Raw genomic sequence first — 72,089 nt, 5'->3', positions numbered from 1 at the left:
AGGCATCTCAATAGAGACAACATCCCTTCAAGTAGTGATTTACAGTATGTCCAGAAAATCCAAACAGATTACTATTCACATTCAAACAGATTACTATTCATCAGCATGATAGATCACTATTCACCAGCATGTGTGAATAGCTTCCAAAATCTCTATGGAGACTCCATGAGCAATAAGATAACTCTAATTTGCGGATGCAGATTGGCAGATAGGGATAAACATAACAGATCACTATTCACTACCATGGCAGACAAATCCAAGACAATCCTAATAGATACAGATAGATAAGTCATTACTGTTCACTAGCATGTGTGAAGAATCCAAGATAGTCTAGACAGATATAGACAGATGAGTCACTACTGTTCATTAGCATGCATACGTGAAAAAAGACCTGACTGATTCCTAGACAGACTACTGTATCTAAAAGCCTCTAAAAGCCTTAAAAGTTGGAAGAAAGCTTCTAAAGTTCCAAGTTTTAGAAAGTCTTTGTAATAGTCTTCCCTCTCCCTCAGAAAGACTTTCCCCTCTCTTGTAATCTTGTAACCTTTCTCTTTAGAAAAAACCTTTAACCTTTTAGTTTCTAAGATAGTTTTATTTTGTAATCTTGTAACTCTTCAAAAAGTTTTATTTTCAAAGCTTGTATCAAAGACAGAAGGTTTTGTTTTCAAGTTTTATCAAAGACAAAAGTTTTTGTTCAAGTAAGATTTTAGTTGTTTCTGTTTTCATATTCCATATTCCGTTTTAACTTATTTTGCATATATCTATTTTGTTATTTTCTTCTTTATCATCTATTTTATCATTGTTTATGCTTCCATATTATTGTTGTGCTTTCTCCTGGGTAATTAATGGTATCAGAGCCATGGATGGTAGATGTATGAGTTTTATTTCTTTGCAATTAAGAAGTTACTAGGAATTTTATTACTGCATAGCCATTACTTGTTCCTTGTTAGCATTGGTCAGCCTCAAGACTTGTGGGCAAACCATAGTTTCGTGTTGATCAGCCCATTTTTTGTTAGCCAACGGACAGGCGTGTGTTTGGGTGGTCCCACAATGGAGTTTCCTGAGGAGGCGGTCCCGATAACAAGGAGCAAGTAGTGGCTATGCAGTAATAAATGTTCCTAGTAACTTCTTAATTGCAAAGAAATAAAACTCATACATCTACTATCCATGGCTTTGATACCAATGACTACCCAGGAGAGAGCACGACAATAATATGGAAGCATAAACAATGATAAAATAGATGATAAAGAAGAAAATAGAAAAATAGATATATTCAAAATAAGTTAAAACGGAATGTGGAATATGAAAACAAAAACAAATAAAATCTTACTTGAACAAAGACTTCTGTCTTTGAAAAAACTTGAAAACAAACTTTTGTCTTTGATACAAGCTTTGAAAATAAAACTTTCTGAAGAGTTACAAGTTTACAAAATAAAATTGTCTTAAAGATTACAAGATTCTTTTCGAAGAGAAGGGTTACAAGATTACAATAGAGGAAGTCTTTCTGAGGGGGAGGGAAGGCTATTACAAAGGCATTCTAAAGCTTGGAACTTTAGAAGCTTAACTTCAAACTTTCAAGGCATTCTAAGGCTGTTTGCATAGTCTATCTCTTTTATAGATGAAGTGAATCATAGTAAGTCTTCAAAAGTAATCTAAGTTAGTAAAGTTAACTCAAGTTAATCTGTCGGTGGAAAGAATATTTTGACTATTGATGAATAGTAGTCTATCTAGGAATCTATCAGTCTCTTGTCACGCATGGTAGTAAACAATAGACACATGCTAGTAAATAGTAATGACCATGACCTATAACCCTCTATCTGTATCTGTCCAGACTGTCTTGGATTTGTCTAGAAGCTATTCACGCATGTTAATGAATAATGATCTGTTGCAGTTGACTATCTGGGAAAGCATTCTGTCTTTCTTGGAAAATCTAATATGTATACACATAGTTGTCATAATCTAGCGGATCAGAGTTATCCTCATACTGCTCATGCTCATGAACTACTCCATAATTACTACATAGAACGTAGTATGAAATAGGAAGATAAATAGGGACACGATCCTTTGCCTGCATTAGTCTAGGATCCTTAACAATCATTCTTTTTCCAAAAAGCCTTCTTGCTGAAGCTCTTGGACCATACACGGCTATCCTGTTAGTGTAGCTATATAAGTGGAAGCCTCTATCTAAGTCTTTTTGTATTTCATAAATCTTGTTACTCATAAAATTAGACCATTCTTGAGTCAGAGCAATCGGATCATCAAGTGGTAAATAAGTATCTCCTGTATACCAGTTGTATTCAAGGATACAACCCTAATCATGGATAAGGACCAAAATATGTGTGGGCCGAACTTCCATATAATAGCTATTGTCCCAAGCTAGAAGAGTACTCCAGATGGTGATCCTCATATAATTAAGTCCTCCAATTTGTGCAGCTACTTCTTGGATGACTTTGGGAAATAAACTAATTTGAATTCCAAAAGTTATGATTAATTTGCTGATAAAACCTACTTCTAGCATTTCAGATAACCATAAAGGATCACGAATTACTAGATCTTCTATCTCCGTATTGATAAGTAATCCCAGATAGGGATTGTATTTATCTCCTGTTCCTTCATAAACTCTGTCTGCTTCTCCAAAACTTTCATACCATGTAGCTTTATGAGATAACCATGTGTCATCTGCCATGTCTTCTATTCTGATAAATGCTATAGAGACTAATACTTTAAAAAGAGGCATCCATCTATCATAAGAGCTCATTAGGGCTTTATGAGTTAATATGTTTTGTTGGATTTCAGGGGGTAAGGTTCTAATGGCAAGTCTCGTCTTTTGTTGAATCTTAGGGTAGAGCTTTGAAAAGTTTGTTCCCATAAGATAGCTATTTAGAGACTGTGATTCTGTCATTGTGGAGCTTGAATCTCCATCCTCTTTGTTAGGGAATAGACAACCAGAAGCCTCAATGAATGCACTGGTGCTAACAAGAAGTAGTTTAATATGAAGAGAAAGGTTTGTGAATTCTTCATCCTAAAACATGAGATCAGTGTGGAGCACTTTTTGCAGAATTACACTTTTTTCACCACGTGAATACTTTGCATCTACTAGCAACGTATCCTGAAGGGATATTGTCTCTATTGAGATGAATTCATGCCTATTCGAAATCCTTACTAAAGGCTTTCGGAATTGTTTGGGTTGCACCGCTAGTGCCTTGCCCTTTCCTTTCATGTCTGCCTCGGAGGTTCTTTTACTCATAGTGGTTTGCAAATGGGTTTTGGAAAAAGGATTAAGTCTTGAAAAATGATCTTGATAATAAATATTTTCTTGCAAAGCTTCTGTAAAATTTATTTTAAAAACTTTTCTGTCAATGTCCCTTTGTAGAGTCTTTTTAAAATGTTTTATAAGAAAATCATTTTTAAAATTTAAAGTATATATAATAAAACAAACATTTCCCTATACACCTTTGTGCTCTTGCTGGGTAACAATGGTATTAGAGCAGTCATGATGAAATCTGTCAAAGTGAGTGGAATTCAAAAAAATTTCAATATCTGCCATGATTCTATCCATGTATGTGTTACTATATATCTCATTTTGCGAGAATATGTGAAATAAAGCTTCTCCATAAAGTCTTTCATTAATCACTATAATAGGAAAATCTGTCTGGGACTTATAATTAATTCTGTTTGTTAAGAAATTAAATCTGTCTTTATTCAAGAAATTACCACAATTAATATTTTCTTTAATGATCAATAAAGGAGAATTTGTCAAGGCTTCTTTTATCAAAACTGCTTTTAATAAAACATCTGTTATATGAGCATTTAAGGATACTATAAAGGGTGCAAGTATATCATCTATTATAATTTTGTTTGATACATCTATTAGACTGTCAGTCCATTCATATTGACTAAAAGAGATTACAAGCATAGTTCCATCTTTTATCTCTTTTCCACCAAATTCTTTTTCCTAAGGTATTTCATTTTCGTAAGGTGATTGGACTATATGTCGGTGCCTATACAAAAAAGCAATGGGGGAATTAGAACAAATCTTTGTCTCTATGTCTTGTTTGCCCTTAGCTGTCAATTGGTCATCAAGTATTATTTTTATCTTTAAAGATGAAAAACTTCTTTTAGTTCTACAGATTCCTCTTTCATTGATATCTTTTAAAATAGTGACCTTTTTGGAAGAAAGATTTTCTTTCAAGACAGGTGGTAAAATGCATCTAAAGAATATATCTTTCCCCAACTCATTAGTTTTAATTCCTTCATTTGTCACTAAAAAGGGATAAAGCAAAGCCATAAAAGGAGTTCCTAAAAGAATTTTAGAAGGAAGGTCTTTGATTAAAACAAAGATTGTTTCAAAACATATTCCATCATGGCATATATGAACATTAGGTATTTTGTAATTAATTATAAGATTTTCTCCATTAGCTTGGGTTAATCTTTCAGATGATTTTTCATAATACTTTAAAGGTATTAATCCTTCATGTGTACAATTAATGTTAGCACCTAAGTCTATTAAAGCAATTTATGTCAAAGAAAACTCCTTATTAATTACTAAAGTAATTTCTGTATGCCATTTTTGGAAAATTACTATATCAATTAAACTCAAGAAATTCTATCTATTGCCATCATCTTTTTCTAATAAAGGTGGGTCTATTATGGGTTTAGAAAATTCTTTTAAATTTATTATTTCTACAATATTTTGTTCATCTATCTCTGTGGAATTATCTTCTTTAATTTCTTTAATTTCTTGTTTTACTATTTTTGCTTCCGTAATTAAGTCTTGTAGAGTTATTGGTTTTATATTTGTACCATCTTGTTTCATTTTTTGTCTTTTCTTTCTTATCCTTTTTATGTTTTTCACATTCCATATCATGGTGTACATTTTTCCTCCACTTAATGCAAACAATAGGTATATCTATAGAATCTTTCAATTTTAGCAAATAGTCTTTTTTTCCTTTTAGATGATTGGGTAGATTTTCTATCAATTTCATTATTATGTCTTTTTGTTTCCTTTTTCTTTTATTAATTTTTTGTGGGTTGGTTGATTTTAATTCTTCATTTTTCATTACTTGATCTATCTCTTTTTGCTTAACATTAAATATTTCCATTAATTCGTTTATTAGGTCTTTCTCAAATTCTAATTTACTTATTCATTTTACATTTTTACTATGTCTGTCACATTGTTTTTTAGTATATCCATATTCTTTACATTTATGACAAATAATATTTCTAATATGTCTGTCAGGTTTCTCACTATCTGATAACTCAATAATCTCTAAAACTGTTATGTCCTTTTTCATTTCTTTTATTTTTATCGGTGAATTTAAAATTTCTATCTTTTTAGCCAATTCTACTAAACTATTGTCTTGAGTATAGTCCATAGTTCTTTCAATTGATTTTAGTCTTTCATCAATTTCTTCTTTGAAGTTATTACCTTTATTGAAATTATTCTTGTCTTCTCTATTGACTAAGTTTACCAAACTATCATTTCCTATCTCTTTCTTTATGTTGTCCTTTTCTTGTCATATGTCATTTTCTATATCTAACTCTTTACATAGAGTTATGGATAAGTTGGTAAGAATAATATTACCTTGTTTTCTTTCGATTCTTTCTAACATCTTTTTTACTATTCCTTTTTTATTTGTCTTCATCAATTATATCTATCTTATTCTTTTGTATTATAGCACTAGGATTCTTTTGTATTGTTTCAATTATGTCATCTTTCCTATTATTATTTTCTTGTCTTTCTATTGAACTTCTTACTATGTCTATCATCTTTTGCACTTCTTGACCATAGTCTTTTTTTATTATCAAAGTCTTTCTTGTTGTTTTCTTTATATTGCATCATTTCTATGGAGCTATTTTGTTTCTTTTCTGTCAGAATTGTTTTTAATTCTCTATCATCTTTTCATCTATTTATATTTATGAGTCTGTCGGTGCTTATTAAGCTACTATTTTTTCTATCATGCCAATTATTTGTCACTAGAGATGATCTTTGATGGGGTTCAAAGTTTCTTTCTTGTTCTCAATTTAAAGCTTTAATTTTTTCATAAAGTTCTAAAAAACTGTCTATTCTACTATCTCTATCATTTTTTCTTTCTACAGTAGTGGATCTTTCAATAACTTCTAAAGATTCCAATTTTTTATTAATCCTATCTAAGAAACTATTACTATGTCTATCAATATGATTGTTGATTTTATCCCCTGTGTATGTACTCCAATTAATTTTAAGTGGGTTGGTTCATTTTTATTCTTCCTTTTTCATTATTTGGTATATTTCTTTTTGCTTAACATTAAATATTTCCATTAATTCATTTATTATGTCTTTCTCAAATTCTAATCTACTTATTCGTTTTACATTTTTATTATGTCTATCACATTGTTTTTTAGTATGCCCGTATTTTTTACATTTATGACAAATAATATTTGTAATATGTCTATCGAGTTTCTCATTATCTGATAACTTAGTAGTCTCTAAAACCTTTATGTCCTTTTTCATTTCTTTTATCTCTATCGGTGAAATTAAAATTTCTATCTTTTTAGCCAATTCTAGTAAACTATTGTCTCGGGTATAGTCCATAGTTCTTTCAATTGATTTTAGTTTTTCATCAATTTCTTCTTTAAAACTATTACTCTTTTTGGAACTATCTTCTTTGTTGACTACTTTTATCATGCCATCATTTTCTTTTTCTTTCTCTTCATTTGTATCTAACTTCCTACTAGCTTTTCATTATTTTGTCTCTTTATGTCATTTTTCTCTTTCATTATAGAACTATTATCTTTCTCTACTTCCTTACTACATATCATTTGCCTTTTTACTATATCTGTTTCTTTGTGCATGGAATTATTACCTTTCTCATCCATCTTCTTACATATTGTTTGTATATTGCTTTGTCTTTCCATTCTTTCCATCATTTCTTTTACTTCTCTTTCTCTTATTATACTCTTTTGTCTTTCTATGTCATCTCTTTCTTGTATTATTTCTATAGCACTTCTTTTGTCTATTTACAAAAACCCACATAAGCAAAACATCTGCACCACTAGATATAACTCACACAAGTAATTTTTTTAAATCAACTTGTAACAAACAAATTCCAGCATAAGACCAATCCATTAGAGAGAAAAATAGCTAGCAAAACACTTTAAAAGAGCTGAATTGGGCACTGGAAACAAAGCACTTGACAAAAAAATTTCATAGCTCTAAAATATGAAAGCTAAACCAATAATTACACTCTCAAATTAACAATTATTACCAGTTCAACAAATCACGAGCGTAAAATGAATGCCATTTTGACTAAATTAAACTGAAATGAAGTGAAAATGAAATAATTTAGTAGTGAGAGAGAAGTGAGTGTTTGGGAGGTGAGGAGATGAGTCTGTCGAGAGAGAGATCAAGAAAAGTGAGAAAGAAATCGCGAACAGTGCTTAAATAGGAACCTTTTAAAGCTCGATCGATCGGGATGTGTCGAGGAGCTGTCAAGGTTTAAACACGTGTCCTAGCTATCAAGCCATTCATCGAGGTTCTGTCAAGGATCAATTCAACAAAAAAGTTTATAAAGAAGCTCGATCGATCCACTTAGCTATCGAAAAGCTATCAAGGATCCAAAAAGTTTTTCGATCGATCCACCTAGCTGTCGAGAGGTGTCGAGATTTCGATAAAAAACATCTGAAGAGCTTGATAGATAAGCCAAGTGTCGAGAGGTATCAAAGAGGTGTCGAAATTGCTTAAAAACAGTTTTTCAAGAAGGGAAAAACATAGGTATGAATGCAATCAAGCATGCGACTCAACCAAGGATCCAATCAACGTTTTGAACTCTCAAAAACATCTCTCAATAACAATTTTTAGCACATAGATCCCAAAAGCACACACACACACACAAAATAAGTCTAACCAATTTTATATTCTAAAAATAAGTCAAGACTATTTAGTGAGCATACATTAACACATGTAAACCTTGTGATGGCCAAATCACATTGTACCTGCACATGTATCAAGAGTGATAAAGAATATTGCGTGGTGTGTGTAAAAAACATCGCAAGAATGCGTAAGTGTATACATGTTATGATGATTTGAGATATGAGAAAATCACTTTAACTCACATACAATTATAACTGTTTGATGGGGACTATCACCTTCGAGTTACATCCTATAACTCCCACATCTCCTAAAAAACATGCTTGCAATTATATTAAAGCATTTTGATTGTTTTTGCTTTTATTTTCTTTGCATATTTTTCATTTTAAGCAAATCATGCATGGACATATAAGAGAGAGAAAAGAAATATCCAATGATATTAAGCTTTTGATATTGCACTTTTGCTATGCTGAAGCATACAGAGACATTGCACTTTTGCTATGCCGAAGCATACAGGTGTCATTTAATGATTGGTGGGCAACAGTGGTGATATGGTTATTTATGTGTTTCTCTTAGGATTTTCTAGTCATTTCCATCAAAAAGAGTGATACAAGTGTTAAGTACAAGAGATTACTTAATCTTACTCTTCACGAACACGAGCCACAAAACTCACTTGCTTAGTTGTACATAGAGTTCCCCATCTAAGCTACAAATGAAACAAAGTTTAGAAAACTTTGTTTCAATGGCCATCCAAGGTACACAAGTACCAATGTATACAAAACACACACTGTTTTTGTATTTTTCTGATTTTTCAATTTTTTTAATTTTTATGAAAAAAGAAATGAAGCAAAACTGAAAGATAACCAAACAAAAACATGTTAAACAAAGTAAAACAGAAAACTAGACTAACTCAAAATAAAAGCAAAACACACAAGTAATGCAAAAACAAAAACAAGAAGAGAGAGAAGAATGTGATAGAATCACTTGGAGCCTTTTTCCTTCCACACCTTGGAAGAACCTTTCCTTAAAGTAAATCCTTGAACCAGTGGTGAGGGGGAATTGAAATCATTCAAGTTCGAAAGGAACATGAGGGCTTTGAGAAGATCTCCAAGAGGAGCAAAAAAGGATGGAAACTGATTCTGGTTTCTCGATGCTATCATGTCGTTGCTCTGTTGAGTGGTTAACCACTTATAGCAATTAGGTTGCATATGACCAACTGCTCCACAATGATAACAGAGATGTTGCTTCTTCTGTTTAGGCTTTGAGAGTTGGCCTTCTTAGCCCTAGAATTTTTAGCTTCTTTCTTCTCTTGTTTAGGGGGTGCTCCTAAGATAGACTTACCTTTATCTATGTTCTCACTAGCTAATTCATTATAGTAATTAGGTCGAGTATGACCAATTGCTCCACAATGATGACAGAGATGTTGTTTCTTTGGTTTAGGCTTTTGAGAGTTAGCCTTCTTAGCACTAAGGTTTTTAGCTTCTTTCTTATCTTGCTTAGGGGGTGCTCCTAAGATAGATTTACCCTTATCTATGTTCTCACTAACTAATTCATTTTTTACTTCATTATTCTTAGTTTCAACATTATTAGCAGAAGAAACAAAAACAGTAGCACTAGTAGAAGCAATACTAGAAGAAGAGAAATCATACCCTAAACCTGTTCAATAAGAAGCAGATTTCTGAATATTGAGCATCTCGTCAAGCTTTGCACTTGAATTCCTCTCCAATTGAGCTCTGACTTGAAACAGCTTCGCTTCAAGTTTATTGGTCTTCTCAACCAAGAAATTGTTCTCAAATCTTAGTGCTCCAATAGTCTGAATGGCTTCATCAAACTTTATGGAAAGCTCTTCTCATTCCAGCTCTACATCACTAAGCTTCATGCTAGCGGTCAACCTATACATCTTCTCATGCTTTTCTAAGACCTTATACAATTTTGCATAGGCTGTGTGGATGTCATCTTGTTTATCCATCTTCTTAAACTTGGACTCCACCAATTCCTTTTCTTCATCCACATCTTCAACAATCCCTTTAGTAGGATTGACAGTGGCAGTGAAGGCATTCAAGATTTTTTCATCCTCATTATTGGAATCATCTTCAGGCTCAGTGTCAGTCAATGTAGCAGCAAGAGCCTTGCTCTTCCCAATGGTCTTGAGATACGTGGGGCACTCTTGTTTCATGTGACCGAAGTTTTTGACACCCAAAGTACTTTGGTCCTAAAGGAACAGTGACCGCCATCCCTAGCATCCTTCTTCCCTTTATCTTGACTCTTGAACTAAGAAGAACTGGATTGCCTACAATCCTTGTCGAAGCCCTTCCCATTGGCATTCTTCATGAACTTCTTGAATTACCTGGTGATGTAGGATTTCATCTTAGAATCTTCATCATCTGAAGACTCATCCGTGTCACTACTCTTGGCCTTCAATACCATGCTCTTGCTCTTACCCGACTTACCAATTCTTGTTAAACCTAACTCATAGGTCTGTAGATTACCAACCAGCTCTATCAAAAGAATCTTGTCAATGTCCTTTGATTCCTCGATCTCGGTGATCTTGGCATGGAATCTCTTAAGTAGAGATCTGAGCACCTTTCTCACAATCTTGGGTTCAAGAATGGTTTCCCAATATTGAAAGCTGAGTTTACTATGTCCTTGAGCTTAGCATAGAACTCATCAAACGACTTATCCTCCTCCATCTTGATTTCTTCAAAGCTTATAGTGAGTCTCTGAAGCTTTGAATCCTTGACAGCCTTGGTTCTCTCATAGGTTGTTTGGAGAATGGTCCATGCCTCCTTAGTAGTTTCAGTTGAGGATATCTTCTTGAACTCCTTATTAGTGACCTAACTGAATAAGGCATTCAATGCTCTGTTGTTGAAGTTTGCTGCCTTGATCTTGGCATCATCCCAATCGGCAGGCACTTCCTTTGCCTTGGTGCAGCCTATCTTAACGGCTTGCCACACTTTCTCCTCCAAAGACTGCAAGAAAGCTCTCATGCGTACTTTCCAGTATGCATAGTTAGTGCCATCAAACAAAGGAGGTATAATTAAAAACTATCCTCTATCCACGACAAATAAGGGTCAATGGATTAACACAGCAAATATTAAAACCTAATCAGAGTGTGCCTGCTCTGATGGCACTTGATAGGCCAAATATGTATTGACTCCTTGTGATTAATCAATTGATTAATTAGCCAAGTTTATTAATTAATCAAATTAACATACAAAGCACGTTGTAGCACAAAGAAATCACCAATTAAACTAAATGCAGCAAAAAATAAATTAACACGGTGATTTGTTTACAAATGAGGAAAACTAACACGGCAAAAACTCTACCGGGTGATTTTAATCTTACCACTCCTGAGAATCCACTATTATTAAAACTAGCATTTAACCCGCGCAATGCGCGGGGTACATTTTACATTTAAAATGCCATCAATTTGACATAACTATACAATAAATACAACAGTCAGTATGTTTATTAAAGGCTTTGTTTTAATAATACCAGTCAATTCAAAAAACAAAAATGACACTTGTGGGATATAGAGTTCGGTTTAATAACATTGTCAAAAGTCCAAAATTCCCCATTGCAAAAAATAAAGTCTAAGAACTCATAGCCCAAAAAACATTTAGTGAGCTAAGCCATATTCTAGCCTTGATGAACTGTAAGTGCCAGCTCTGTTTCACTTGGATGAATTGGGCCATCATCATTCACCTGTAAAAACTATAGCACAATAGCACTTGGAAAAAAAAAATGATGACAAATACATATCTTCTCACATGCATTATTTTTTTATTTTGTCCATCTTGAACATTCTGCAAAGGTATACACAATAAGAGCAAAATGGATTCTTTGGTGTGCTAAATGGATGATTGTTGTCCACGTTTAATTGTAACCTCTAAAATGATAGAAGCTAATACAACCTTTTGAGCTCCACATTTCAAAAATTATTTTCTTTAGTGGAAGTGCACTTCTATTCATAATTCACTCAAACTATTTTTGCTAATCTATAACAATCACGAAAACTAAGGAGAACGTATTCAATAATAATATAAGGTAAAATTCCAATGTATAAAAACAAAGAAACAATATTTTAATATCTATTGAAAGAAACACTCTAAATTAAATCTATGAAAAGTTGAAAACCACAAAAGAACCTAAAACAAAATTGGAAAAGAAAAACAAATTCATATTTTTTCTCTGCCAAGTTACACTCTGCTCAATCTTTTGTAGTCTAAATTCTAAGAATGCATCTTATAATCCAAGCCACCAAATCTCCTCCATGGAAGTTTCAAGCGTGTAATGGTCAAAAGCACTATAGTGTCAAGAAATTTTTTACTAAACTAATGTCCAAAGTTGAAGCACATACATGCTGGAGGAATTGCATCTAAAATCTCATCTTTAACAAATTTAAACACATCAAGTAGTATGGATATTTTCTGTTTCTTAACTTTTTACATCAGAGAACAAAGGTAAAATTCCTTCATTTCATCAAGTATAGACATTTCCTTCACTTCAAATAGACTGTTATTTTTGGTTTAATTTCTTGGTTCTTTTTTTTTAGGCAGGGGAAAAAACTTCTTAGCGTATGAACGATTCAACATAGTTCTCCAAATTTACCTAAGACACTATACACACCATGTCCTCTATTCTTTAGTTTATTTCTTTCTTTTTGACCCTTTCCCACAAAAAATAAAAAATTTAGAATGCATAATAGAAAGAAGAACCCATATCCATTTTTGAACAAACAACATTAAAAAGAAATTTCTCAGGTGGTACAAACTACTTTCTATTCTTCCCAAATATCACTTAAATTAACATATCAAGAAATTGGGTTTTATTAAATACTCCAGTATGTAAATAAATAAAAATTCAAAACTCATTCAATAATTAATTATTTTTATTCATATACCAAAGCAACAATACCTGAATCATCTTTTAAAATATATGCCTTTTCCTGTTCTTCATGAGCAAAATTCCAACAATGCAAAATAACTACCAGAAGTAATAATCTCATATCATAACATCAATAGAAAGAGGGTAAACCCATAATTATACAGTCTAAACTTTTAGATCTTAAACCATCCAAGTTGAAATTTGGCATATTCATGAATTATTAAGTTTCATACTTGACAGGGAAAACTCAGCAAATTTGAATTTCAACAAAAAGTGAAAGGGTAAGAAGGTTTTTTAAAATGGCAGGAAATAATCATACCACCATGTTAAATAAATAATCCCTTGATATGAAGTAACACAATTTTTTAACAAAATCTTTGCTATTTCTTTATTTGTTCCTACTTCCAATTTCACTTTGAAAAAAAATTGTCAATAAGTCTAAACTCACCTTTGCTGAACCTTGACAAACAAACATTTATCACCATCAAGACTTCTACCAACTTAAGCAAATATGAAGCACAAAACTTTTCCCATATATTTTTATTTTAACAGAAAAACACATAAAACTAACAAAGCATATTTGAAAGCAATCCAGTATGTATTCAATCTCTCAACAATCATCTCCTTTTGGCCAAAACAAAATTTTTTTCCTAAACTCTCAACAAATAGAAGTCATGAAAAATAAACATTACCACTATGCATGATAAAGCGATACGTATATTTACCACTGCAAATAAACATTACCACTATTTGGATTGTATTTGATTCTACTTGGGATTTACAATTTTTTTGCAAATAATTTTTAGGGATTTGGGAATGTCTTTTCTATTAATGCACTCCAATTTGGTAAGTGCATTTCTTATATTCATTTCTCAAAAAATAGTTTTGTTAACTCTCACAGTTAGTCTCAAATGAGACTCAAAATGGATGACACCTAGTCACACCATACTAAACTGAAAGTTCAAAAACGTGTATAAACACCTTTGAATGTTTAGACCCCTAAATAACAACTTAACCAATTCAAGCAATATGTCAAACAACTAGTGTGCGGAAACTTATCATAAGCTATAATATGGAATTAGTAAAAACTATCTAAGCCGAAACAAAACACAATCCACAGTAGATAATAAAAAGGCAAAGATTGAGAGGAAGGAAGATGCAAACACAAAGACAACACGCGATGTGTTATCGAAGAGGAAACCAAAGCCCTCGGTGTAAAACCTCTCCACCGCCCTCCAAGCGGTAAATAATCCACTAGAAAATACAGTTGGGATACATGGACAGCAATAGACCCTCCAAGCCTAATCTACCCAGTGCACCTAAGCCCTCCAAGCTTCTTGCTCCAACGAGGTTGTGCAAACCTTTTTCTTTTCTAGCTTCTCGGATTCCGCTACTAGACCGTAGTATCAACCAATGAAGATTGGTTCTTTCCTAATTGCTTCCCAGAAATCCAAACAGCTCTCTCACAGTAATGATAATGGTGAGAATCAGGTTTGGTATAATGCCTCTCAAAGATTTGACAATGGAGAGGAAGAGAGTTGAGGAATTTGAAGAGACTCTAATGTATAGATTGTGGGTGAATCAATCTTGTTTTTCTTTAAGGTTTCTCTCTCAAAATTCTCTCTGGAAGCTCTCTTACAATTGTGGGTAAAAGAGGTATTTATACTGGAGTGGAAGAGGAATATGAAACGTCAAGTTTTACAAAACAGGGGTGGCTCGCGGCTTGACCTCGCGGCTTGACTAATTCGCGAGATCCAGTCGCGAGATAACCGTATGGCCAGTTGTCCTGTTTTGTCCTGTAGTGCTCCAGCTTGCATAACTGTTCACCTTCCAGCATGCTTGGCACGTGTACTGCGTCTGGCGGCTTGCAGCCGCGAGTCACCCGCGAGGCCCAGCCGTGAGTCTCTGTTTTCTTGCACACTCTTAAGCAATCTTCACTCTATCTCACTCACTACCCTTACATCAAACCCACCTAAATACAGGGTTACTAATTGCTGAATTACAAGCAAATTTGGCACGGAATAAAGCCAATTATATGGTTGAATAAATTCAACCTTACAATCTCCCCCTTTGGCTATTCCGTGACAAAACCCTAAAACAGACTCTAGACTTAACATGTGAGTTGGGAACAGTTGAACAAAACTCACTCACACCTAACTCTAGAAGCTGTGAAGCACTTGAATTATATGAACATAATACTCCTGAAACACAACAATACACCATGATCATTGTAAGCAAAAAATCATAAAATGCATATGAAACAGGCAATATGTGATCAAGCAAAGATGGAGTTAAGAGACAAACCATGGCTTGATCAACCAAGTGAACACCACAAGGTAGTGATCACAGTGCTCATTCACACTTGGAATGAACACAAGGACATACAAGTTAACAAGTCCAAGGCAAGACACTTGTATGTTTAACACTCAACCAATGCATACTACACAAGGTTTATGCATCTAGGAACAATCCTACAAGGGCACAAGAGTGACAGTACATAAATCAAAATGCAAGACATTTAGATTAAAGTACTGATTTCAACATAGCATAAAGGCTGCATTAAGCAAGGTACATACTATAAAGCCTACAAATTATGCATAAAACATTAACCCTAAAAGCTTACAAAAGCACATGGGTACAAACACAAAACATCCTGAATAATATCATCAAAATATATAAAAGATTAAACCAAGAGTATAAGTTATGAGTTAGAAACAACTATACACTAAAAACACAGTGTATCAAACCCATAAAAACACTAAAAGTCCAACAAACATAAACCTAAACCTATAAGTTTAGAGGATTAGACTTAAAACAAAAGTATGACAAAAGTATGTGTGTACTCCCCCTATCACTATGCACACTTCCCTTTGAACTTTCTCCCCCTTACTGAATGCTCTCCCCCTTTTTGGCACGAATAGCTAAAGACTCTCGTCCAACTTTTGTTGAATAGCATCTAGCTGATTCTCTATAGTCTCAAGACGCATTTGGACATGGTTGTTTGTGGAGTAGAGAAGTGCCACAATCTCATCAATGCGTTTCTGAATATGCTCAAGTACACTGCCGACTCTATCAGTAGGAGGAGCAGTCTGTGCTTGCAGAATACTAGCCTGTGAAGCTTCAGGAATAGCATGCGAAGTATATGTGGTATGTGCAGGTGTTTCTGATTCAGGAGCAGATGGAGTAACTGGAGAGATGTGAGCACTCCTTGGTGTTTTAGAGGAGTGACTTCTGCTAGCTTGAAGAGTGAACATGGAAATAGGACACTGACGGGTCAACATTTTTCCATCTGCAGGAAGAACAATGCCTTCACGAAGAATGAGCTTCATGATGAGACTGCAAAATGGAATAATTCCTCGAGCTGCAGTTCGAACTACGGTCTTCCTCAAGGTGTAGTAGATGTGAGCACATATATCAATGGGGGCTCCTGTAATAAGGTCACAAAGGAATAGAGCTCTCCCAAGATTGATGAATGTAGTGTTGGACAGTGGGTAGAGATTAGTGAACATGATCAACTTCAGTGTGGTCAGCTCTGGTGCAAACTTTGTGGTGCTGATGGATGTTCCTGCACTGGATACTTCATGATCGGATCCTAGGATTTGTAGAATTTCTTCAACCTTTGGAGTTCGTTCATCGTAAGGAGTTAGATCCACATTCTGAGGTCTGGTGATGCTGAGAAGATTTGCGATGGAGTCTGTGGAAATGCCAAACTCTTTTCCTCTGACCTAAAAAATGAGTTGAACTCCAAGATTAGTTGCATTGGAGAAGCATTCTTTGACCAGCTCATCCATTGGATCATCAAAGTTCCCGAACAAGTTTGCCCAATCTCGTTTCTCAAATATTCGAGGGATAAAAGTGGTCCCTAAGGTGTTAAACTCCACCACCTGTTCCACTATAGTAGTTGACTTGTCAAAAATGTTTGAGTAGACGTGTGAGGTAAGCGGAGTTCTGAACCTATCCTCATTGGGGTCTTGAGATGCTTGTGATGATAGTCGACTCCTTTTAGCAACTGGTGTTGCTGGATCGTCAGCAACAATGTCTTTACCCCTGGAAGATCGACGAGACATCTGCAAGAGAACAGGCCCATAGCAAAGAACCAACAACAGTACCACACAAGATAAATGTCAACAAGATTCAGTGCTAATAGAAGAAAAAAAAAATTCAATACATAAATACAAACTGAAGATAGTGCAGACCCAACCAAACTTCCAACAATACAAAGGAACATAAAATGACAGGTGCAGCAAAATGGTGATAGTGCACAAAGGCATAGAGAGACAAAACAACTAACAAAACTGTCAATGAGACAGGTTACTATGACCATGATATGCAAATAGATACAGCATTCGAACATTAAGAACAGATATCATAAAACACTCCACAAGAGATATGAACATGGGAAAATATTTCAAAACGAAGTAACAAAGCATCCAAACTAGAGCACATGGTTGAGAGACACACATTATGTTATCATAAAAACTCAGTAGCCCAATACCGAAATCCAACATCAACACTCAAGCAAGTGAAATGAGCAAGTCAAATAAATACCAAACCCATTTAATAGAAAGTTTTTAGACTCAACAACAGGCAAATATCAGAACAATGAAAAAGCACAATGTGACCACTTAACATGAAAACAGATGAGAACAATAACAAACATAACAAGCCATACCCATCAACACAAAGAGAGAAATGTTTCGAACACAATATCAATCCAAACGGTAATAGAAATATCCATGAAATAGGGAAAATGAGATTGAGAAAGCAAAACCCATACCTTTTCTTGATGATTTGGATAAAAAATGAAGCACCAATGAATTTGAAAATGGATTCACGGAGTGTTTGGGAAGGAGATAGTTTAGAAAGAAGATGAACAGTCACAAATGTTCGAGGGAAAACTGAAAAAGATTTAAAAACTGCTCCTATTTCTGCCAAACACGCGTTTTTCGCGACTTGATTAAGTCGCCACACAGTCGCCAGTTCAAGCCGCCAAAACACTTAAGGAAAAAAATTTGAAAAATTTTTCTAAGTGTTTTTCGCGATTGGAAGGTATACCTACGAGTGAGTCACGAGATAAGCCGAAAATCTCTGAGTAAACCTCGCGATTGGACCTTCCACTCGCGAACAAGTTGCCAAAAATGACCTGCGAAGACGTGACTGAGGCTCGCGACTTTACATACCCGCGACTAAGCCGCCAAAACAGGGCAAAACTGGATTTTTGAAATTTTCAGATTTCTCAAACAAAATACTTTCCAAAAACACCTAAAACACTCAAAAATCTTTTTGTGCTTGAATTAACAAAGATTGAGCATGTGAAAATACATTTCACCAAGTACAATCACACAAATAAATATGGCATTTATTGAACATAAACTTGTGTGTTGTGTGTGGATATCAACAATGAGATAGTCCTTAGTCTAAAGTGAAGTTTCAATGATCAATTCAACCAAGACATACACAATTAGTACTAGATCATGTGACCCATCTCAATTATAGAAATATGTATATATGACCTCCCACAAAACTTGATAACATAACTTGGAGCTTTACATTTAACTCCACTTTCAATCATAACATTTGATCTTTTTGAGGCAATCACCTCTCATTGTGAGAGTGATATTTAACATTTCACTTTAATGAACAAGCCTTTGGCCTTTTGAATAAACATTTTCTTTAATATAAAGTCGCTTACCCTTTTTCCTAGTCGAATACTAGAATGTGCGACAGGCTTTTGCAGCTTAATATCTCTTTTCATTTGGAGATTTACATTTGGTGAGCTCTTTTTAGCAAAAACAAAAATAAATAGTGGGAAGATATATAGACACAAGTCTATACATGTCTCAAGATCAACATAACCATTCACTAATCATTCATGACAAGTTTGAAGATCTATTTACAACAATCACATAGATTTCAAGATTTTTCCCACAGTGATATGAGTGCAAGAAAACAAGCAATGCCCGAAAATGCACAAAGCCATTAGCATAAAGGTACAAGGCAAAACAAGTTTTGAGACAAAAGCTTAACGAAGTCAATCAAGCTTTTTGATTTTCTAATTTTTATGTGATTTTTGGATTTTTGACACTAGAAACAAAAAGATTGATAAAACAAAAAAAATATGCACAAGTAGACAAGCAGACAACCAACAGCAAAAACAGTAAGCAAACAAACAAACATCGTAACAAAGCATAGGAAGTATTAATGCATGGACATGTTGTAATGCTTATGCATAAGTACCCTTTTTCACCCACACGTCACTTGCGTTTGGGGTGATTTCCTTATAGGATTGGGTACGAGAGTTAGGGCTTTCAAACCTTCGTGAGAAGCTTTCCAAACAGTTGGTGAATGCACCGATCATCTTCATCACGTTTATCATTCTAGGATCACCATTCTGATCTCTAGATTGATCACCTGCCCAATCTCTTCTATCATTTCTTGGTCCTCCTAACCTTTTAGGAGTTACACTATTCTTTGCTCTCAACTTTTGGCAATTTGGTTGAGTATGCCCTTGAAGTCCGCAATAATGACACACATAAGTTGCTCTAGGACCTCTTTGTGGTCGTGGGTGTGACTTGGCACGAGATTCAGACCTGCCCACAGATTGATTACGGGGATTCAACATCCGTTGGTTCACCACATTCTTCTTCTCCTCCATCTTAAGCTTATCTTCATTAAGGTCAACTACAACTGGATCTTTGGCCTTTAAAAACTTCACTTCTTTAGTGACATTTCCAGATGAACTACTTCCTCCGGTATATCCCAATCCGGATTTGTCTGAAAAGCTCTTTTGAGATGAGATAACATCATCTAGCTTTTTGGTGGTGACTCTCTCTATTTTAGCATTTGCTTGCACAACCTCATTCTCAAGAAATCTCACTTTTGTGTAAGTTTCGGACAGCTCACCATTCAGTGTTTCTATCTCACATTTGGCCTCCCTATATCGGATTAGGAGACTTTTGTAGTCCTCCTCTGCTTTCTTCATTTTTCTCACAGCAGTCTTGGCCACCCTTGTGTACTCACCCGACTTCTCCAAGAGTGAGATATAATTCTCTTGAAGATTTACTGTGCTTTCATCTTCTTCAGCATCTGATTCTTCAACAATTCCTAGTGATTCATCATCACTATGTTCTCCAAGGTCTCGTACAAGTAGATTCAACTCATCTGAAGACTCAACATAAGCAATAGTCATAAAAGCTGAATAGTTCCCCTCTCCATCACAGCTTTCTTCAGATTCTGAGTCAGATGAATCCGAGTCACTCAATGTCGTGGCATACACTTTGCCTTTCGATTTCAAATAATTTGGACATTCCTTCTTAAAGTGTCCATGTCCGTTACATTCGAAGCAAGTGACACCTTGTGTAGGTTGGGATTCTTTTCCATCTTTCTTTTTGAATTCCCTTTTCTCCTTTCCAGAACTTTGGAATTTTCTTTTATCATCAAATTTGCCATTATTTTTGAATTTCAAGAACTTTCTGAAATTTTTGACAAGGTATGCAACATCTTTGTCAACTACATCTTCTCCCGATGAGTCTTGATCTTCCACCTTCTCATTAATGGTCTTAAGAGTAAGAGATTTACTCTTCCTTTGATTGGGCAGCGACATCTCATAAGTCTGCAGAGAACCAACCAACTCCTGTACTTTGATGTCATCAAGGTCCTTGCTCTCTTCAATCGTTGTCACTTTAGCACGAAAACTTTCCGGCAATGATCGAAGGATCTTCCTTACAATTTTTGAATCCTCCGTTTTCTCCCCCAAGTTGAATTTGCTGACAACCACCTCATTTAGCTTCCCATAGAAAGAGTCAAAAGACTCATCCTCACTCATTTTGAGCTCCTCAAACCGAGTGGTCAGCATTTGCAACTTGGTGTCTTTCACTTTCTTCGTGCCTTCATAGGTGGTTTCCAAAATCTCCCATGCTTCTTTGGCAACGGTAATGTGAGAAATCCTGTGAAATTCATCTGGAGACACACCACAGAAAATAGCATTGAGTGCTTTACTGTTAGCATTAGATGCAGCAAGTGCTGCCTTATCCCATGTGGATTTGGCTGCCTCAGGTCTGGTCCAACCAATCTCAACAGCATCCCAAACAGATTCATCAATAGAACACAGAAAAGCTCTCATGCGAACCTTCCAAAAAGCATAATTACTACCATCAAAATATGGAGGTGCATTCAGGGATTGAGACCGATCCATCTCAAAAGGGAGTCAAGGATCACACAATGGTAATGAAACCAATAGCAGTGTACCCACTCTGATACCAATTGAAAGTTCAAAAACGTGTATAAACACCTTTGAACGTTTAGACCTCCAAATAACAACTTAACCAATTCAAGCAATATGTCAAACAACTAGTGTGTGGAAACTTAACATAAGCTATAATATGGAATTGGTAAAAACTATCTAAGCCGAAACAAAACACAATCCACAGCAGATAATAAAAAGGAAAAGATTGAGAGGAAGGAAGATGCAAACACAAAGACAACACGCGATGTGTTATCGAAGAGGAAACCAAAGCCCTCGGCGTAAAACCTCTCTGCCGCCCTCCAAGCGGTAAACAATCCACTAGAAAATACAGTTAGGATATATGGACAGCAATAGACCCTCCAAGCCTAATCTACCCAGTGCACCTAAACTCTCCAAGCTTCTTACTCCAACGAGGTTGCGCCGAACCTTTTTCTTTTCTAGCTTCTCGGATTCCGCTACTAGACCGTAGCATCAACCAATGAAGATTGGTTCCTTCCTAACTGCTTCCCAGAAATCCAAACAGCTCTCTCACAGTAATGATAATGGTGAGAATTAGGTTTGGTATAATGCCTCTCAAAGATTTGACAATGGAGAGGAAGAGAGTTGAGGAATTTGAAGAGACTCTAATGTATAGATTGTGGGTGAATCAATCTTGTTTTTCTTTAGGGTTTCTCTCTCAAAATTCTCTCTGGAAGCTCTCTTACAATCGTGGGTAAAAGGGGTATTTATACTGGAGTGGAAGAGGAATGTAAAACGTCAGGTTTTACAAAATAGGGGTGGCTCGCTACTTGACCTCGCGGCTTGACTAAGTCGCGAGATCCAGTCACGAGATAACCGTATGGCCAGTTGTCCTGTTTTGTCCTGTAGTGCTCCAGCTTGCATGACTGTTCATCTTCTAGCATGCTTGGCATGTGTGCTGCGTCTGGCGGCTTGCAGCCGCGAGTCACCTGCGAGGCCCAGCCGCGAGTCTCTGTTTTCTTGCACACTCTTGAGCAATCTTCACTCTATCTCACTCACTACCCTTACATCAAACCCACCTAAATACAAGGTTACTAATTGCTGAATTACAAGCAAATTTGACACGGAATAAAGCCAATTAGATGGTTGAATAAATTCAACCTTACATAAACCACATCCATTATAGCAAAGTAGGCACATAAGGTATATAGAGTCAATCCTCTTAAGAGTAAGGATTATACACAGTTGTGATGCATGATTAGAATACAATCTAATCACAACATATCATGAAGAGAATACAAATCCTGCTCACATAATCATGATGCCACATTTGAAGAGGCATTTTTTTTTTTCATTTTTTGTATGATACCTAAGATTGTACCATGGGTAATAAATTGGGAAAAAAAATGAATTCAACAAACTATTAAAAAGGTCATACCCATTGTTTGAAGTTAATACCTGATTCTTCAAAAGAATGATAGATTGAACAAATTGAAAAGCATACCCCAAAGAGATCCATGTTACTTCTTCTAAAAGACCTAGAAAAGGAAAAAACCCAATTAACTATTGCTCTGTTTTGATCTTTAAAGTATCCAAAATAGACTGGAACTCACTTAAGGACTTTCATTCCATTCATCTGAGTTTTAACCGGACACCATAAATAGATAGCCACACATCAATTTAACCAAATACCCAAAACAAAACAAAAATAAAATAAAATAAAATAATAATAATAATAATAACTCAAACATCTTAATCAGAAATATAACCCAAAAAGTCAAATTAAAAACAATCCAGCCAAATTATTAAAACCTGATCTAATATAATGTATAAACTGAAAAGCAAAGAGAAAAACTAACCGGTACCAGTTCCGAAAGGACATAGACTTTGAGAGGAAGTAGGCCTTTATGTGAATTCTAATCTTGAGAGAAATTGAGATAGACCGAATCTCTCTCTCTATTGTTCTCTTTCTCGGTTCTCCTTGTATTTCTGCAACATATCTCTCTCTCTCAACCATATTTTGGCAGAAAAACCTAAAATAAGTATCAATGCAACATTTTTGGAAAGGGAAAGGATGGTGGTGGGGAAACTAATGGTGATGGCCAACCTTAGATATTTCTCTCTTCGCCGGTAAGAAGTTCTAGAAAAATTCAATGCGTACCTTCTGTAAATAGAGGATTGTTTTTGCTATTCGGTGTATGGTTTCGACGAAATCTGCTCTCTTTCCCCACACAATGGACTGCCTTAGATATTTCTGCGTTTCAAAGCCATCGGCCAAACTAATCAAAACCAGGATTCATCAATACCCACTTCAAGCGCTCCATCAACAGCGACACTCTTGACCGCTATCAGTGATGAAATCGAATGAATATTTGCTCATTAGAGGATAGTGTGGATTTTCTTTGCAACGAAGAAGTGATAGAGTTAGACGCACTACTCTGTTATAAATATGTGCTCTGGAATGGTTTTTTTTTTTTTAACGGAGGTTTTTTCTTTTATCAGATTGAATGGAGGCTTCATCGCCTCATCACCTCTCTCTCTCTCTCTCTCTCTCTCTATTTCTATCCTTGTGTGCGTAGTATTTTAACCGGTTAATTTTTATTATTTATAGAGAAGCTTTTAAACGGTGCTACAGTATTGCAAAACAACATAATTTATCACATTTAGCATTTAACTTATACGTGTCAGAATTTTAAGGGGTTATTTTTCCTAACGTGACAACACCTCCTTAAAGGCTTCTGCTATTATATATAGTATTAGATAAGCGGTTACAAGTAAATGAATCCCAATACCTTATACCAACCTACACTTGAACCTTTACCCCAATACCTAATTGGACTTGTTTTGTAGTGACAATCTCTCATTTTGACGCACGGCTCCTAGTACATGACTAACCAATTGTGCGGATCCCAATACGCGACTTCAATTACTAACTAAAGAAGGTTGTTGGATGCAAAGTTCTTCATTTCATCTAGATGAAGATTGAGAAACTCCTTGGTTACAAAACCCTATAATGCACAAACACAGCAGCTTCTACTCAAGAAAGATGAACTAGGGCAAATTCTGTCTCTGGTCACAATTTGCTTGAACAGACTTTGTTCAACACTTGTGCAACTTGTGTCACCTTCGATGGTCCTTAAAATAATCATTTTATATGTCTAGGGTTGTGAGAAAAGAAATTCCAAACACATAATCACAGATTAGAGTCAAAACAGAACTGAAACTCTGTTTTTCATAAACCTCAAGATAGCTATCTGTTGAGTTGTTATTGAGCCACGTGGCTAGAACAGCTCTTAAAGCTTGATAGATGCTAGCTGTCGAGTTTTAATGACAGACACTTTCTTAACTTCAATCTTGAACAGACTTGCATGGCTTTAACATTTGATCTTGAAACAAGGTTTCTTAAAGTATTAAACACATTCTAGATCTACCCAAATACAAGTAAAGTGCGTTTTGTTAAAGGATTAGTCAATTACATAAAATAGTGACATATGTTCCTAACATGTGAAACACATACGTCCTAACACCAGGACCTGACTTGCAAAATTATGAACTACAATGCCAATTCCTACCTCTTTGCTTTCATTAAAAATTGCGCCATCAAATTTTAATTTATATTCACCTGGTTTTGGAGGCTACCACCTGCTATTTCTTGTTGGATTTCTAGGCTTGCATTTGCACAGTGAGTCTCGGCTAGCATAGAACAGTTCCAAGTAAGTTTTGGCTGTGTCTCTAATCTTGTCCAGCGGTACAACTTGATCCTTGAGTCTGGTTTTGTTTCAGTGGACCCAGACATGCCAGGCGGAGACAGCAAACAACTCTGCCTTACCAGATTTTGATACCATTCAGTCAAACAGATCCAAGAAGTGTCCTTGCTCAGCTTCAAACTGATTGACCTAGCCAAAATTGACACACCAAACTTGTTTTATAGCTTCACAATCCCATAAAGCATGCTTCGTATCCTCATCACTTTTTCCACATCGTGGCACAGCGATTCTGAAATGATTTTTCCCCTTAATAGATTTGTTTTGGTTGGTAAGCTATTTGTACAAGTCCTTCAAAGTGTGTGTTTGATCATCCCTGGCACATTAAGCTTCCAAATTGTTGACCATATACCTGATGTTGCTATCAAGTTTAAGAATGAAGCTTCCTCTCGTCTTGCATCCTCACAAATAGCTTTGTACCCTGACTTCACTGAGTACACTCCATCTTTTTCCAATGACCAATACAAAAAATCCGATTGGGGAGATACAACTAATGGAATAGGTTTTATTTGTTATGCTTTAAATGGGATGAAACAAGAGTTAATCACCTACTCATTCCACTGACCAAAGTTCTACTCAATCAGATTATCCACTCTAGCCTCATTGCTTAGTGCCATGGGGGATGAGATGATTTTTCCTCCATTTGTTTCAGGCAGCTACCTATCTTTGAAGATTCTAATCGAATTTCCATCACCCACTCTCCATTTTGCACCCATGGAGATAACTTCTCTTGCCATCAAAATGCTTTTCCACACAAATGAACCCGCAGATTGTTTGGCGTAAAAAATGGTATCATTTGGAAAGTATTTTAACTTAAAGACACGATAAAACAAAGAATTTTTATAATGAATAAGTCTCCATACCTGCTTGGCCAGCATTGCATAATTAAACTTTGCTAACTCTTTAAAACCCATCACTCCTTCTTTCTTTGGTTTGAAAAGTGTCTCTCAATTTTTCCAATGGATCTTCCTGCATTCACCATGTTGTAACCAAAAAATTTCCAAATCAACATCTCAATGTCCTTGTAAAGACCCAATGGGAGTTTGAATCAGCCCATTGCAAAAGTGGGTATAGCTTGCATTACTGCCTTTAGGAGCACTTCTTTCCCTGCTTGAGATAAGAGTTTTTCCTTCCACCCTTGTAGTTTTTCCCAAACTCTATCTTTTATATAGTTTAAACTTGCTCTCTTATTATTCCTCACCATTGTAGGTAGCCCCAAGTACTTCTCATATTGCTTTATCTCCGAGACACAAAGAAGATTTTTATTGAGTTTTTTGTTGACTCGGTCATTGATTTGCTAAAAAATAGTGCTGCCTTCTTTGTATTTATTTGCTAGCCCAAAGCTTTTTCATAAGACTTCAAAATACTTTGGGTGGTGTTTACCTCTTCCAATTTTGCTCGACAAAATAAGAGGCTGTCATTTGCAAAAAACAGGTGAGAAATTTTTGGTCCTCACCTAAAAAGAGACTAACCCCAAATATTCCCTTCATTTACAGCATTATTTATCAAAACCATTCAGACCTTCAAAACATAAAAGAAAAAGGTAAGGATATAGAGGATCCAATTGTCTCAACCCCCTTGTTGGTACAACGTTACCCCTTGGTTCCCCATTTACCATAATAGAGAAAGAGACCAAGCTAATACATTCATACACCCATCCAATCCATTTTTCATGAAACTCCATATTATAAGCCTTACTCATGTCTAACTTCATAGCCATAAACCCTGTTATTCCCGTCTTTTTTGATTTCATATGGTGTAAAGTTTCCAAAGCTATTAAAATATTATCTGAGACAACTTTGTCAGCCTGGAAGGCACTTTGAAACTCAAAAATAATTAGAGGCAATAATTTTTTCAACCTATCTGCTAGCACCTTTGAAATAATTTTATACAAGATATTACAAAGAGCTATAGGTCTAAAATTAGAAACTTTCTTAGGACATTTAACTTTGGGAATAAGAGTAATATAGGTATGGTTCAAACCTGTAAAGATTTTCCCAATGTTCAAACAGTGCAAGACTACATCAATCACATCATCTCCAATATTTTGCTAATAATGTTGGTAAAAAATTGGTGACATTCTATCCAGTCCCAATGCTTTCAATGGTGCCATCTGATTTAGAGCTAATTCAACTTCAGCTCTTGTAAAATCCCCAGTGACCTCCTTGTTCATTTCTTCCGTTACTACCCACCCAATATGTTGTGTCACACCATTTATCTCACTCGAGTTTGAGGAGGTAAATAGTTGCTAGTAGTGGTTTTCTAATAGACCCGCCACCCTATCATCTCCCATGCACATCACACCCCTTGAGTCCTTTAAACCCAAGATACTATTTCTCCTAAATCGTTGGGAGGCTTTATTGCAGAAATAGCTTGATTTTTATCTCCTAAATCGAATTTTTACTCTTTTAAAGGACTTGTCAATAAAATTACCTTAATTTATATGCAACGCTGATTATCTGAGTGCAAGTTCTTATTGGTTTTTATCTAGACTCACAATTAACATCAATTTTTTATTTACCAATAATACTCACCACATCAGCAGTTTATAAAAAATTTTGTAAAAATGTTTGTATCTTTATCATTGTTTTAGTATATATGTAGTTACTCAAATCTTTCCACGGTGGAGGAATGCCATTAAAGAGGTCGAATCAATTTCTCTCTTTTCTCTCTACAATTCACAATCTCAAAAATAAATTCGGAAAAAAAGTTTAACTCCTATTCATAAGCAAAATTTATAAAAGTTCGTCATGCTATACTACCTTTCTGAAAGAAAGATTAATAGCAAGGATAACATCAAAATTCATTTTTAATTGGTTTCTTCTTAACTACGAAAGAATGTTAAGGTTTTAACATTTGATTGGCTTCTTCTTAACTACGAAAGAATGTTAAGGTTTTAACAAAGGACCCCAATTAAAAAACCAATTCTATTTTAATTGTTATTATTTTAATACTTAAGAAAGTTGGCATGAATTACATTCAGAATCGATGACAAATAAATTCTGATGCAGTAGTCATTAACTACATTGTAATTCAAATATTGAATGGCCCATTTTAATATGATATATATGTTAAATATTTAGTTCTTAAAGGTATTGAGAAATATAGAAGGGTTAAAAAGTTCTACAAGGTGAAAATGCATGTCTGAATGTCTGAATGTGTGTAGGTATCGGTGTTGGCCTTTTAGTCTTGCTTGTGGGAGGTTCTTGGATATATTAGGGACTGAAAAAAAGAAAGCTTATCCAGCTAAAATAAAAATTCTTCGAAACTATCTAATTATCAAGGTTCTGTGGAGACAGCCAAAATTTATAGTGCAGAAGAGCTTGAAAAGGCCACCAACAACTATAATGAGAGCAGAGTCCTAGGACAAGGAGGTTATGGTACAGTTTATAGAGGAATATTACCAGATAACAAAGAGATTGCTATTAAGAAGTCCAAAATTGGTAGTCAGCGCCAGGTTGAACAATTCATAAATGAGATCACTGTGCTTACTCAAATTATCCATCGGAATGTTGTTAAGCTATTAGGTTGTTGTTTGGAAATAGAAGTACCCTTACTAGTTTATGAATTCATCACAAACGAGACTCTTTATGACCATATTCATGATAAAGGGGTCATTCTTCCTTTCATGGGAAAAGCGTTTGAAAATTGCAGCAAAAACTGCAGGAGCACTTGCATACTTGCATTCTGCAACTTCTGTGCCGATCATACATAGAGATGCTAAAATTGCAAATATATTATTAGATGATAACTTCACAGCAAAAGTGTCTGACTTTGGAGCTTCCAGGTTAATTCCTCATGATCAAACAGAATTAAACACATTGGTGCAAGGAACTTTCGGGTACATGGACCCAGAATACTTCCATACTAGCTAGTCAACTAACAGAAAAAAGTGATGTTTATAGCTTTGGTGTTGTTTTGGTAGAGCTTCTGACTGGTAGGATGGCACTTTCTTTCAATATGCCTGAAAGTGACAGAAATCTAGCAAAGTACTTTGTTTTTGCAATAAATGATGATCGCCTATTTCAAATTCTTGAGGATCACATTGTCAATGAAGGTAATATTAAGCTACTAAAGGAAGTTGCTAATATTACAAAAAGTTGCTTAAGTCTGAGAGGCGAGGATAGACCTTCTATGAAGGAAGTGGCAATGGAACTGGAGGGCTTGGTTATCATGGAAAAACATCCTTGGGGAAATGCTAATGTCAATATAGAAGAGATTGAGAACTTGCTCAATGCACCTACACAATCATTCAACATTGATATTGGCACAAATTGTTCCAACAATACTACTACAGGGTTTGATAGCATGATAAACCAAGTATTGAAACCATTGGATGGCGGGAGATAATTGGTTAGTCCACCATAGTATACTTTCATCAATTGAGACTAAATGATAGAATTGGAGGTGCAATTGAACTTATGTATGACATTATATATTTGAATATGTAGATTGGCTCGTTTTGTGTATGACATTATACACATGTTGTAGAACAGATAAAATTTTGGCACATGGCCAAAGGAACATGTATTCTAAACAAAATGTCTTGGTGGTATTCTTCTTCTTTTTTTTTCTTTTTTTTTTTTAATTTCTTTTTTTTGACAATTTGATAATTAGGAGAGAGAAATTTGAATCTTGAATGTTTTTACTGAAAACATTAAGTACTAGTTGAGTTATAAAACTCCTGTTGTTTAGGTAGTCTTCAATATATCATCTAATTAAGCCATACTACTTGATATTCTACTTTCAGTGGTTGAGGTAGATTCCATTCAAGGCCCTGTATAGGTGAGCAATCATTTTGCCTATAGTTGTGATAGTGTAGAGAGATTTAAATATATGGCTTTAAATGTCTTACTAGTCTAGCTGTCTAGACTTAATTACCACAAAAAATAATCAAGATCTCAACAGAGATTGTGGAGACACATTCTGTGATCCAATGATTGAACTTTTTGCTGAAGCCAAGGTTGCACAAAACTAGCCTCAATTAGAAATCTCCATTTGACTCTATCAAAGGCCTTTTGGTGGTCTAACATAGTAGCTAGCATACCGTCCTTTAGGTTTCTCCTGCTGAAGCTATGAAGAATCTCTTGGAGCACTACTTCATTCTTTGTAAATTCACTCCCAGGGATACGTTCTAATTGATTAGGGGCAATTTGACTCCTTGGTCATATTACAATAAGCTTGATAATCATTTTATATACCACATTACACATGCTAAAATTCACTTGTAATTAGGCATATTTTAATCGTGTCTACTCCTAATCTGAACTTTATTACTTTCTCTACTTGAGGTTGCCTAGGCCTCCGTAATTCACATATGCCATATACTAGTAATTTTCAACTTACTGGTGTTAATTATAACTTACAAGATTACACGTGGTTTATGCCAATTATAATTATTAATGCTCCTATTGGTCAGAAAACACCGTGTCATTAGTCTCGATATTTTAATCTCAATATTAGAGTGGTTTCCATTTTGTTTCCAAGAGCACAGTTTAGTCTCGATCATAAGACCAATTTTGGCATTCACGTCAATACCAATTTGATATAATTTTTTATAGTGCAAGCAGGAGAATTTTTATCAAATGTGACAGCTAATATGAGAAATTGAGAGTTCGTCATTGTATATGTAATGATATTACACTATAAAATGAGCAAAGGTAAAGAGTCTTTCAAAGTGTAATCCAAGGGTTGGATCATGGATGGGTCACACTCGCTGACGAGGTCGGCCTTCCGTTTGAAGGTGATGGAAGAGCCGAAGAGATTTATGAGATATTGTCATATTGAGAGCAACTCCAGCTTAGAGCTAGTGACTCGGCTGGCTATAGCTAGGCCTGTACACGGTGCAGTGCGGCCAGTTATTGGAGGGTTTTTTGCACCACACCTATAAGGTGCGGTTTTCTCTTATGCTTGACCAGACCTCATCTATGAAGGGTTTGGCACAGGTCTACACAAGGTGCGGTGCACCATACCGGTTCGGAGTGGTTAGTTCAATTAGTTCCTCTATTTTCTTAGGAATCAAACACAACACAGATAACAACACAAACCCCATCATAATCATTCAAAAATTCAAATTTCCATAAAAAGAAAAGGAAACAAAGGAAAACACACAAATACAAACAAATTCACAATCTTTCTCTCAAAAATATTCAATTTCAAATCACAAAAAAACACCTTTAAAAAGCAAAAAATCTCAACCGAATCCATAAAAGATAAATCAAAACTATTGAAAATAAAACACATAAACAAACCTCAACGAAAGCTTTGTAAGGAGGAGCATAAAATTCAAAATCTTTTATAAAACTTCCTGAGAATAGCAAAAAGGAGAGAGGAAAAAGTGAAACTCCAAGAATTGTAGCTTCAAGAGGCATAATACGATGGCAGCAAGCAACGGTAGCGGAGGCAGAGAGTGAGGAGAGAGAAAGAGAGAGGTGTGGAGGAGACGTTTATGGGAGAGGGAGAGGCTAGGCGACTGATGAGAAAGTGAGAGCTGGGTATCTAATAATTTTAGGGTTTAAATTGAAACAGTGTAGTTTTTATTTTTATTTTTTTATTATTTTATTATTTTTTTTAAAGTTGATACCAAAACAATGGAGTTTTGAAACTGATATTAAAATTAATATCAGGCTCTAAACACGTCATTTTGGTATCAAATTAAAATTATATAAGAAAAGCCCTAATGTTCTTAACCCAACATCTCTAGCTCTCACTTTCTCTAGTGTCGTCCTCCTTTCTTCCTTGCCTCTCTCAAACCAACTCTCTTGCATTCATTTTTTTTTTTTTTTTTTTTTTGAGCAACTCTCTTGCATTCTTTCTACTAAAACACAATAGATCACACATATGTTAAATTATAGCATATATATATATATATATATATATTAAATTATAGCATATATATATATACACACACACACACACACACTCGATGTGGTGTGGTTTCTTGTTAAAGTGTAAAATAGCTGCCGATCGCCGCACCAGCCGTCGTCGGTATGCCTAAATCTCCTCTAACCACCACGTCAGACACCTACGATGAAGCTTTGTAATGGTCGGATCGGTTCAATACCAACCGACTGCATCGGTGCAGGTCAGATCCTGAACAGGCCTAGCTATAATTGATTGAATGCGGGCATGAACAGAAATTGCGAAAATTTATGGGGGCATTTTTGGCAACACATGACATTTCGTCAAAATGAGATTTATTTATTTATTCTTTTTTTTTTTTTTTGGTGAACAAATTGAGAAAATAAATTAAGTAAATACTTCCTATAAAAAGAAACACCAAAATCCAAAAACTTGGAAATGGTATGAAATCACACGTTTTCACAAAGTAATCCTTAAACAAAAGTACTAAACAAAACATAAAAAATAGGATGACACCTATGACAAAGCATTGCTGAAGTTGTTGCTTGTAGATTTGTGTTAGAATTATATATGTGGTTAAATAATAATGGTTTATGTCTCTTCTACACTACCTCTCATTTAAAATCTTAGATGTTAAGCTTCATTTATTAAATGGCAGTTTGAGCCCGCACATGAAGGAGATTGTTAGAATTATATGGTTAAATGATTAAATTTACTATTTCCCATTAAATGCTAAGTTTTTTTTCTTTTTTTTTGGAGATGGAAATCTATGCTTGCATTTTATTCAATGAACTGGAACATCAGCTAAAACATAATCAACAACATCTAATGGAACTAACTCCATCCAAACAAACAAAGGAAAAGACAGTCTTGCTCTCTAGACTAAGGCATGTGCAACAACATTTCCTTGCCTAACAATGTGAGAGAAAGAAAAACTCCATAAGGAGCTAACATGAGTTATAATATCTCTAGCTAAATGACCAAAAAAGATGAGGAAGACATAGTGCCCATTTGTAAAGCTTTTATCACAAGTTCTGAGTCACCTTCAAAATGCGCTTGTTGTAGTCCAAGTTCAATAGCAAAAATAACGACATGACTCGTCGCCAATGTTTCCAAGTGTTCCACTGTACATGGCTTCCTAATTTTTTCTACCAATGATGCCAGGTGATAGGCCAAAAATGTATTGACCCACTGTGATTAATTAATTGATTAATTAGCCAAGTTTATTAATTAATCAAATTAACATGCAAAGCGTATGGTAGCGCAAACAAATCACCAATTAAACTAAGTATGCATGGGAAAATAAATTAACACTGTGATTTGTTTATGAATGGGGAAAACGTACACGGCAAAAACCCCACCAGGTGATTTTAAGGTTACCACTCCCGAGAACCCACTATTATCAAAAAAAGCAATTACAAGTAAAGGAATCTCAGTACCTCATACCAACTTACAGTTGAATCCTTACCCCAATACCTAATTAGACTTGTTTTATAGTGACAATCTCTCCTTTTGATGCACCACTCTCAGTACGCAACTTCAATCACTAACTAGAGAAGTTTATTGGCTGCAAAGTTCTTCAGTTCATCCAGACGATGAAGATCGAGAAGCTCCTTGGTTACAAAACCCTACGGTGCACAAACACAGCAGCTTCTACTCAAGAAAGATGAACTAGGGCAAATTCTGTCTTCGATCACAATTTGCTTGAACAAAATTTGCTCAACACTTATGCAGCTTGTGTCACTTTTGACAGCGCTTAAAATAATCATTTTATAGGTCTAAGCTTGTGAGAAAAGAAAGCTTAAACATATAATCACGGATTGGAGTCAACAGAACTGAAACTCTATTTTTCGTAAACCTCGACAGACAGCTATCTGTCAAGCTGCTGTCGAGCCACGAGGCTGGAACAATTCTTAAAGCTCGATAGATGCTAGCCGTCGAGTTTCGATGACAGGCATTTTCTCAGCTTGAATCTTGGATAGACTTGCATGGCTTTAACACTTGATTTTGAAATAAGGTTTCTTGAATTATTAAACACATCCTAGATCTACCTAAATACAAGTAAAATGCGTTTTGTCAAAGGATTAGCCAATTACATAAAATAGTGATATATGTTCCTAACATGTAAAACACATATGTCTTAAAAATCTCCCCCTTTGACGATTCGTGACAAAACCACAACAAACAAATGAACATATAAGAGAAGTCATAAATCACTCAACTCATACTCACTTGTTGAATACAATAAAATCTATTCTAATACAAACTCATGAAAAACTTTGCAAGAAGAGAGTTTATTGCAAGTAGACTTTGACAGCCTATATTTCTGAAACACTTTAAACAAAACTCATCAAGGCATCTTTGTGACAGAAATAATAAATTGCATAAAAGTAATAAGAAGCATGTGCATAAAAAGAGAAAAGAAACAACACAAGTAAGGGTAGGTGAAAGAAACATACATCAACATATAAAGAAAATAAGTACAATGTATGTCAATAATGGTCACAAAACCCATGTACAAGAATAAATGTATCTAAAATAGAGAAAAGAAAAATATACAAATAATCCTGACTACATCCCCCAAATATCAACATTCCCCCTAACAAAATGGTCCTATACTAACTCTCTCCCTAAGTATGACTACTCTCATATCCAAAATTATTCCCTCTTTTTGTCAGAATGACAAAGGGTAAGAGTGTCAAGTAGACATCTCATCTGTACTGGAAGAGCTAGTATCACCATCATCATCATCCTCAGAAGCAGTAGCATCATCATCATCATCATCATCATCGTCATCCTTAGAAGCCTCTGGAGAAGGTGGAGGAGAAGTCTCAGAAACAAAGCCACTCATGACCACCTGCCGTTGTGCAATACGGTTGACACGGATGTTCACCTGATACAGCTTAGTAGAGAGTGTATCAAGGCGAGCATCCATGTGCTGAAGCTACATTATGATGTCTTTGAGAATCACATCGCTTGTAGAAGAGGAGGGAACGGATGTGGATGAAGCAGATCAGGATGGAGCCGAACGAGTGAGAGGAGCTACTGACCCAGACTACCTCGACCTAAACTGAGCCTCGCTCTATTTAATGGTAACGTCGTCTATGACACATATTTAGATAAAGTGGTCGGACGCTAGAAATGGAACAGAAAAATGGCGTAAAATCCTCATGACAGCAGAAGGTGAGATAAGCTTATCACAGGACGCCGTATCCCTATAGGCATCTATGATTGAAAGAATAAAGTGAGAAGGAAAATCTATAGTAAGATGCTCAAGAAGGGACAACAAAAACTAAGCACAAGGCTCTGTGATAGAGTTATAGTGAGAAAGAGGGTGAAGAACAAAAGTCATGACCATGTTAAAAAATGAGGGCCTTTTGCAAAGCCCAAAGAGTAAGTGACCTGACACTCACCCCACTCAGAAGGTCGCTAACAAAAAGTAGAAATGAGCTCATCTTTAGACACTGTCCTAAGATGATCACAACCAGGGTAGTTAGGAAACTCTACCCTAAGGACACGAAGCACATCCGCAACAATTTGTGGTGTGATAGCAATATGCATACCTCGAACGCGAGTGATGAAATGAGGTACTGAAAAATCAAATTCATGCATATTGGAGTAAAACTCCTAAATCAGCATGGATGGACATATGACCAAGACGTCACACAGTGACTTCCAACCCCGACAGTAAATGACAGTGGGTAGGTCAGTGTCAGCAAAGTCCCCCAAGATGACTTGGCATTTAGAATGAATGCCTCATCAAGAATAGTTCTCAGAGAAGGCCTTTCGGGCATCCTCATCACAGAACCGAATAGATGAAGGAGTAGGATCAGATGAAGCAAATGCCTCAGAATGAAGAAGGTTCTGGGATGGAGTAGACTTGCATTTGGCTGTCATAGTCACAGACTAAAGCAAACAGAAGAGAGAGGAAGAGAGAGAGACAATCAGAAAAGTCCTGAAAATAATTCAAATATATCAAGATATATTGAAGAGAAAGAATGTATGCATGGGAATGCATGAACATGTGACATGTAATATGAAAAGCATCATAGGCTCAGCCCAATCTAATCCTACCAGCACACAATCAGTTGCACACATCTGAATACATGATAATACTGTTATAATGCTCATGAGATGCAATGCATGAAGTTTAAAAATCACTTCAACAAAAACTCAACAACTTTTAAAAACCCCAAATTTTTTCCAAAAAACCCCAAAACCTAGGTCTAAATGCACGAAATGCATGAATAATGAGAGAAAAAGAGATCATACCAAGTGATTTGAAGCAAGGAAGGGCTGAAAATCACGTGGGTTTGAAGGTTTTGAGAGAGAAATGAGTGTTTGGGAGGTGAGGAGATGAGTCTGTTATGAGAGAGATCGAGAAAAGTGAGAAAGAAATCGCAAATAGTGCTTAATTAGGAACCTTTTAAAGCTCAATCGATCAGGATGTGTCGAGGAGCTATCAAGGTTTAAATGCATGTCCTAGCTATCGCGCCATTCATTGAGGTTCTGTCGAGGATCAATTCAACAAAAAAGTTTATAAAGAAGCTCGATCGATCCACCTAGCTATCGAGAAGCTATCGAGGATCCAGAAAGTTTGTCGATCGATCCACCTAGTTGTCGAGAGGTGTCGAGATTTCGATAAAAAAAAAATAGCTAAAGAGCTAGATAGATAAGTCAAGTGTCGAGAGGTATCGAGGAGGTGTTGGAATTGCTTAAAAATAGTTTTTCAAGAAGGGAAAAACACAGATATGAATGCAATCAAGCATGCAACTTAACCAAGGATCCAATCAACATTTTGAACTCTCAAAAACATCTCTCAACAACAATTTTAAGCACATAGATCTCAAAAGCACACACAGACACTAAACAAGTCTAACCAATTTTATATTCCAAAAATAAGTCAAGACTGTTTAGTGAGTATACATTAACACATGTAAACCTTGTGATGGTCAAATCACATTGTACTTGCACATGTATCAAGAGTAGTAAAGAAGATTGCTTGTTGTGTGTGAAAAACATCGCAAGAATGCATAAGTCTATACATATTATAATGATTTGAGATATGAGAAAATCACTTTAACTTACACACAATCATAACTGTTTGATGGGGACTATCACCTTCAAGGTACATCCTATAACTCCTACATCTCCTAGAAGACACGCTTGCAATCAAATTTAAAGCATTTTGATTGTTTTAGCTTTTATTTTCTTTGCATATTTTTCATTTTAAGCAAATCATGCATGGGCATATAAGAAAGAGAAAAGAAATACCCAATAATGTTAAGCTTTTGACATTAAGCTTTTGCTATGCTGAAGCATACATATGTCATTTAATGATTGGTGGGCAACAATGGTAAGATGATTATTTGTGCCTTTCTCTTAGGATTTTCTAGTCCTTTCCATCAAAAAGAGTGATATGAGTGTTAAGTACAAGAGATTACTTAATCTTACTCATCACAAACACGAGCCACAAAGCTCACTTATTTAGTTGTGCATAAAGATGCTCATTTAAGCTACAAATGATACAAAGTTTAAAAAACTTTATTTCAATGGCCATCCAAGGTACAAAAGTACCAATGTACACATAACACACACTGTTTTTTAATTTTTCTGATTTTTCAAATTTTTTAAAAAAAATTTATGAAAAACAAAATAAAGCAAAACTAAAAGATAACCAAACAAAAACATGTTAAACAGAGTAAAGTATAAAACTAGACTAACTCAAAATAAAAGCAAAATACACAAGTAATGCAAAAACAAAAACAAGAAGAGAGAGAAGAAAGTGATAGAATCACTTAGAGCCATTTTCCTTTCACACCTTGGAAGAACATTTCCTTAAAGTAAATCCTTGAACCGACGGTGAGGGGGAATTGAAACCATTTAGGTTCAAAAAGAACATGAGGGCTTTGAGAAGATCTCGAAGAGGAGAAAAAAAGGATGGAAACTAATTCTAGTTTCCCTATGCTATCATGCCGTTGCTCTGTTGAGTGGCTAACCACTTATAGTAATTAGGTCAAGTATGACCAACTGCTCCACAATGATAACAGATATGTTGCTTCTTCTGTTTAGGTTTTGAGAGTTAGCCTTCTTAGCCCTAGGATTTTTAGCTTCTTTCTTATCTTGCTTAGGGGGTGCTCCTAAGATAGACTTACCCTTATCTATGTTCTCACTAACTAATTCATTTTTAACTTCATTGTTCTTAGTTTCAACATTATTAGCAGAAGGAACAAAAACAGTAGCACTAGTAGAAGTAATACTAGGAGAAGAGAAATCATACCCTAAACCTGTTCAATCAAAAGCAGATTTTTGAATACTAAGCATCTCGTTAAGTTTTTCACTTGAAGTCCTCTCCAATTGAACTCTGACTTGAAACAGCTCTACTTCAAGTTTATTGATCTTCTAAGCCAAGAAATTGTTCTCAAATCTCAGTGCTCCAATAGTCTGATTGGCTTCATTAAACTTTGTGGAAAGCTCTTCTCATTCCAGCTCCACATCCTAAGACCTTATACAATTTTGCATAGGCTGTGTGGATGTCATCTTGTTTATCCATCTTCTCAAACTTAGACTCCACCAATTCCTCTTCTTCATCCACATCTTCAACAATCCCCTCAGTAGGATTGACAGTGGCATTGAAGGCATTCAAGATTCTATCATCCTTATTATCGAAATCATCTTCAGGCTCAATGTCACTTAATGTAGCAGTAAGTGTCTTGCTATTCCCAATGGTCTTGAAATATGTGAGACACTTTTGTTTCATGTGACCAAAGCCTTTGACACCCAAAGCACTTTAGTCTTGAAGGAACAGTGTACTGACTGCCATTCCGAGCATCCTTCTTCCCTTTATCTTGGCTCTTAAACTGAGAAGAATTGGATTGCCTACAATCCTTGTCAAAGCCCTTCCCATTGGCATTCTTCATGAACTTCTTGAATTGCCTGTTAATGTAGGACTTCATCTTAGAATCTTCATCATCTAAAGACTCATCTGTGTCATTGCTCTTGGCCTTCAATACCATGCTCTTGCTCTTACCCGACTTACCAATTCTTGTTAAACCTAACTCAAAAGTCTGCAGATTACCAACCAGCTCTGTCAAAGAAATCTTGTCAATGTTCTTTGATTCCTCGATCGCGGTGATCTTGGCATGAAATCTCTCGGGTAGAGATCTGAGCACCTTTCTCACAATCTTGGATTCAGGAATGGTTTCCCTAAAATTGAAGGCTGAGTTCACTATGTCCTTGAGCTTGGCATAGAACACATTAAACGACTCATCCTCCTCCATCTTGATTTCTTCAAAGCTTATAGTGAGTCTCTAAAGCTTTGAATCATTGACAGCCTTGGTTCTCTCATAGGTTGTTTAGAGAATGGTCCATGCCTCCTTAGTAGTTTTAGTAGAAGATATCTTCTTAAACTCCTTATTAGTGACCGCACTAAATAAGGCATTCAATGCCCTACTGTTGAAATTTACCGCCTTGATCTTGGCATCATCCCAATCGGTAGGCACTTCCATCAGCTTGGTCCAGCCTATCTCAATAGCTTGCCACACTTTCTCCTCTAAAGATTGCAAGAAAGCTCCCATGCGTACTTTCCAGTATGCATAGTTAATGCCATCAAATAAAGGATGTATAATTAAATACTGTCCTCTATCCATGACAAACAGGGGTCAATGGATTAACACAGCAAAGATTAAAACCTAATCAAAGTGTGTCTGCTCTGATACCACTTGATAAGCCAAATATGTATTGACCCCTTATGATTAATCAATTGATTAATTAGCCAAGTTTATTAATTAATGAAATTAACATACAAAGCACATGGTAGCACAAACAAATCACCAATTAAATTAAGTGCAGTAGAAATTAAATTAACACGGAGATTTGTTTACAAATGGGGAAAATCAATACGGCAAAAACCCCACTGGGTGATTCTAAAGTCACCACTCTCGAGAATCCACTATTATCAAAACAAGCAATTACAAGTAAAGGAATCCCAATACCTTATACCAATCTACACTTGAACCTTTATCCCAATACCCAATTGGACTTGTTCTATAGTGACAATCTCTCCTTTTGATGCACGGCTCCTAGTACGTGACTAACCAATTGTGCAGATCCTAGTACGCGACTTCAATCCCCAACTAGAGAAGGTTATTAGATGCAAAGTTCTTCAGTTCATCTAGATGATGAAGATTAAGAAGCTCCTTGGTTACAAAACCCTACAGTGTACAAACACAGCAAATTCTACTCAAGAAAGATGAATTAGGGCAAATTCTGTCTTTGGTCACAATTTGCTTGAAAAAACTTTGCTCAACACTTGTGCAACTTGTGTCACCTTTGATGGTCCTTAAAATAATCCTTTTATATGTCTAAAGTTGTGAGAAAAGAAAGCTCAAACACATAATCACAGATTAGAGTAAAAACAGAACTAAAACAATGTTTTTCATAAACCTCGACAGATAGCTATTTGTCGAGATATTATTAAGCCACGTGGCTAGAACAGCTCTTAAAACTCAATAGATGCTAGCTGTCAAGCTTTAATGACAGACATTTTTTCAGCTTGAATCTTGGACAGACTTGCATGGCTTTAACACTTGATTTTGAAACAAGGTTTCTTAAAGTATTAAACACATCCTAGATCTATCCAAATACAAGTAAAGTACGTCTTGTTAAAGAATTAGCCAATTACATAAAATAGTGACATATGTTCCTAACATTGAAACACATACGTCCTAACACCAGGACCTGACTTGCAAAATTGTGAACTACAATGCCAATTCCTATCTTTTCGCTTTCATTAAACATTGCACCATTGAACTTTAATTTATATTCACCTGGTTTTGGAGGCCGCCACCTGCGATTTCTTACTGGATTTCTAGGCTTGCATCTGCACAGTGAGTCTCGGCTAGCATAGAATAGTTCCAAGTAAGTTCTAATCTTGTCCAGCGGTACAACTTGATCCTTGAGTCTAGTTTTGTTTCACTGGACCCAGATATGCCAAGCAGAGATAGCAAACAACTCTACCTTACTAGATTTTGATACCATTCGGTCAAATAGGTCTAAGAAGTTTCCTTGCTCAGCTTCAAACTGATTGACCCAACCAAAATCGACACACCAAACCTATTTTATAGCTTCACAATCCCATAAAGCATGCTTCATATCCTCATCACTTTTTCCACATCATGGCACAGCGATTCCGAAATGATTTTTCTCCTTATCAGATTTGTTTTGGTTGGCAAGCTATTTGTACAAACCTTTCAAAGAAAGTGTTTGATCTTCCCTAGCACATTGAGCTTCCAAATCGTTGATCATATACCTGATGTTGCTATTGAGTTTAAGCATGAAGCTTCCTCTCGTCTTGCATCCTCGCAAATAGCTTTGTACCCCGACTTCACTGAGTACACTCCATCTTTTTCCAATGACCAATACAGAAAATCCGATTGGGGAGATACAAATAATGGAATAGGTTTTATTTGTTATGCTTTAAATGGGATGAAACAAGAGTTAATCACCTGCTCATTCCACTGACCCAAGTTCTACTCAATCAGATTGTCCGCTCTAGCCTCACTGCCTAGTGTCGTGGGGGATGAGATGATTTTTCCTCCATTTGTTTTAGGCAGCAAGCTATCTTTGAAGATTCTAATCGACTTTCCATCACCCACTCTCCATTTTGCACCCATGGAAATAACTTCTCTTGCCATCAAAATGCTTTTCCACGCAAATGAACCCGCAGATTGTTTGGCCTAAAAAATGGTATCATTTGGAAAGTATTTTAACTTAAAGACACGATAAAACAAATAATTTTTATAATGAATAAGTCTCCATTCCTACTTGGTCAACATTTCATAATTAAGCTTTGCTAACTCTTTAAAATCCAGCCCTCCTTCTTTCTTAATGGGAGTTTGAAACAGCCCATTACAAAAGTGGGTATAGCTTGCATTATTGCCTTCAGGAGCCCTTCTTTCCCTGCCTGAGATAGGAGTTTTTCCCAAACTCCATCTTTTATATAGTTTAAATTCCCCACCACTATAGGTAGCCCCAAATACTTCTCGTGTTGCTTTATCTTCGAGACACAAAGAAGATTTTTATTGATTTTTTGTTGACTCAGTCATTGATTTGCTAAAAAATAGAGTTGTCTTCTTTTTATTTATTTGCCGGCCCGAAGCTTTTTCATAAACCTTCAAAATGCTTTGGATGGTGTTTACCTCTTCCAATTTTGTTCGACAAAATAGGAGGCTGTCATTTGCAAAAAACAGGTGAGAAATTTTTGGTCCTCCCCTACAAAGAGACTAACCCCAATTATTCCCTTTATTTACAGCATTATTTATCAAACCATTTAGACCTTCGGAACATAAAAGAAAAAGGTAAGGAGATAGAGGATCCATTTGTCTCAACCCCTTTATTGGTACAATGTTACCCGTTGGTTCCCCATTTACCATAATAGAGAAAAAGACCAAGCTAATACATTCATACGCCCATCCAATCCATTTTTCACCAAACTCCATCCTCTCCATAAGTTTTACAATAAAAATCCACTCCACCCTATTATAAGTCTTACTTATGTCTAACTTCATAGCCATAAAACCCGTTATTCCCATCTTCTTTGATTTCATATGGTGTAAAGTTTCAAAAGCTACTAAAATATTATCTGAGACAGCTTTGTCAGCCTAGAAGGCACTTTGAAACTCAGAAATAATTAGAGGCAATAATTTTTTCAACCTATTTGCTAGCACCTTTGAAATAATTTTATACAAGATATTACAAAGAGCTATAGGTCTAAAATCAAAAACTTTCTTAGGACATTTAACTTTAGGAATAAGAGTAATATAGGTATAGTTCAAAGATTTTCCCAATGTTCGAATAGTGCAAGGCTGCATCAATCACATCATCTCCAATATTTTACTAATAATGTTGGTAAAAGATTGATGACATTCCATCCAGTCCCAATGCTTTCAGTGGTGCCATCTAATTTAGAGCCAATTCAACTTCAACTCTTGTAAAATCCTCGATGACCTCCTTGTTCATTTCTTCTGTTACTACCCACCCAATATGTTGTGTCACACCATCTATCTCACTCGAGTTTGAGGAGGTAAATAGTTGCTGGTAGTAGTTTTCTAATAGACCCGCCACCCTATCATCTCCCATACACATCACACCCCTTGAGTCCTTTAAACCCAAGATCCTATTTCTCCTAAATCTTTGGGAGGATTTATTACGGAAATAGCTTGATTTTTATCTCCTGACTTCATCCAATGTGCTTTGGACCTTTGTTGCCACATTTTTTCTTCTTTCACTAATAATCTTGCCAAATCACTTTTCAATTTTACCAACAAATCTACATTGTTACCAACAAAAGCCGCCACTTCTGCTTCCTTCATCCTCCCGTTGTTGTTGTTGTTGTTGTTGTTGGTTTCTCTCTCTCTCTCTCTCTGTAATTTCCCATGTAATATTGCTAAAACATCTTGTGCTCCACCATTTTAATTTTTCTTGGCATCTACCCACTTTCTCCACCACCCTACCCATCGATGAATCCCCTTCCCTATCTTGCCAAGTCAATGTCACTGTGTCATGGCATCCCTTATCTTCCAACCACAATTGTACAAATCACCATGGTTTGTTAATCCTCATTGGTATACCACAAGGATGAATAATCAAAGGCTTATGATCTGACAAACCACATTCCAAAATCTTCACCTTCATAGCCAGGAATTTTTTGAACCAATCCGTAGTTCCCACTGCCCTATCTAGCCTCTCCCACACTGATATTCCATTTGCAAAATTTTTGAACCACATGAATTTACTTCCCACAAAGCCCAAATCCATGAGACCACATTCATCCAACACATCCCGAAAATTTTTCATCTGACTATAAGGTCTTAATCCCACATTTTTTCTCATTTAACCTTGTAATCTCATTAAAGTCTCTTGCACACAGCCACGACACCCTGAACCTCCCATATAAGTCCCTTATAAGGTTCCAAGATTCCATCCTCCTTTGCGTCTCTGGCACCCCATAAAAACCTATAAACCTCCACCCATCATCCTTCTCCTTATTAATTGATACATCAATATGATTTAAAGAAGAAGACTCAACCTCTAACTCCACTCCATTTTTCCAAAATAGTGCTAATGCTGAAATCTCTCACCATCTCTCTTTTTCTCTCAAAAAAATATAAAAATCCAAGAAAACAATAAAATGCAAACCTCTTTTTTTTTCTTTTTCTTTTTTTGGTTATTATCTTATCACTAGAAAATTTTGTTTTTTTTTTTTTTTTTTTTTTTTTTTTTTTTTTTTTTTTTTTTTTTTTTTTTATCTTCACCTTAGGCCCCAAAATGCACAGAGTTGCCCCTACTCTCTCGCAATATATAGACTCCATATCTATATGAGATATGCATGTTATGATAGAGATTTTACACATAACAATGTAGGTTATAAATGCTACTGTACATGTAAGTCTCCAATTGAAAATATTTATTCTTGGATAAGCCTTTATTTGTGGGGCCCACGTGTTACGAGAGAGATTATGTATGTATTTTGATATCAATGATATTGTGTAGTCCTTCCCATACATACAAGGTATTATAGGAAAGAATCCCATAGAATTTAAATTAGAATTCATAAAACATATTGTAGGCAAGGGTAGCTCCACATTGAAGCCAGGATAATCACAGGACTACCCTAGCCTAGAAAAAAAATTTAAATTTCAAAACTTTTATGATTTTTTTCACTTTAAAAAAAAAAAAAAAATTTGTGACTGCCCTAAATTTTTTTACGCCCATCAAAATTAAATTTTGGATAAAGTTTGGTAATAAATTTGATTGTAGACTAAGACTGCAATTTCATTTAATATATATTTTTTTTATTGGATGTGAATTTTGGCAGATCCACCATTTGATTACATTTTCTTTTTATATCCTCCATGCTTTCAAAATTTCAATAAGACAAAAGGTCATTAACTATGTCATCAATCAATTGTTTAAATTTCGAGTTTTTGTTGTCTAAAATTATATGTAAAAAATAAGTTAATGGATGGAATAATAAATAACATCTAATTGACAAAAAATTTGTCATTTGATTGGTATAAAATTTGGCATGTTTTTTAAAAATATAAAAAAAAAAATCCAATTTAACAGTTAGATTTTCAAAATATATAGTCATGTTAATTTGTCCATAAACTTTGGTTCCCTTGTGAATATATTAGGTCCTTACAAACAAAACGGAAAAGCTCAAAAATATATATATTGAACTAAAATTTTAAAAAAAGGCGCAACTTTCAATATGGATAATGAAACTATAATGTAATGATTTCAAAATAAAACTTGAAGAAGGAAATTGTAAGACTATGTATTTGTATGTGTTTTTTTTTTTTTTTTGGTCAATATATAAACTTATCTTTTTATTAGATTTTGTATCATTTAAGTTTCATAGTGACCATTTTGGAAAAAATTTCTATAACTGCCACTAATTGTAGGAAGGAATCTTTTTGAGGTGACTTTAAGATGCTAATTTGAGGTGGCTTCAATATTATGAGTTAACCGTTGAGAAGGGTTAAATCATAATTTTGAAGCTAAAACCTAAAAAGTGAAAGGGAAAAGAAAAAAAAAAAAAAAAAAACCTTAACCATATATGGTACTTAGTAGTGTCACAAACATTTGGAGTAGACTGTTCCGTTGTTAGGCAATAACTGAGTTGAATTTGTCATTTATACCGAATAAAGTATGACGTGGGTGACCATTAGTTTGAATAGTCAAATTTAGGTGCAATTTGTAATCTTTGATAAGATTGGAGTGATGATTATAAGTTTTAATAATTTGGAAATGTGAAAATAAATCCAGTACAATAAAATTGCACATCAAGACTCACGTATTTAACGGGTCTTCTCTCTGGTTTTTTTTTTTTTTTTTTTAACCTAGAACGAGTCTCCTCTAGGAAATTAGGTTTGGGACTACCTGATAATTTTAAGCTCTTCTTCACTTCTGCCTTTAAATAGTCCCAGCATCTTTTTGAAGCTGATACATACCAAGACATTAATCTTAGATACTCTTCTGGGAAAATAGTGGAGCTAATTAGTGTTTTTTTTTTTTTTTTTTTTTGGATACAGGAGCTTAGTTAAACCCGTTGAGAAGGTCTAACTTATAATATTGACGATAAAACCTAGAAAGTGAAAAAAAAAAAAAAAAAAAAAAAAAAACCTTATATAACCATGGTATTTAGTAGTGTCACAAACATTTGGAGTAGGCTGTTCCGTTGTTTGGCATTAACTGAGTAGAATTTGTTATTATACCGAATAAAGTATAAAGTGGGTGACCATTAGTTTGAATAGTCAAATTGGGGTGTGATTATAGATTCACTCATGCATCTAATCTATATATAAAATAATAGGTGAAACAGAGAGAAACTCAAATTTTAATTTCAAATTAGAACTCTAATTTTGTGCCACATGTCCAAATTGCAATTCCAAATTAGAACTCTAATTATATGACATGTGTTTAGATTCATGTGAGGATCACACCAATTTCAATATGAAATTAGAGTCTAATTTTGAGCCATGTGTCCCAATATATTTTTCTTAATTTTTGTGCCAAAGGAATTATATATATATATATATATATATATTTATAAAATCAAAGCTGAGAGAAAATATAATTTAAATTCTAAATTGGATAATTAATTTTGCATCATGTATCTTATCTAAAATTTTAAATTTTTGTGCATGCATTAACACCTAACGCAGAAGTTAGAAAACCACAATAATCAAGTTCATTCACCTAAGCAAAAACATTTAACTTGCACACTATAAAAATCCCTACCATCCCATTCATTGTTCATATAAGCATAAACATACAACCTTCCAGAAACATTCAGCCACATGAATGAGGAGAATTAAATTTTCGTTAGATTCCATTTTTTCAGAAAATTGCATCCAGTCATGCCTTTATTGTTTCATCCCTATCAGTGTATATTCTGTAACATTTATCTTATATATATGCTTTCGAGTTCAAAAATTGTATTGAGTTACTTTTTATTTGTGGCATGAAGGACTCAGGATCATTTCTTGAGAGAAGAGTTACTGGATTACGTAGAGTAAGGATACTAAACAAAAATGATGCCGAAGATTTCACAGACTATACATAGGGATACCAGGTTCATTTCTTATATCTATATTTGTATTTTCAATCTGTAATGCTTTATTTATCCACAAATTATATTTTCATATTATTCTTTCATATCAAGTGCTCACTCAAAGATTGTCTTTATAGACTCAATTTGATGCACCCAAAGGAAATGACCCTGTTGCATTAAACCTTGGTTCTATGGGAAAAGGGGAAGCTTGGGTTAATGGACAAAGTATTGGGCAATATTGAGTCTCATTTCTTACCCTAGAAGGGAGTCCTTCACAAAAATGGTATGCCTTAGAACTTATGTTTGGTACTTTTGTTTGAATACTTAAAATAACAATACAAGCGATTAATTAGTAACAATACACATACAACTATTGTCACTGAGCAATAAAATGCAATTTTTCGTTTGTTCTTAATAGTAAAAAGGAAGCCATTAGTTCTATGCTAAAAAATTAAAAATTTGGTCTTCCACCTTCACTCTAATTTCAAACCCATTCTTATACAGTAAAATATTTCTTCATAATTTCAGTCATCAAAGTGACCTTGGCTTCATGAATTTCATTTACTATATATGTCAACATTTTTCATCAATTAGATGATGGTAAGGATTTTTTAAAATATTTTTAAATAGGGTAAAATTTATGTACAATATCTTAAGTACATTACATTAGATTTTTCAATTAAATTCAAATATAGAATTCCAAATTAGAGTTCTAATTTTAAGCCATGTGTCCCGATATATTTTTTTAAATTTAGGTGTCAAGTGAAGACCACACCATACATAAATATACAAATTTCCTCAAATCACGCAAGAGTCTTTAATGACTCTCTCTGTCTCTTGGCTCTTCACGTTGTTTTTTTTTTTTTTGGTTAGTCCCAATCACTCTAAAATCCTTTCTAAATTTTTGTGCCAAATGAATATATATATATATATATATTTATAAAATCAAAACTGAGAGAAAATATAATTTAAATTCTAAATTGGATAGTTAATTTTACATCATGTATCTTATCTAAAATTTTAAATTTTTGTGCATGCATTAACACCTAACACGGAAATTAGAAAACCACAATAATCAAGTTCATTCACCTAAGCAAAAACGTTTAACTTGCACACTATAAAAATCCCTACCATCCCATTCATTTTTCATATAAGCATAAACATACAACCTTCCAGAAACATTCAGCCACATTTTCCACCAAAAAAAAAAAAAAAAATCATTCCTACGCCTTCACCACTTAAAAGTTAAAACTAACACAAACTTTCACTCTCGCTTAGATCTTCACATTTAAGTTTCGTCTATTTCTCGAATGCATAATCTTTTCTCTGAGTTTTTAAAGGCATTGAAGGTAGTTTCTCTCTATCTCCCTTGCTTTCAAATTCTTATGTTTTCCCCAATTTGGGTTGCAATTTGTGCAATCGTTTTTTTTTTAGTAGTATGATGAAGATCAAAAAAGTAGAGTCTCCGTTAACAAAACAAATCACACACTCCTAAGAAAAGGTGAGTAAACGTTTTCCTTTCTTTTTGTGAAAATTTTGTTTTTGAATTATATATAAATAATAATTAAAAAAACATTATGAAGCGGGCAATTATCACTTAGAAATAAGCAAGCAAAAAAAGAAAAAAAAAAGTGCTTCACAATATCAAAAATTAAGAATTAATAAATTTTTTTAAAAAACAATATGGACAATTTACATTTTCTACCTAATAATATTCTTACAAGATTTTTTAAAGAGTTAACAAAAAATAAGAATAACTATATATCAATAGTATTAAATTATATATATAGGAATTATACTATGCACCTCAATGTGTATTTTTTAAATATATCCATGCATATGTATAGGGTTATAAGCTAGAACAATAAAATTTGAATCATCTGCATTTTCTAATAAAGTTTGCTAAATCATAAATTAGAACCATCATTTGTAACTTAAAATCTCCGAATTTATACATCTAATCTACCAAACAATACCTACTAAATAATAAAACACAATCTTTCTTGTCCAAAGCATATTTTATGTCACTGTGATGACACTAAACCATACTCATGTGGAACCACACAATAATAATAAAAAAAATAAAAGGAAACCATCCACACACATCACATACCTCCCAGAAATCAATTATACGAATTCTATCAAACTATACTCATCTAAGCTAGACGATAGACAATACAAACAGCATTTCATATACGTCCAACGTACAATCCACCTATACACACAAACCACTCTTATGTCAATTATTTATAAGCAATTACAAGTAAAGCCCTAGTTGATAGGCCATATCATATAAGTTTTGCTGGTCTGCTCAACTGAAATTGTAAAAAAATTACATAATGCTAAGTTTTGTTAATAAAATTTTGTGGTTAATAATATGAATTTAGACTTAACTAAGCCTTCTAAACATGAATAAACTCATGATTAATAATAAAAAATTAAAAAAACCAATAGTAACACTTAACTAATAAAATGCAATTTTTTTTTTCATTGTCTCATTTAATTATATCCATTCCCGTGCGGTAACACGGGTTACATACTAGTTTGGAGTTTAATAGATGCGAAGTGTGAAAAGTGAAAACAAATCCAATCCAATAAAATTGCACATCAAGAGAGACTCGCGTATTTAACGGGTCTTCTCTGTTTTTTTATATTTTATCTAGAACGAGTCTGCTCTTTCGGGAAATTATTAGGTCCGGTATGACCTAAAAATTTTCCCCTGTTCTTTACTTCTGCCTTTAAAGACTCCCAGCATGTTTATGTTGCTGGTACACACCAAGACATAATAATCTTAGATACTCTTCTGGGAAAATAGTGGAGCTATATATGGGTTTCCATAGTAAGCATGTTCAAGTCATCAGGGTTGGTGTGATATTATCAGCAATAATGGCAGCCGCAATAACAGCATTTCCAATAGCCCTACCGAACTGCCCCGACAGTTGTGGAAATGTAAAAATTCCATATCCCTTTGGCACAACTGAAGGTTGTTACCTCAATGATACTGCTAATATTGATGATGGATATTATTTTATCAATTGTACTAGCAACGCCCAAGGCCAACCTCAACCAATGATTTGGAACCTCAACGTTACAAGCATTTCCATGGAATTAGGTGAGATTGACATCCAGATGTATAACTCCATTGACTGTTACGACCAGTCTGGTACGCCTCTTTCACCAAACAACACGGCAACTCTCTATGTCCCCAGTTTCACAGTTTCTGTCACCAAAAACAAGTTTGTGGCAGTCGGGTGTGACACTTAGCATACCTTAATGGTTTTCTGAACAGTCAACCCTCACTCGTAGGGTGCCAGTCCACATGTAATAACACACTGAGTGTAGTCAGTGGGGCATGCTCTGGGATTGGGTGTTGCCAAATGGATATCCCTCAAGATTTGACAAATATTTATTTTAAAGCCTATAGCTATTCATCAAAACACACACAAGTCTGGAATTTCAATCCATGCAGCTTTGCCTTTGTCATCCAAGAAGACAAGTTCAATTTCTCCTCAGATGATCTTATCAGTCTACAAAACAATAAAACCCTTCCCATGGTTCTTGATTGGGCAATTGGTAATGAGACGTGTGAATTTGCTCGGAACAAAGCGAATTACGTATGTGGAGGGAATAGCACATGTATTGATCTCAATTCCAACTGGTCTGGGTACCGTTGCCAATGCAGGGACGGTTACTGCGGGAACCCATACCTCAAAGACGGTTGCCAAGGTATTCAATATATCGATGTATCTACTACAATTTTTTTAATCAAAGAAAGAAAAATAATGAAACACATTTCAACGAATTTCTAATATCTATACTACTATTTAAGGGGCTTCCCCTGTTTGGATTCCACATTTTTCATGCCTAAGATACCCTCATCATACTCACTTACAAGTTTTCAACTACCGAGGATAGATATGTAAATTAAAACTCCTACACTTTAAAATCACAAACTCACGTACGCTTTACAGTTTCTATCTCACTTTCTAAGATACCCTCATCATACCCACTTACAAGTTTTCAACTACCGAGGATAGATATGTAAATTAAAACTCCTACACTTTAAAACCACAAACTCACGTACGCTTTACAGTTTCTATCTTACTTTCTCTCTCTCATTCTTCTTCAAATTAAAGACATTCAGTTTAGCTCTATATCCTCTTCTCTTTTTCTTCATATTAAAGATATTTACTGTCAGAGGCTTCAACAAATTTTCAGGTTCTATCTTTTGCAAGTTCCTCTTTGTTTTCTTTTCTTTTGTTTATGATTGACTTTCTTTAAGTTCTACTTTTTTTTTTCTTATATGTATCACGTTAACTCTTTTTTTTTTCCCCTTCTTCTTTATTTTAAAATGTAATTTTGAAATAAATGGTTCCTTCATATACTAATTGTCATTTCATGTTGTAGGTATTGTGATCCAAAGATAAGGCTGTCTTATGCTACAAAAGAAGTATTCAAAATCATTCTCCAACAGTTAAACAGTATGGCTTCCTTTACCTCTTTTAATAGTCTTTGTTTACATTTTAAAAATTATAACCATGATCACCTCATGAATAGATAGTGAGTTTTTTTTTTAAAAAAAATAAGGTCAACAACGTCCATCACTCTCTTATTAGGTTTTTTATTTTATTCTTTCTTAGAAAAGGTTTTTAATTTTATCAAAAGGTTTTTATAAGAATTATTATATGTATTAAACCTCACATAAAGTGGTTGTTATCTAAGAAAGTGTTGTAAAAAAATTTCTTTTCTAATAGAAACTATATTTCTTTTGTATACAATTAACGTGTATCTCTTGCCATAAAATTATCAATTTAAGCTTTTATTTACTTATGTTATGGATGTGTAGTAAATGACTAAAACATGTTTAACTTACACTAAAATATTGCCTACAAAATAGAAACACTCTCCCACTAATCCACTTCTTCAAATTAACTATACGTTTATTTTTTTTAATAGAAAAATTAGTTAAATTACCTACGTTTTTTTTGGTTTTTTCCTAAAAAGAAACCTACGTTTCTAATACTATTTTATTATTATTAAAAAAAAAAAAAAAAAAACACCCTAAGTTTATCCAAAAAAAGGTGTATATATCTATTTAGTTTAATTTTTATAAAAAAAAAAATGTCAAAAAAATTTTAAATAGTTATCAAAAAAAAAAAAAAAAACTAAACTAAATAGATATATACACCTTTTTTTTTTTTTTTTTTGATAAGTAGATACATCTTTAACTCCCATTAAAATGTTGCCTACAAAATATGATCACTCTCCTAATAGTTTTCAAATTACTTTATCCATTTAAAAAAATTAAAATTAAAACAAACACACTTTTTTAGTAAAAAAGAAAAGAAAAACCCACATCTTCCGTTACAAACTATTTGATCCTAAATTTTTAGTTCCAACTCTCCAAAATATCTTACGTTTCAAAAATATATATATAACTGAAGGTAATTGTAAAAGTTGGATTGCTACACCTATTAAAACCACGTTTGTTCTCAAAAAAAAAAAAAAAAAAAAAAAAAAAACCACGTTCTCACCATGTTCTCTATCACAATCTCTTTTATCCTTTTATGCTATCACAGACTACCAACATTTTTGGATAACTACTATTTTATTCAAATGTTTGCTTTATTCTATTTCTTTCTTTTTTTTTTTTTTGGAGAAGAATTTTCTATTTCTATTTGAATTCAAAAATTTCAAACACAAACTCTAACAAACTTAAGCTATTATCTTTAACAACATATACTTTCAAACGTTGGTTTGTTAATTAAAGTTTTTTTTTTTTTTTAAATACTTGGTTTAACCCTAATTCTTTTATCTCTCTCAGGTTCACATACGCACAAACTTTTTGGATTGCATTGAGGAGTCATTGGAATGGAATATTAGATAAGTTCGGGTGAGAGACTTTACAAGAATTATTATATGTATTAAACCTCACATAAAGTGGTTGTTATCTAAGAAACTGTTGTAAAAAAATTTCTTTTGTAATAGAAACTATATTTCTTTTGTATACAATTAACGTGTATCTCTTGCCATAAAATTTTCAAATTAAGCTTTTATTTACTTATGTTATGGATGTGTAGTAAATGACTAAATTTTAGGATTAAAAATACTACATTTTACGAATAGACAAAAAATGATAACTGTCATACATAAAATTTGAAAAAAAATAAAAATAAAAACCCACATCAACAACACCAAGAACGTGAGAGACTTTACAAGAATGAAATATTAGACTTTTAATTTTTTTTCCCTAAAATTTAGCATTTTATTTTTTTTCAAAATCAGATATGTTAGTGCCTAAATATAAGGATATGGATGGAGAAATTATAGTAGTAGTTTTATTGTAGGAGTCTTTCTTTTCCAAAATATGGACGACATTAAAAAAAATAAATAAATAAATAAAAAAAAAGAGGAAAACGTGAGATTTATTTTGTATACAATTAACATGTATCTCTTCACATAAAATTTCCAATTTAAGTTTTATTTACTTATGTTATGGATGTGTAGTAAATGACTAAATTTTGGGATTAAAAAAACTATATTTTAGGAAAAGACAAAAAATGATAACTGTCATACATAAAATTTGAAAAAAAAAAAAAAAAAAAACATCAACAACACCAAAAACGTAAAAAAGAAAAAAAAAAAAGAAAGAATGAAACTTGAGATGTTTAATGTGGGATAAAAAATTATTGTGATTGGAAAATTATTCTCCACACACATGACACTCATCACACCCCTAGGTTTTTTTTTTTTTTTTTTTTTTTTTTGTGATTGAAAAATGTAATAATTCCAAATTATAATAAATGTCCTAAATTAACCCTTACCCAAAAAAATAGAAGAGCCTCTGAGCACGTGCGTGAGCGCGTGCTCAGAGGCTAGTATATATAATGTGGCAATACGTTTCAAGTTTCATTTTCGTTTCAATAGTTTGTGACTGCTTTTGATTGTGGTTCTTCTAAGTTGCATAAAAAATGGATTTTTTTTTTTTTTTTTAATCTCAATTGCAGACATTAACGAATGTGGTGTTAAAGAGCCCAATAACTGCACAAGCAATCAATTTTGTGTTAATGATGTCGGATCATATCATTGTTTGTGCTTGGAGGGGTACCACTTGGACAGGGAGGCATGTGTACCCAATCAAGCTGCTCCTAAATTATCACTAGCAATTAGCCTCACTATTGGTAAGTTATTTAGTTGCTCTTTGGCAAACTTTTTGCTTTATTTTTTTTTTCATTAATTTAAAAAAATTAGCTTTTTTTGAAAATTAATTAGCTTTTAATATTTGTTTGGCACACATTTAGGATATTTAGCAAAAAAGCAAATATATATAACCACTATATAAATAAGTTACTAGAAATACATATAGATAGAGTTTTAACTTTTAAATGTAAGATCATATAAAGAATGACTAGCAATCATTGTTCCAAAAAACAAAAAGAGCCATGATTGGTTTGGGGAAAATAAATTAAATTTTAGGACACATTTAATACACTATAACGATGATTATACAAATTGTAATTATGGAATCTTTTTTACAAGGCCCGCAAATCCTTTAAATGCTTTTGATATGTCATTAGCCTCATTGATCAATGTTGTCTAGTGGAAAACATAAATAGATACTAAAACGTAGAATAAAATATTCTTTATTAAAATGCATATTTATTGGGATAAAGTAAAAACTTTTGTTTTATAATAGGGAGATTTAAGGGGTGTCTATTACCATTGTTTAAATAATAGTTTTCAATGTTTAAACAATATTAAACATATTTTTATACTTTTTTTATTTACATGTATTTTTACAAGATAATAACAACGTTACTCTAAATCTCTTACCAAACGAACTCTTAAGATTTCATATACAATTTGTGAATAAAGTATGTGAAATTTTGTACTTTAATTGACACCTATTTACGTACAAAGTGTTTGGAGATTTAAAAAAGAAAAGATTCTAATGGCAGAATTAATAACATATTGTAAATATCTCAAAAAAATTTGTGAAATTTTGTATTGCAAAAAAAAAAAAAAAAAAACCAATAAATCACTCGTTTTCAAAAATTTTAGTGTAAATCTTTTGGGTCCCGTAAGTCATAACAAAAATTTGGGAGACCTGTTGTGTTAGCCATAGAAACAGCTGGTGCGATCCGGGACCACAATGAGCAGGCAATCATCCTGAATTTCTGATGTTTTCTCAATCTTGGGCCCATATTACCCCCCAATTTGTAACCTAAGCCCACAGTCAACCTGCTATAAGTCCAATATAAATAGAGAGGCACAATTGGAAAGGCCCATGTTGAGTTAGGACCAGAACCAAAGCCCACCCATAGCATTCCTTTTTTTTCTTCTTCTTTTTTTTTTTCCTCTCCTTTTCTTTTTTTAATCTAGAAAGAAAGGGGTGCAATACCATGAAGAATCTGTCAGGTTTTTTTTAACTTATTTTTTTTTAAAATATTTATTTTAGAAAATAAATTATTTAAATGTATTCTATGTCAAAAAAAAAAAAAAAAGTGAAAATTTAAAACTATGTCTAGTAAAAAAAATAAAAAATAAGAGAAAACAAATAAACCCTAAAGCCAAACTAAATTAGGAATTCTAAATCGCATATCAACCCCATAGTTTATAATTTGTCACCTAAATTATACTTTAATATCCATTTTGAACTTCAAAATTTATTTAGAAAATTTGATTAAACAAATTATTTATACGAAAATAACTTTTAATAGATAAACTCAATTTAACAAAAAACAATATCATTTTCTAGTTTCTGCTTTGTACTAAACTATCATTTGGTTCATATAATAAATACTTTAATGCCTAGATAAATTTTAGAGGGTATTTTGCACGTTACAGAACCTGATAAACAAGAAACTATATAACCAAATTTTAATTATTTCAATTTAGGAAAACTTTAAGAGCAAAAAACCTAGTTCAAAGCTGAATAAAATATATTCTTTAAAAAAAATTTAATCAATTAAAATTAACATGGTTTTATTTTAAATTTAATTTGTATAAACTCATGTTAGAACAATTTTTTAGTGGGATTATGTATATGAAAATGCTAAAATCACTATCTATTAGGAGACAAAACTTAGGTATAGTCTCTTTAGGTGTAGTTCATTGTCAAGAGCTTTCTAGCTTAACAGATTGGCACTTTTTGGTGTTTCTAAGGGAGACCCATAAAGTTCAAATCCCTTCAATTTCAGGTTGTAACTGTCATATTATCCCAAAAAATAAAAATAAAAAATTGTACTAAGGTTTTGCCTTTTTTTTAATGAAAAGATACATATAAAAACACAAAAATTTAAAAACTCATTTTTATAGAGGTAAGCATTTAAAAAGAACTTACGCTACGCTTGTTTCAGTGGTAAATTGAAATCAGAAAACATTTTGACACCCGAGTCCATGTTTGGCAACACCTAAAAATAAAGTCAAACTGAAAAAAGAATTCAATTTGACTGTAAAAGACCCTTGCCAACCCGTAAAATCATTTCCGTTCCCATTTTTACCTTCAAATGCTTTTCGGAATTTACTCACTCCTCACACACTCCTCTCACACATGCACCAACCTCATTTCAGCTCCAACCCACACACCAACCTCAACTCAACCTACAGTCCGACGCCAAGCTCCCGCCGCCCAGCTAAGCTAAGGCCAACCCAGATCGTGCCGCCCCCACTACCGCCCAGATCACATTACCCCACCGCCTATATCACACCACCCAGCCAAGCCAAGGCCAGCCCAGATCGTGTCGCCCCACTGCCTTCCTCTTTTTTCTCTCTTCTTCCTCAACTCTTCTTCTCCCTCATGCTCAATGTCGCCGATCTGGCCGGCACCGACCACCAGCCCACTTAACTCCACCCCCAAACTCACCCAATCTGGCCGCCGCCATCCTCTGTCCATGCCAATCTCTCTTTCCCGATCTATCTCTCATTCCCTCAATCTCTCCCTCTTTCTTGCTCCTTCTCCCATTGAAATATCATGTATATGTTCTGAATATGTTTTTATTTTGATTTTTGGTTGTGTTAAAAGTGTATATTTTGAAATTTTCTAATATAAAATTTGTTTGGAAGCTGAGAAAATGTGAAAATTTTGTAGGAAAATAGCATTTTCAGAATGTTACCAAACACTGGAAATCGTTTTCCGGACTATTTTTCATTACAGAACTAAACGCCCGGATTTTAATTTCTTTACGGGAGTTCATTTTCCCTTGCATTCATTTTACACTCAAAATTCGATTTATATCGAACCAAACGCAACCTTAATGAAAAACTAATTTTTATCGGAACTAGATGTATTGTTTGTAATTGGCCCAAGATGATGATAATGCTTTATTCAAGGAAGTCAACATTGTATCAGTATTGGTTGTATATATTGTACTAGCCATAAAATCAATATCGTACTCTTCTAAAATATACTGACTAAAGTATAAGGTTGTACTGGCATATACCAATTATACCATGAATTGTTTGGGCATTTTAGCTAGAATTGATGTTTATGTTGGTGAAATATTTATAAAAAAAAAATGTTATAAAACATGTTATTTAAGTTAATACATTTGGTTAATGTAGTTAGGATAATATTTAAGCTTATAAAATGTGTGGATTTTAAATAGTATGTTTTTTTTTAAAAAAAAAAAAAAAAAATATATATATATATAGAGAGAGAGAGAGAGAGAGAGTAACTCCTAAAATGGTACATCGATATCAATTAGTCTCAAAATATTTCGTTTTCCATACCAAACCAAAATGACTTTTGGTACAAAATTGACTCCTTTGACATTACTGCATTTGTCTAACACCCTTGACCTAACTGATTATATTTTATCTTAGTGTGCTATTTGGACCTTGAACTCAATTGTTTCCTTTAAAGAAAATAAATTTTAAATAAAAAAAAAATTGAAACTTTTTCTTGAGAAACTTGAAACTTGATCTTTAGATTCTTTAAAAGTTCCTGAGTATAGAATTACCTAAAGTTATATGCAAAGCCGATTATGTGAAAGCAAAATTTATATTTATCAATTATATAAGCTTAAATATTAAATTATAGTTATTCCTCATACAAAGTTACAAACCACCAATTAAAATTTCATATTGCCAATGTCATTATTTCAAACACTGGTGTAGCCATCGATAGTCATAACAGCAATTTTCCAATAATTATCCATCATAGATAGCCATTGTCTAGTGTTGTTGACATTTGCTTTGCATGTTCCATTTCACATTGATCATGATCCTCTACACATCTTATTGTTGGGGAGATAAACACCTAGGGGAGATTCCTTGAATAATTTATATAACATATAGAGACATACTTTAACCCAAAAGGCTTAAGCCTAATGGGTATATGATCAACTAGTCGCTAACTTGTGCGATGTACGGGATTGTTTTAAATAAAATGTTAACATGTTCAGGTTTAAACATTTCTCAAATTTCAATTATTGAAAGCTAAATTGGCTCTAATATAAGATGCAACATGTAATATTATGAAGTAATATTAAAAATGAGATAAATACAAATATTATGAAGTAATATATTACAATAATCATAATTTGCTCTTACATTTGGTTTAATAAGTATTACAAAAGAACCAGTAAATAGAATAAATATACAGTTGTGCTTACATCTTCATGTTTTATCCAATGCTTTTCAAGAATGTATTTCCTTTCTTTCTTAGGCTCTTCTCTTTTCTCAACTTCTTCAAACTACTTAATTTTTCGCCAAATTAGTATCAAGTATAACACCAAATTATACCATCTCATCATAGATTTAAAATGTAAAACCAAACACTCAATGTCAATAAATTTCATAATAACCCCACCCCAATTTATTCTACAATTTGACATCCAATTCTCTTTTAATAGCATCCAATGATTCATTGTATATTAATAATTGATGAAAATTTTTAAATAATAATAATTTATATCAATACCTGTAAGCTCCTTCAACAAAATCACCAAGCAAGTCCAATTGCTTCTACTAACAGTACTGAATAGAGCCTATAAAACTGTATAGAAAATCATAAAAGAACTGAATAGAATTTATAAGCCAACAAATAACCAAAAAAAAAAAAAAAAAACCCAAAAAATAACTCTATCTTTACCTTTCAACAACAACCATCATAAAAGGATTGAAGAAAAAAGAATTAAAAGTAAACTACAAAAGTAGGTAGTCAGTTGAATGAATTAAACCCTTAAAAAGGGTGTGTACGCAACATGTATTCCTCCTCCTTCTCATTCATAAATGGATTTCTTTTATGTCCACGTCCAATTAATTACATGACCCAGGCAGCAGTGAGAATTATTTCTAATAGTACTGAATAGACAATCACTTTTAAGTGAAAGCATTCACATCACTCACAATTTTACATAAAATTTATATCAATACCTGTAAGCTCCTTCAGCAAAACCTAACATTTATCAAAATTCATCATCTACCACTATAAATTGATACAATGTCACTCCTAAAAATAAATGATTTCTAAACATCATAACATAATGAAAATGATAAATGTAAGAATCTATAGAATAACACATAGGAATGTAATGAAAACAATAGTGTGAACCGTGAATCAAATTTTAAAGAAAATTTACATATGGTTTATCATATTTGTGGTTTTCTTACTAAGTCTTAGTGATACCCATTGAGAAGCTTCAAACAAGGCAAAAAAAAAAAAAAAAAAATTAAATCCTTTTACAAACCTTTTCTTTTAAAGGTATATAGATAACAGATCATACAGTATCAATTGATTTGTAGTAAATTATGATGAAATAAGCTTCAAGGCCCCAATATTTATAATTCACTTAAGTCCGAAAGTAAATTCCCAAAGTCATAATCTATTTATTCTAAAGACAACCACACAAAAATACATGTAAACACTAACAGTTCTATATAAACAAAATTAAAACTTAAAGAAATAAAAGTTGAAAGAAGAAGATGAAGAATAAGAAATATTAGAAGAAATTCTTACCCCAAAATTCTCAGCCGCAAGTTCATGTTGTCTTTCCCACCATGCCTCTTGCTTTTGCACATCCTTTACAAAACTCACTCTAACTTGAAACACCTAAGCAATCCCAACCAAAATCACCCATTGAAAAGCCATAAAAGAGTCAAACTTTACACATAAATAGAGAAAAAATACAAACTTTACACACATACACATATACATGGAGAAAGACAGAGACCTTGCAGGTAGTGTAGATATCAATGGCTTGAACTGAAAATTGAAAGGGGCAATACAAATGTCTAAAATAGGTGGACAACCAAGGTGCTTTTGTTGGGATATTGAACAGTATTATTGCTACAGTGAGAAGAATCAACAAAAAAACATCAAGGTATAAGACTCATCATATTCTAATAATTACTAAAATCCTTGTACTAAACAAAACAAATATCATATTGTATTGGCATGAAAAAAAAAACAATAAATAATCCAAACGAAAATAGAGCACAACGGGTGATGCTATGATAGGGTTGGCCGTTGGCCTATCTTCAAAAATCTTTTGTCTCAATGAGTCTTATGTAAAGGTCTAGAATTTTGAAGAAAGGACACCATGCAATTCAGCTTGATCCAAAATCTACCAACTAAAAAGGGCAACTGATGATATAAACTATACAATATTTTTAAATAACATATCACAACACAGATAGGAACATAAAAATTCAATGCATCCAATAATTTGAATTATCTAAACCCTCTACATCTAAACCCATCAATCTATGAATTCAATTATAATTCACCCATAATCCAATTATATGCCTCACGTATGAAAATAATAATAATAGCAAAGTAATGTAAATCTAGAACCAATAACCAAAATTAAAGAAAGAATCTTCCACCTCTAGAGGAAGAAGCCCAAGTTTGAAAACCCACTAAAGTGTTTGACTTCTACCACAATAAGATATAAAGCAGAAGAAACCATAGCCCCTAAAGTAAATACAATTAAATTTAAAGGCCAATCATTCAGCCATAGCAACCCAAAACACCAAAAGTAAATAATAACAGGGCAGAACATTAGAGAAGAAGCTTAGGTCTGCAACCAAACAAAGAATCAAACAAAACCCCTCAAAAAAATCTATTTGGGTTTCTCATAAAAGACCCTAAAAGCCCAATCTTTATGACCAATCTTGAATCTACAACAATACCCCACGACTCATGGCTTCTTTACTTAGTTTGTGGTTTTTTAGGATTGTGAGAAGCCAATCAACAAAATGAAAAAGTAGACTTACAATTATGAAGCAAAATTAAGAACCAAGGAGTTATACACAGTAGCCATACCCTCTACCACGGTTGGGACAGTGGTTTGTTTAGTGATGCCTTCTTTCTATCTCGGACCTGACAATGTAGGGATGGCTTCTTAGCAAGATTGATTTTCAGTGTTGGGTTTTGGGGAAGGAGAAGGTAGAGAATAGAGAAGAGAAAGGAACGACAGAGTGTGGGTTTGTGTTTTGGAGGAAGGATAAGGCAGAGCGTGGGTTAGGGTTTTCAAATATATATTTGCGTTTATCGGGTTTTAGAAAAGGTTTTTTTTGCACTTATGTTTTTTTTTTTTTTTTTTTTAAATACCGTGTTGATGTGGAAAATTGTAGGAGTTTTAGAGACTTTGGTTATATATATATATATATATATATATATATATATTGATTATATTATATTAACTACTCATTCTTCATTCTTCTAATCTTTATTTAATGTGGGACTTTACTAACACATGTACACCCAACAATCTCTCCCTCACGTGTGAGTCTCTACCTCTCTGTGGGCTTCAAGACCTCTTTGTGGGCCATGAATAAGTCTTACTCACTTCTCCTTGTCTAATGGGCTTTTTCCTTCACTAGTGCATCATCCATGGGCCTTCATGTGTCAACACCGCACATCTTTTATCCTCCATAGGAACCTCGCACCTCATCGTTGTCTAGCACCAATGGCAATAATACTCTTTTGTTGGGCCTTTTCCAAGATCATTTGTGTGGACTTGATGGGCTTGCTTGGTGTAATATACCGTCCCTGCTACTCAACTACAAAAGGAATCTCGATAACCTTGCCACCTTTGCCCCACACCACCATGGGCTCTGATACCACTTGTTGGGGAGATAAACACCTTGGGGAGATTCCTTGAATAATTAATATAACATATAGAGGCACATTTTAACCCAAAAGGCATAAGCCCAATAGGTATGTGCTCAATTATATTTTATTAACTATTCATTCTTCTAATCTTTATTCAATGTGAGACTTTACTCACACGTGCACACCCAACAATATGCTTATTCAGTAGTCACAAATTACGTTGTAAATTTGTAATTCACATATTGATTTAGTCATCTTTGTATAATAGATATGTTAAATATTTAATTCATACCATGTCAAAGAATTTGCCTTTGCAAACTTAAAGACAATGGGATTGACAAATATAAAAGGTTAGAAAGTTGCTCAAGGTGAAAATGCATGTTTCAATGTTTGCAGGTATCAGCGTTGGCCTTTTACTATTGTTTGTGGGAGGCTCTTGGATATATTGGAGACTGCAAAAAAGAAAGCTCATCAAGCTCAAAGAAAAATTCTTCCAACAAAATGATGGCTTATTGTTACAACAGAAACTATCTAATCATAAAGGGTCTGTAGAAACAGACAAGATTTATAGTGCAGAAGAGCTCAAAAAGGCCACCAACAACTACGATGAAAGTAGAGTCCTTGGTCAAGGAGGCTATGGAACAATTTATAAAGGAATATTACCAGATAACAAAGTGATTGCTATTAAGAAGTCCAAAATTGGTAATCAGACCCAGATCGAGCAATTCGTAAATGAGATAATTGTGCTCACCCATATTAACCATAGGAGTGTGGTTAAGCTATTAGGTTGTTGTTTAGAAACAGAAGTGCCCTTACTAGTTTATGAATTCATTTCAAAAGGGACACTTTCTGAACACATTCATGATAAAGGCTTATCATCCTTACTTTCTTGGGAAAAACGTTTGAAGATTGCTGCAGAAACTGCAGGAGCACTTGCGTACTTGCATTCTGCAACTTCTATGCCAATTATACATAGAGATGTCAAAGCTGCAAATATATTGTTAGATGATAATTTCATAGCAAAAGTATCTGACTTTGGAGCTTCCAAATTGGTTCCTCTAGATCAAACACAATTAAACACTTTGGTGCAAGGAACTTTTGGATACTTGGACCCAAAATACTTCCATACTAGCCAACTAACAGGGAAAAGTGATGTGTACAGTTTTGGTGTTGTTTTGGCAGAGCTTTTGACCGGTAAGATAGCACTTTCGTTCGATAGGCCTGAAATTGACAGAAATCTAGCAATGTTCTTTATTTCTGCTGTGAAAGATGATCGCCTAGTTCAAATTCTTGAAGATCATATTGTTAATGAGGGTAATATTGAGCAATTAAAGGAGGTTGCTAATCTTGCAAAAAGGTGCTTAAAAGTGACAGGCGAGGATAGGCCTTCTATGAAGGAAGTGGCAATGGAATTGGAGGGGTTTGTTATCATGGAAAAACATCCTTGGAGAAATGCTAGCGTCTATACAGAAGAGACTGAGTACTTGCTTGGTGCACCTAGTCAATCATTTAGTATTGATGTTGGTCCCAGTTGTTCTTCCAGTACAGTTGCTGGGTATGATAGCATGAGAAACGAAGCATTGAAACCGTTGGATGATGGGAGATAATTTGTTAATCCACCGTAATATTCTTGCATCGATTGAGGCTAAATTATTGGTGTATCTATTATGCAATTGAATTTATGTATGACAATATATTTGAACATGTTGTAGACTGGTTCATGCTGTGTATGACATTATACACATGTAGACTGAATAAAATTTGGCACATGAACAAAGGAAGATGCATTTCCCCAGATATGTCTAGGTGGTATTCAATATCATCTAATTCACACTAATTGATATTCTACTTTGACAGGTTGAGATAGATCACATCGAAGGCCTTGTATAGGTGAGCAATCATACTGCCTACAGTTGTCATATTTTAAAGAGATTTAAATATCTGGCTATAAACTTTCATGGGAGCTATGAAATTATAAATTTAACAAAGAAAATAGAAAAATGTATAACAAGGGCTGAAATGCGAGCTTAAAATTCAACAATAAAAATTTTCTTCCGAGTCATACGAAAATTGAATAGGCTGAATTTACCCTCAAGCCCGATGGTGGTCACTTAAAATTCTATGCCTTATTGGCAAACTTTGACTTTAACAACTGAAGAATATCAATTATCTCAACAAAGTTGGTTTTTTCAAGGGTCAAAACTCTTTAAAAAAAGTATTAAAAGCCATTTGAGGATCTAAATGACCTTTGAAACAAATGCATTCGAAATAGAAATTACAATGGCCTATGTGACCCTCGAAACAATAATTTCAACAGCCTACATGACCTTTAAAACAAATATTTTATCTTTACGGAAAATCAATGACCCTTAAAAAAATTCAAAAATAAATAAAAGTAAAATAAATTTTTTTTTTTGAGTCTCCCAACCCTCAAAATAAGGTTTTTCTCTTTAAATAAATAAATAAATAAATAACTCACAGACATACACATACACTTTAAAGAACCACATATTACAAAATCTATATTATACCAAAGCACAAATATCAGACAAAATTCAATTAGCTTTCCAAATTACTAAATCCTTCATTCTTGAAGTTTATGGAGACACTTTTACATTAACCTAAAGGAACTTAATATTTTTAACTACAGAATTTTAAAACCAATAAACTATTATACCCACCATCTTTAATAGCATGCTGAGAGTGTTGGGCCTAAAACAATTTCTCATGGCCATTCCAAGAGATTAGAAGATGCTTCAATCAGAAGTTCCCATTAGTCTGATAAGTCCTTGGGTCCAATATTCCAACATTTTGGCCAATTACTTCTAAGGATGCACATGCTTTCATCTTGTCAGTAATCTGCAACCAAAGATATACCCCTACAACATGGAGAGTAATCATCCACTTGATACTATGTATAACACATAAATCATGTAGTTGGTTACACATGTAAGGATGTAAAGCCCTTTAAAAATCTTACATTCATGAATGGGGGCATTAGAGAAATAGAAGTGGTGGCTTGTGAATAATGAATAAAATAAAGTTACTGGTGAACACATACAACATCTGGGCTTCAAATAACTGACGTAGACAGTTTTCAGATTCACATAAACTGACGGAATTTTCAACTCTTAAGAGTAATGTTTTCCAAAACTCAAAATGGAATACAAATTATGAAATTGAACAAATCATCAAGGTATAAAAATAAACTCGAATTAATGATGGCAAAAACAGCCAAACTAACCACAACCTATTCATGTGGTAATGCACTTGGTACATAGTTGAGGTGTTTGACTGACAAATTGTCATATAATGAAGTCTATGTTGACATGTAACATATTTCAGTTCATGAATTATTATTACCTTGACCACAAGTGTCTGAACCCCAGCATATTTGACATCCCAATTGAACTCACTCATGCTCCATCTAGTTCCACCAAGAGAGTCACCATTTTCCCAAGGTAGTTCAAGTAGTACTGAATTTCAACTGCCTCGGATGCATTCATTTATCCATAGGATGCATAAACATAAGTTAGCACAATTAATCATTGTTAGCATCAGAGTCATAACTTTCATTATAGAGCTAGGATATTGAGCACCAAGAGAATCGCAAAGCTTAATTATTTTCTATTTATCCCAACTTTTGCTAGATAAACATAAATTTACTAATTCCCAAAAATAAAAAAAAAAGGTACTCTCATCTCACTCCAGCAAATTCCAAAAAAAAAATACTTGACTTGCATCTAGATATACCCAAAGAAAAAAAGTAAGAAAGTGTGAGAAAACAAACTTGGAAAGGAAGCTAAGACCAATCAAAGCAGAGCTCAATAACTTAGTCAAAATCCATCAAAGATCTGCAAAGCAGAACTTGCAAATTTAAAAACAACCAGAATTTTTCTCATAAAGAAAGACTATTAGAAGCAATTAAAGACCCAAAAGTTTCTCAGGAATTCTGTTGAGAAAAATCTAGTGGAAGATGTGAAAGTAAACAAACAAAAACAAAAAGGTAGATTTGAAGGTGGGTGGAAGAAACAGAGAGATCTGTACCTCAATGACAAGTACCTCATCAAAGACACAAATCTTAAACTATAAAGATATTCAATCAATGCAAATTAATTACATAACCACTTGCTGGAAAAATTAGGAAACATCCTCACATGTAAAAAAAAAAATCATATTGGTGTATATCAAACAAAAGTAGAAGTATAATTTAATCAAACTGAATACCGAGTCAAACATTTACAAGGCTGGATTAGATATATGAAGATTATATTACACAAATTTTATATTCATATATAATGGAATGTAGAGGCTTCTTTCTTTAGAAGATGACAGAAACAACCAAAAGATCTTTGATCAGCAGCATCACCATGATTTCAATTCAGTAGCATCTGCAATTCTTTCAACTAAGTTTCTATCTCTACAACAACTAGAAGACAAGTATAAACAACAAGGAATATGAAGCTATGATATATGAACAAGCGAAGTAAGAAGAAGGTGCCAAAAAGAAAAAATAGCGGGTAACTTCAAGAATGCAGCCCACATTGATTGTGCAGGATTAAATGATTAAACAAAAGTTTAAAAATACTTGCATTGAGATTTCAAAATCATCTTTTCCAGTGTAACTGAAAATCTTGGAAACAAGACAAGGGTATTTTTTGTAGCCGCATTAAGAGGAATACCATCACAAATTTTAGCACAAAATAAAAATGGACCATCTTGCTTTATATTTTTGTGTCATGTAACTAAGTAGTGGTTGCCAAAGAAGATTAATATCCTGGATGAGAGGAAAATCATGGAAAAAATATATTATAGAAATACTGTCTAGCAGCACATAAATGGACAGTAGAACATAAAGTTAAGAAGAAACTTACAATGTCAAATATATTAAACAAGAAGACAAAAAACGCATATATTGTATAGTAAACCCAAGGCTCTGCACCAGGATAAGTTTCAAGGTTAAATATCTCCTTCACATGCTCCCAGAAAGGTGATCCAAGGAGGCTGCCATGAATAGCCGGGTTAGTAGTAAATTTTCTATCCAAAACATGGTTGACAAAAAAAAAAAAAAAGAAGTGTCAATGAACCAATTATACTACCAGATACCATTATTTAGTGCTTTGAGTAACAAAGCTTAAGTATATGGTGAGGGAAACTTCCACTAGATTGTTACCTATTGCATATTATTAGTCAATATTCAAGAAATCAAACATACAACATATGATGATAGTAACAAAAGACAGAACTATAGAGTAACTCTTGCCAAAATAATCTCATTAGACAATGTTATGGAAAAAAAAAAAATTTAATTAGGATAAAGTAAACTTGTAAAATGTATATTTGTGCTTGGTAATGACATACCAAATCAATCAAAGCATCCATCACTCCTCCAACAACAGCACCAGCAATTATGCAGCAACTTAAGCAGCACTAGCATCAGTTATGTAGCAACTTAAGTTGAGCATTATTGCCACCAACCATGAGTATTGATCCAGCCAGCATAAATCCTAAAAATCAGCCACACATATAAACTAGTTACTATCACTAGTGAAATTTGATAGAGTGAAGAACCTGACTTGGGCATTATATAATACAATAGATAGTAAATAGATCTTGTATTTTTTTAATTTCTAGTGAAATTTGAAACCTTAGTACCATAACACGTTACCAACAAAGCACGGAGCTATGGTTTTGCCGTTTCATCACTCAAACAATCTAAAATTGATACCAACATAGGTCTTCACAAATCCGTGACACCAATTGAAAACAAAGCATGCCCAACAATAATATATTTCAAAATGAAATCCCAGCAATTCATGATTTAGATCACACCCATTCCAAAGTGGCGCACTTCTTTCCATGTAAATTTAACCATATTGAACTAACAAGGTCCTCTATAACATTTGTATAACATTGCTATAGTTCTCTCTGTTCAAGAAATTGTGCAGTAAAGCAAACTCTAAAAACGGCCAAACCTTTAAGATAATTGAGCTTAACAGATTCTATTTATGTCCTCCCCACATTCTATGCCCCAAGTAAAAATTAATATAATTAATACATATTTTTAATTGCCAAATGAAAAAAATTTCATTCTCATTCAACTCCAGTGCATCAATTTTATTAAAAAAATTCAAACTTACAATAAAAAATAAAATAAAATAAAAAGATTTATATACAAAATTGAATCAGGCTAAAGCTTTAGATCAGACCTAAAAACACAAATAAACCAGGAAATGTAGAGCAAAATGAAGAAGATGAGAAATAACAAAATCCACACCTTCTGCTTTTTTAAGCCACGGATCAAAGCCGGTTTCGCGTGATTCCAATTCCGAAGTATCCAAACCCTAGCCCCCAATTTATACTACTACTATCTCTCTCTCTCTCTCTAAGCCCCTAAAACACCAGGACTAACCCAAAATTGGACGAATACTTTGTAGTCAAACGAAGAGGTGGAAGAGAGATTGGGACAACTTCAACTTTTTTTTTTCTCGGGAACAAACAGAGAGTTAAATAGAGAGAGAGCTGTAATCAAACGGAGGAGATGATATTGCCAACCACCGCGCCTCAGATCGTCGTTGGAGCTAAGTCATCGACTTCCGCACCTTTTATTTTTCAAATTATGGGCTTTATTTTGTGGGTTGAAAATTTTGGGATATCTTTATTTTGAGGGTTACGTTAAAATGGTGATGAAAAATGTAATATTTGGATCCAAAACACTCACGGGAATGCTGCTAAACTGTTCCGCCTTTTTTTTTTTTAAACGTTTGTATTGGCTTATTTCAAGTGTTTCTAAGGGGTGTTTGGTTTGTGTTTTCAAACGACTATTTCTAGATATACTTTTTTACTACACTTTTTTACTCAAACATATTTTCACAAATGTTCTCAAATAACAATTTTCAGTTTTTAAACACATGTACCAAACGAGCACTTAATGTCTCTTGAAATAAAGCTGTCCATACTTGTTCACTCAAACCTATTTTCAGGGTTTGTTTGGACCCTCGAAATTAGTGGGTCGAAACAAGTGAAGTATTTTGTAGTCTATTTACTCATCTCATTCAATAGTTCGGTGCTTGGGTAGTTGGGTTCCCACTTTGCTATAAAAGATCTCAAGTTCCTACACTATTTCCTTGGTTATTAATGAAACCTCTTAACTTGGTGACAATTTCCATCTCACACAAACTATGTATGCCACTAATTTTGCTAATGTATGCTTACATGCATGGACTTTGCCAAACCATACTCTTCCCTATGGTCGTAATCCCATCTCCTACAATAGTATTTTGGTACTTTCCAAACCTTACTCTCACCCATCTTGACCTTCCATTTGCCTTAACTAGGTGTGCCAATTCATACATTAACCTAGGACATCTCATTAGTCTGCGTCTCAAAGGCACTCTAGAATCTCAATAACAGGTTTCTTTTTAATCCAAGTCCTCTTAGCCTTGAGGCCTATTTATCGTTGTTCCACTCGTGGTTATTGCATTTATTTTGAGTTTTCATCTATCTTGTTGAGCGCCAAGAGATAGGCCATCATTTCTTGCTTTAGCACCAAAACAAACTACCATTAATTGGCTCAAACTGCCACTAACCTCTCTTGGTTCTGTCAGCTTTTCTGAAATCTCCATCTTTTTCAACCTCCACTAATATGTTGTGATAATATTATAGCTCCATTTTCCTCTGCTCCAAATCCTCCAATCCACTTTTTTTATGCTTGTGTGAAACATCTCAAAGTTTATTGTGATATTATCACTGTTCGTGAGAAGGTTGTGCGTAAGCTTTGGGTGTTGTACATTCACACTGTGGATCAAATTGCTTATGTGTTCAACAGGGACCTTACTAGTGCTCAATTCTGGCTGACAAGCTCATGATTTGTTCTTTATCGATCCAACAGCTTGTGAGGGTGTATTAGTGGAAATTAAGACAAGATACCGAATCAAGTCAATCCAATATTACAATATCTAACTCTAGTCAACCATTTTTAATATTGGGTCATTCTAAGGAAGCAATCACACAATATCTTTCATGCATGCAACCACTCCCAATATACCAAATGTAGTCTTTGTCAACCATCATTACTATTGGAACCTATAAAAGGAACCCATCACTTGATCTCTTCGGATAATCATTCTTTTGTATAATTGATTTTATATTCTTATGATTTTTACTATCCGGAGACTTGAGACTTTATTATTGTAAAAGGAGATTATACATTGAAGGAGATATATAATCATTTTCTTTTATCATTGTTTTCTTTCATTTTTTCTTCTCTCATCTTAAGAAAATAAAATAATATTTTTAATTTTAATTTATCACAAAACAAAATATGAATCTCTTTGTTGTTTTCTTCTTCATTTTTTTTGGTAGAAAAGGGATATTCATTAAACTAAGTGATATTGGAAAAGGGATTTTTTTTTTTCTTCAAAATAGCACAAATTTGCAAACAATTTCATTAGTTAACATATTTTCAAAACTATTTAACAAACTAATATCTCGACTACAATAGACTTGATTCTGGAGTGTTAAATCGAGCCCACTGAACTCGATTTCCTATACAAATTGAGTTTGTAGAACTCATTTTCTCAGCAAACCCAACGACCCCAAGGAAATCCAAAGAATCCAGACACAACAACACTTTGTCAACAACAACAAATCCAATGAAATCCAAACACAACAACAGTCCGTCAACAACAACAAACCCAACAAAATCCAAAGAATCAAAGAGAAACCATCAACAATCAAGAAACTCAAAGACCCAGAGAGAAACATCATCAACAAGAATCAAGAAACTCACCCAAATATCCAGTGAGAAACATCAACAAACCCGTCGCCGCCACGTGGAGCCTTTGCCGCTACCTGGGTTTGATCTTTGGTTTATTTTTTCGGCGGCCTTCATAGTTTGGGTTTGTTCTTTGGGGGAAGAAGAATGCCAAAAATCAAGCCTTACAAACTTGATTTGTATAGTCCAAAATCAAGTCCCCTACACTCGAGATGTTAGTTTGCTAAATAGTTTTGAAACTGTGCTAACTAACAAAATTGTTTTTAAATTTGTGTTATTTTGAAAAAAAAAAAAATCCCTGGAAAAGTATGGAGGAACCCAAACTAATATGACGAATGATGGATCACAAATTATTTTGATAGATGGAATAAGTCAAAAACTCATTAATAAAATGAATAAATAGCCCACTACCAAAGCAAAAAGACCAATGAGATACATGCATTCCCAACCAACAGAATTATGCTAAGGATATAGGATTGAAATGACTCACCACTCATTGAGATACAAATTATCATCACCCAAAGATATACAAAAACCGAAACTCACCACCAAAGGATAGGAAAATGAAAATAGCAATTAAATTAGGCGAAACTACATTATTAGTCCCTTGTGTTTACCCTGTGAGCGTAATTGATCCCTTAAGTTTCAAGTGAGCGTTATTGGTCCCTCAAGTTTTATAAGTGCGCAGTATTAGTCATTCTGTTAATTGCCATTAGTAATGTTGCTTATGTGGCTAATAGGATAGTGTTCTAGCAATTTTTTTTAATGATGTTGCATTTTTTAATGAAAAAATTGCAAAAAATATTTTACTCATCATAAAACCATTAATACCAAAATACTTGACCTGGTAAATGGTAGGTAAAATTCAAGAAATGAAATGGGAGCAATGGTGGTCGACGACAAGGTTTTTCTATTTTTAATCAAATTCTAGGTAGATAGGGTTTGAGCAATGGGTCAAATTCAATGCTCGTTATCTTCAAAGTTCACTTTGTCTTCATTCAATATTAATTTCTCCCTCTGATCGAGCATCGCCATAGTTTTCTATTTAATTAAATTCTAATTCACATAGTTCCGTTAAACAAAGAAAATAATTGTTTGATATTCTTTTTAAAAAAATTTCCTAGAATTTACTTACTTTGCTCAAACTATTTCAGAAAAAATCCAAAGTTAACTTGTGTTCTTCACCTTGTTCCACACAATTTCTTCAGCCACAAAAGAGAAAGAGAGCTGGAGATAAAAGAAAGATAACTTTTAGTGAACAGTTAAGTAGACCCAAATTTAAAATACATATTCTTTATTCTTTTTCCCGTTTTTAAACAGTGGTATAGCTTAGAATTCAATATTGAAAAGATTGGAACCCCACTTTGTGGTATCAAGTCCCCACATTTCACTTCGTTCATATTGCTAGTAACCAGACCTAATCATACCTCAAAAATATTCCTAATGTTTAATTAGTCAACATAAAACATGGAGTTAAGTTGCCAAAGGACCACACCCAACATTTGATAAGCCTCCCAATGATCTAATGGCTGCAGTCATCAACACATTCTAAGTATCAATAGGATTTCAC

At 33.9% G+C, this 72,089-nt stretch overlaps 1 long non-coding RNA gene and 2 pseudogenes across 1 annotated transcript; 2 read left to right on the top strand and 1 right to left on the bottom strand.

The window, feature by feature from the left end:
• Window positions 1-27,980: 27,980 nt before the first annotated feature.
• Window positions 27,981-29,058, top strand: LOC115958916 (annotated as a pseudogene).
• Window positions 29,059-49,508: 20,450 nt separating this feature from the next.
• LOC115961551 lies at window positions 49,509-63,503 on the top strand (annotated as a pseudogene).
• Window positions 63,504-64,198: 695 nt separating this feature from the next.
• Window positions 64,199-67,294, bottom strand: LOC115959576. Its single transcript, XR_004084923.1, has 4 exons — window positions 67,105-67,294; window positions 65,534-65,597; window positions 65,107-65,234; window positions 64,199-64,622 (listed from the first exon to the last, which is right to left on the bottom strand). It is a non-coding gene; the product is annotated as an uncharacterized LOC115959576 (long non-coding RNA).
• Window positions 67,295-72,089: the final 4,795 nt, after the last annotated feature.

The sequence above is a fragment of the Quercus lobata genome, chromosome 9 (assembly GCF_001633185.2).
Source record: "Quercus lobata isolate SW786 chromosome 9, ValleyOak3.0 Primary Assembly, whole genome shotgun sequence".
NCBI classification, from domain to species: domain Eukaryota; kingdom Viridiplantae; phylum Streptophyta; class Magnoliopsida; order Fagales; family Fagaceae; genus Quercus; species Quercus lobata.
The sequence above is the reverse complement of the archived record's forward strand: the minus strand, read 5'-3'. Positions and strand labels throughout refer to the sequence as shown.